General features: G+C 33.9%; 2 protein-coding genes across 3 annotated transcripts; one reads left to right on the plus strand and one right to left on the minus strand.

The window, feature by feature from the left end:
• Positions 1–3473: 3473 nt before the first annotated feature.
• On the minus strand, positions 3474–35436 carry LOC134244094 (FERM, ARHGEF and pleckstrin domain-containing protein 1-like). Of its 2 annotated transcripts, XM_062726372.1 has the most exons (25): positions 35392–35436; positions 34806–34903; positions 34299–34425; positions 32963–33050; positions 32479–32649; positions 31933–32093; positions 30129–30200; positions 27365–27675; positions 13941–14175; positions 13410–13674; positions 13077–13166; positions 12688–12818; positions 10651–10735; positions 10178–10364; positions 9607–9657; positions 9254–9312; positions 9079–9150; positions 8749–8817; positions 8554–8647; positions 8212–8293; positions 7956–8065; positions 7082–7227; positions 6607–6714; positions 6125–6276; positions 3474–5847 (listed from the first exon to the last, which is right to left on the minus strand). In XM_062726372.1, exons 1-25 carry the CDS (start codon positions 35409–35411, stop codon positions 5757–5759), a joined length of 3075 nt encoding a protein of 1024 aa, XP_062582356.1. In that variant the 5' UTR covers positions 35412–35436; the 3' UTR covers positions 3474–5756. The 2 variants fall into 2 exon arrangements, with proteins under 2 accessions (XP_062582356.1, XP_062582355.1); XM_062726371.1 differs by lacking the exons at positions 3474–5847; positions 6125–6276; positions 6607–6714; ... (12 more) ...; positions 13410–13674; positions 13941–14175 and having other exon boundaries at positions 24446–27675.
• A 2887-nt stretch (positions 35437–38323) lies between these two features.
• On the plus strand, positions 38324–41462 carry LOC134244078 (uncharacterized). The gene is made up of 3 exons (XM_062726353.1): positions 38324–38389; positions 39354–39808; positions 40196–41462. The coding sequence occupies exons 1-3, from the start codon at positions 38324–38326 to the stop codon at positions 41445–41447; spliced, it is 1773 nt and encodes a 590-aa protein (XP_062582337.1). The 3' UTR covers positions 41448–41462.
• Positions 41463–54163: the final 12701 nt, after the last annotated feature.

The raw sequence follows: 54163 nt of genomic DNA on the forward strand, positions 1-54163 counted from the left end.
AAATATTGTTTCGTGTATGGAAGTTATTCAATTAGTTTGCGAACTTTTTGATCACCCCCTTGTATATTATCTGTGATAGGACCTTTCTAAATACACTATGATATTTGACCTCATGACCTTGAAGTTTGAACTACTTTTCAAAAACTTTAACCTTGGTCATTACTTTTGGATGAGAGGACATAGGGCTTTCATATTAAACCTGTGTATTGCTTGTGGTTTTTGAGCTCATGACCTTGACCTTGAAGCTTTACCTATTTTTCAAAAATGTTAATTTTCCCTGATAACTTTTGAAGAAGAGATAGGTCTTTCTTATTATAATCCCCGCTTGAAAAGTGGGAGGGTATATAGTAATCGGTATTTCCGTCCGTCCGTCCGTCGGTCCGTCCGTCCGTCTGTTACGCTTTGGGGTACCCATCTCTTATCCGCAACTCCTCTCATACCACTGAAGGAAATTTAATGAAACTTTCACAGAATCTTCATTACATATTGCCATTGTGCACCTCCTATTTTACTTTTTGATCTGACATATATATTTTGGATTTTCCAGAGCAAAACATGGACACTGCCATTATATTCATATGGGAGGCGGGGGGTATCATTTAGTGAGCTCATTGCTCACAGTACCTCTAGTTTGATATACTAGTATGTATTTCCTGTCACAAGATATTTACGAGCATGCTATGACTTCTGACTCCTTGACCTTGACGACTGACCTAATTTTCAAAATAATCAACTTTGGTGATAACTTCTGAATGACATATGATAAGGCGTTCATATTTGAAACAATATGCCACAAGAAACTACAGGTACTGTGAGCAATGAGCTCACTAAATGATACCCCCGCCTCCCACATGAATAAAATATAATGGCAGTGCCCATGTTTTGCTATGGGATACCCAAAATATGTGTCGGATCAAAAAGTAAAATAGGAGGTGCACAATGACAATATGGAATAAAGATTCTGTGAAAGTTTCATCAAATTTCATTCAGTGATATATGAGAGGATTTGCGGATAAGAGATGGACGTACAGCTAGACGGACGGACATAACGATTACTATATACCCTCGATCCCGCTTTTCAAGCGGGGGGTATAACATCTCACCCACAAAGACACCGAAAGCGGGGAACCATGATTTTGTGAATTTTCTTCTTCTTTTTAATTTTAGCTCAAGATGATTGATATTTCTTTTTTAAAACTGATGATTTCCATGCCACAGCAGGACCGATTATTTGTTTAAGGTAGTCCGATCCTCAGATTTATAAAGTTAGCAGTTATGTAATCAAAGGTACTCATAAAAGTATTTCTGAATCCACATAGTTATGTAAATTAATCCACAGTATTTATCTCCAAAATTTTTGCAGAAAAAGCGAACTGGAATATCAGCCATGCATTTTCTAATTGCAAATTGATCAAGAAAATATATTTTAGGTTAAAAAACGATAGGTATCCAGGCATTCAGAGAAATTGCTATGATTTTCATACTTATTTGGTATTTTTTTGTCTTCTATTTTCGTCATAATTATATTCCATAACACATAGTGTAAAGGCTTAAATTGCAATCATTGCAAGCCACCATAAATCACTTTTTATATCATATCATGCTAATAAGCATTATTATATAAGGTTGGATTCAAGAAAATCTTTTTACTTCTCTCCAAAAAAAACTGTATTATTAATTTTTTAGGGTATAAATGTCAACTTTTATAAGACCTTTTCTAAATATTTGCTTCCAAAAACCTTGAATCTTATAAAGATGAATAACATGAAAATTGTTGCACGAAAAAATTTCATTTTCAATCTTCATTTTGATGCATTTCAAATAAAATATTGATTTTTGGAGTTGAAAAATCCTTCCTGGCTTTGAGGAAAACTTTGATACTTTGAAAAACTTATTGAAAACTTTGGAAAAATATCCTTAAAAGACTATCAAAAACGATTCAAAAAAATTAATGTCAGAAAAATTATTTGACACTTTAAAAAATTTCTTCTTTGATACTTTGTAAAATTTTAGAAAAACTTAACAATTTCTTCCTTTATATGGTTCAGTGAACTAAATATTTGCATTTGCAGCCAAGGACCTTCTTTGATACTTTGAAAAAAGAGGTACATGTATAGGTATCTCTGAATTGCTCTTATATGCTATTGATTATTGGCAATTTAGTTTTGGAGAAAACTGACACTTTGAAAAAAAAACTTTGACACTTTGAAAAACTTTGGTCCTCCTTGGAAAACTTTGACACTTTGAATAACTTTGAAAAACTTTGACACTTTGAAAAACTTTGGTGAAAAGAATTGAAAAAGGAGCGTGACGAAAACTTTGACACTTTGATTTACTATAGTTAACTATAGTAAACTATAGTTAACTATAGTTAACTATAGTATTTTTTTGTTAGAGAGGGTGGAAGAGAGGGGGGGGGGGGTGAAGCGTTGCCATAATGTCACAATAAGATGAAACAGCAATGCAACAAATAAATTCAATGTCAGGCATGGGATTATAATTTATTTCCTTTTCTTAAAATTATGTAACGACAAGTGCCTGTGGACTGAGCTCATTTTATTTTCACCTAACCTCAACGCCACATATGCTGAATCAGTCTATTTCAAATTTGAAGAATTTTAGAAATTATTTTGGAAATAAAACAGAATTTAGATTGAGTTTGATTTCAAATATTATCAAAACACCAGTGCAACTTTTAAACAAGAGATGTTTTTGTAAAACGCTTATGCCCCCTCCCCAAAATATTTGGACATTTTCTAAGTCCAAGGGGCATAACTCTGTACCAAATTGTTCGATTGTACCAAAACAAAACAAAAATTGTCCTAGATATTCTTATGGACCGACCGACAGACCAAGAGATAGCAGCAAGGCGATATACCCTCCCTTCTTCAAAGGGGGACATAAAAATGTTTCCTAGATAAAAACACAGACTTTCAAAATATATTTTGATTTAAAATTCTGACTTTAAGTTATTGAATTTCTTTTATTAGTTTATGGTTCTCCAGCCAGGTACAAGGTCCAAGGAGTAAGTGCTTCCTGTCAATCAGTCACACCCATATTCTTACTTATGATCATACAAACAAAGAATTAAGTATGGTCTAACAATTTGTATAAAGAGCGATAATCAACATTGCAAACGTCATTGTATGGACCATAGAGTTTATGAAGCCTATAAGTACTGATTTATTACAATATGATTGATATCCTTGTGTAATCAACTTTATTGACAATAGGCTGTCTCATTTTTAAAATTGGTCATAAGTAACACATGTACTTGCAAATCGAATCATCTGAGAGACAAACCTCATTCAGGTGGTAATATTAATATATTCAGTATTCATAATATTGCAACAAGATATGGAGAGCTAAAGACTATTGAAAAGTCAAATGCTTTCTTCATTAGCTAGTGGGGAATAAACATAGCTGTTGTAGAAAAAAAAACAACACCTACATAAGAATTCAAACACTAATAATGATAATTTTAAGTGTAATTTATTGTTAAAAAAAATTCATTTCATTTTATAAAGTATTCACAAGTTAACATGTTGTGTATTTCTTATGTACAATTCTCTAGATATATAAGCACCAGGAAAAATAAATATTCCAGATACATTTATGTTTTACAAAAATTCCTTGTGTCGAAGTTTTACATGTATAAAGACAACCTCCTATACATGTAATTAAACATGATCTTGATTTTCTAATACATTATTGTCTTTCATAAGTTCAAAACAACAAAGGTTATATTGCATTCTGAAATAAAATATACTTTTTTTCATCAATAATGGAAAATGGGTACATATATCATGCACCTTTCTTCAAGTACATTAAATGCATAAAGAATAGTCAATACTTCTTCAGTGAAGTGTTTAGAACATCAATTACCAATGAACACAGACTTCAAGAAACAAAAAGCATCAGAAAGTTAGCTTTTTATCTACATGTAGCATTGATATAAATCATAGATGAATTGAACAAGCTTGCAAATATTTAAAGTTTAATTAGCACATTTTTTTTTTCATTTTGGTAAATTAACTTTCCCCTTTTAAGCAAAGGTGAAATAAATATGTGCATATCAAGAGATCATTTTATAATCTCTCATTTTCAATCACCAAAATATTTGTTGCTAGGCAACTAAAACTGATAATTTTTTCCCCTTTAGAAATATATAGAATTAGAATATTAATTAAAAATTTTCTTCCACAAAATCACAGAGTAGAAAATAAATCTCTTGTAAAAATAAGGTTAAATAAAAATTCCTCTCTCAACAACCTTAAACTAAAATAAAATTGTAAACAAAAAAGCTAAATGTATAACAAAAACTTCACATTCCTACAAAAAAAAAGGATGCAATAGCCAAGTCCTTATTGAAATACTGCTTTAAAAAAATTTTGTAAAGGCTACAAATCCATTTTATTTTCTAAGTTTTTAGAGAAATTTAATGGGCTAATAGCAAATTAATTTTGTTATCAGAAATTAAAAACAAAACAAAATTGAAGCATGTAAAGGTTTTTGTGTATTTGAATAAAATGCTCCCTAACCTGATTATAAATGGTAATTAATAATTAACTGTTTCCTTAATTAGGCGACAAAATTTCATATAGAGTTCATGTGTCTTCGGTATATAGTCACAGTAGACAGCTTAGAACAGTCTATTACAAAACAGAGACTATACACTAAAAATTTTATAGTTGAAACTTTCTAAATTAAAAAAAATCACTACCATAGTGCAGGCCTAGGAGCCATTAAACTTAAACAAACTCACTTTTGAGCTTAGTCTCACTTTTCCACTGTTAGTTGCTTTGGGAAAAGTTAGACCGAGATCAAAAGTGAGCTCGTCTAAGTTTTACTGCCCCTAGGCCAGATTTTGCAGCTTTGTAGAAATTATAAAAGGAGTAACTCTGTCCATAATACCTTAAATATGTTTATACAAAAAAAAAATAATATAACTTCCTAACGAATACCTAAGTATGATAAAATAATTATTACAATAAACACATTATTTCTACTTTTACATCGATACATTGTTCTAGTATTTTGTATAGCCTGGAATGGGTACACAACACAGACATATCTAATGCTGCCATTAATTCTTATGTTATTCCTTTCTGTGTAATTTTTTTTTTCCTCCTTTAATTGCATAATACAGAGTTATCGTAAATAAAATACACTGGTTACACACGTTATTGTGGGTGACGCTTAATGAGTATGAAATTAAAAGTAGCAGCATATGAATAACATTGTACATTAGATCTGGCTCGGGCCCTTTATGGAAGTGTGTTTACATGGATGCATGTTGTCATTTTTGATTCCTAATGTCTATAATTTGTTATTACATCAAATATAAACACGATTTATATTGTATTGTATTGCATAGATTCTAATACAGCTGCTGGCAGGGGGAATAAAATTCAAAACCTATTCATGTAAAACAAGATGCAACAAAACATAAAACTAAAAGTGCGAATAGCTTGACTAGGCAAATGATCTCTGTGTAAATTTGATGGAATCCTTGTTCACATTAGTTTGATACGATATGGTGCAGTTCCACAGTACATGTACCAATAAATGTAACATTGTATGTTGAGGCTTTTTTTTTTGGTGGTTGCATTTAATGAATTATTTTTCACTGCAAAATCCACTTCTGCTGTATGTGTTCTAATAAACATATTTCAATACCATGATTCAATAATTAAAAAAAAAAAAAGCTTTGTGCTGAAAACTGATTGGTTAATTTCTGTCCAATAGAAGAACTGCTAAGAGCTGATTGGCTGATTGCTGTCCAATCGACTAAAGAGGCGAATTCTCCTGGCACTGTTTGTTGCACTGTTGATCACTTCCATCCACCTGAAATAAAATACTACTACATAAAATATTGACAATACAGGGATTAAAAAAAATCCTTATTGATGTCTCTTCTACAAGACTAAAATGTCATATTGACAATTTTTTTTAATTCTCACTGTACCATAAAAAAATGTAGGATACTTATGTTAAAAATGCTGAAAATTCAAACAAGTGAAAAATCAAAAGCCACACACACTGCAAGACTACTTGTTCCCATTATGCAAGGTTAAAAATGCATAAAGTTAGCATTTATTACTGTTAGAAATATATGCCATACCTTTCAAATGTGTACTCAGATTCTGCTCTGAAGAAGTAGACATGATTTTTGAACTGAAGCTTGAACACATGGTCTTTGTGAATGCCATCTTCCTCCTCCGGCGTGTTTACAGCGTAACCAAGCAACGGCAGACTGGCTAAGGGGAAGTCATCCTGTGAAAAGAAAGGCATCTTAATAAAGACATGTACCAGTGTATAATACTTAAATCTTATCAAGCCACAACTTGAAAAGCATAAATATACTCCCAAGAAAATTTTCAAAAGTTGGCATGTAGTATATTTTTATATCTGTAAATCTCAAAACAAGCAATTTCTTCAATTCACTGCTTATTACTTTACACAAAAATATTAATTTCAATGGAGGACATTATCTTGAAGCTGTCAAATTCATCAAAGTTGGACTTGGAAATCTGCTTGAATACTGCTTAAGACAGAAACACATTTGAATCAAGCCTACATTTGACGAGCAAACTAAAAACATACCTGATATGTTTTGAAGAAGAAAAGGCAAAAGTTGGTGAAAACGACCCACAACTTCTGCCAGCCGTTACTATTTTTAAACTTCCTCAGTAGGTACCCACTCAACTGGTTCTGAAAAGTCAACAAGAAATTCATCATATCCTCCATTTATCTCCCTTTATGGCATTCAGAGATAAAGCAAACAAATAAATCAATATTCATGCATAAATACAAAGGTTGAATAAATATTTTGTGGTAGAAAACTGATGGTACATAAAATTCTCAATGTTTTTATTCAGTTGTTGGCGATTGCCAATGATCAGTTACTGATGATTTAGCTTGGTCAATTATTGCTGATTTAGGTCACCTACTGCTGATTAAGGTCAGTTATTGTTGATTAATTTGATATCAGTTTCTGATTGATTTAGGTCAGATGTTGTTGATACTATTGCTGATGTTTGTTACTTATTGTCAGTTTTCAGTCAGTTATTGTGGATACCTTAATTGCTCTCTCGTGATCCCTCATACTGACGCTGGTGTTCCGGTGCCAGCACACGTGCATGGTGGTGTTGGCCCGGTGCTGGACGTTCTTGTCTTGTGACACCCCGTTAACTTCTCCATCCACCCCTACATTGTCCGAGGAACCTGCAAATATTTATTAATTGATTAGACAATATACAGTCATTTTATTTCTGATGATCAAAATGAAAACAATAGAAACAAATTTATATGCATTTCATTCTTTAATATATAAAGTCTTATAATACATATACATTGTACACATGTACATATCTTAACCACATGAAAAGAGGTATTTTTCAAACTTGTCTACAGAGAATTCTGGAACTAGGATAATACAACTAACATGTATATTACCTATGACCATTAGTTTTTCAGATTTTAGTCTTTTAAGAATTGAAGACCAGAACTTACCACCTTCATACTATAACATTTTACTGAACTCCTAGTAGAGCTTTTTACCCCTTCATCTTTTGGCTTGTTTGTACATTCATGAAAATGATAAACTTATTTTCATTGCATTTTGGACAGTTGGGTTATCAAAATTATCATCCATGGAACAGATTGTTTTCACATCATGCGTTTGATAAGGGTATGGGACTTGGGCATACAAACTTAACATCCCGGGGCATCTGGTACACCTGTGCTTACTTGTTGAGGATTTAAGACCAGATTCAAAAACTTAATGTCTGCATGATTTTGAGTATGAAATGTACTCACAATGGGAGATTTGAAACTGGGATATTGATTGCAAAAAAACAATATTTGTTGTGTCATGTCCTTACTTTTTGAGGATTCAAGACTAAGATATCTGAATATATCATCCCTGTGACTTGTGGCTACACTTTACTTACTTGTTGAGGATTTGAGACTAGGATATCGGAATTTATCATCCCCTCGACTCTTGGCTTGTATTATGGCTGCATTCAGATCTTCAATCCACTTGTCTTTTTCTTCTTGATAGCTAAAAAACAAAACAATAGAACATTTTTCATTTAATTCAGAGCAAATACAATAAATTATTTAAAAATTAAAATATTAAAAGACGTACTTCTCAATTTTTTTTGTATAAAAACATTAAATTGTTTAAACAACTACTACAAATCTAACCTTGCTGCCACTAAGATGCATTTATTTCCACCGTAGATTGCGAAGCTGTTGGCTACTGCCATTTTAGCATGGTCTGACTCCTCTACCTGTGTAAGGAAATGGGAGAAACATTTGTAAACATCACAACAAGAGAGGGCAATGTAACTCTCAAAACTGTCAAATTGATAACTCACATAAAACTTAATGTCAAATTGATAACGCTTTTGGGGTACCCATCTCTTATCCACAACTCCTCTTATACCACATAAAACTTAATTCATATACTTGTATTTCAAACAAAAGAACTGTATTATTTTTTTAAAGAATCAAATGTTTAGCAAATATTGGAAAATTGTTGAAAACCTACGATCATTCCTCGCAGAGGAAGTTGGCCGTGAACTTTGAACTGGAGAACAGAGGACGCCACTCGACTAGTGTACACCAAGAAATCCGAAAACTGACAAAACAAAAGCAAAAGATCAAGTATAAGCTTTTACAAAACTAAATAATCAAACTGACATTCTACAATTTAAAATGAAAACACCAGACTGTTCATACCAAGAAGAACATTCTTTGCTGGTAACCTTTACGGGAAAATTTCTGTAGACATCCTTCTCTGATGAAGATCTACAAAGAAAAGTAGAAAACATACTATCAATCAAATGTATAAGCAACTAGACATGTCCATTAAATGATACAATAAAAAAAATAATGAATTCAAAATGCAAATTGCAAAAAAATTTTGGAATCTGAATTTTTTTTTTTGGAGGAAACATTTTTGTTAATTTCTGAATCATTCTATCATAAAGGCCTATTCAGCAATGTTTGAAGATCTGGACAAAAATTATCTATATTGATAGAGAATAACAAACTCTATCTCACTCTCACCCTGTCTCTGTGAACAAGTGTGTCTATCCCCACTAAATCTCTCTGTAACTCTATCAGCTTCTGGAGATTCTCCTGAAAAGAGAGACAAAATTCAAACTGAGGTAGAAACTTACGATAATGGAGGGGGGTGGAGAATCTACAGAAGAATCTACAGATTCAAAAGAATGAGACCTACCTGTGACCTTATCGAATCACTAAATTCCGAGACCACAGCATTTATCTGACTTAAGGCATCTACAATACAAAACATCCATATTATGAAAAGAAATGGCATTCATTCCTAAATCTTTATATTACTATTTAAAACAAAAATATGAATTCAAAAATGCTTTGGGAAAAAAATTAGTCAGCAAATTTTGGGATGAATGTATTTTTCTATGCTAAATAAGATCCGATTTATTGACCTACATGCACAGTTCTGTTTCCAGAGAATCATATCTCTCTTTAAAATCAAAGAGACTATAAAAATCATAACATCACCGGGATGATATCACTTCATACAAGTTTCCAGTAGTGTTTTATACTCACTTTTACAGTCAGAAAAGTCTGGATGGTCAAGTGTGTAATGTTTTGTTAAACCTGAAATAAAAGTCACAAAAAAATTGAAAATACCCAGTAATATTTCTTCTGTATTTCTAAAGTACATCAATATCTGTGCACAGCATCAAAATACAATAAACATAAAGATAATTGCAATTTCCGTAGGCAATTCAAGTTGTTATCATTTTACCAATTTTAGAGAAAATATTTTATATCTGTATAAATTAAGTAAACAAAGATCTTTCAAAATTATCACTGCAATTTTAATTTATATACAATACAGTTAAATTCGCTTATAGCAAACACTCTTATAATAAATATACCCTTATAAAGAAGTGACTTTCATTCCCTATTGGTTTTAAACACATTGTGAATCTAACGGATAAAAAATGTTACATTATACGTTTACAATGAAACAAATTTTCCATCCTTGGCATTTTGTTACACCTGTAAGCGTCTTTTACTGTATTCATAATGATATCATTGTCATCATATAATGCTGCCTTTGTGTAATTGTATGATTTCTTGTTACATAAATCTGAGTGAACACATGACTTACGCTCCATAATAAGTTTGTAGTGTAGAATTCTCTGTGCTGGCTTAAGGAGAAAGGAATTCAAAGGGAGATAACACACTTTTTGTTTTTCAAAGTCTCTGTACATGGCTTCAAAAGCTTTATGGGACTTTAACGCCAGCTCCAGGTCCAAGAGAATTTCTTCCTGTCGTTGTAGATAATTTCTATAAAGCTAAAGAACACAAGAGAATTCTTTATTCCTTACTGTACGTGACATAAACACTATACATTGTACATGTATTCTTTACTAATATAGAAAATAAACAGAAATAAACAGTTGCATTCTATTGGGAAAAACATACCGGTATATTTCTGATTTTTGCTGACATTCAATGAACATGGCATGAAATGATTACATTTATCTTAATCTTTAAACAAAAATTTTGACAGGGTAAATTCAGCAATAAATCACATGTCTTGTAAAAAATTCCATCTTTATAAGGAGGATGAGCACTCACTGGTAAAACCTTTGGAAATGTGGTTGTCATAATGTCCCCTATCCTCTGGTAGTCTCCATTTAAATGAGCGTTGGACTTGCCCTCCCTGTAACACAATGAATAACCTCAGTCATGAAAGTGACTTCACAGTTGACAACGCCTTGTTGCACAATGCTCATACAGTAATTAAAACATAAGACATTTTTATACATTGTTAATTTTTTTAGTGTGCATTGATTCTTAGCAATCCAACTTCTATGAAATTAACTTTCTTATAAACTACAACTAAAAATAACTAGCCATAAAATTGTACAATTATTCAACCATCTATTTTATACCTTATTTGTAATGATATGGAAAAAGTTTTAACAGATCTAGAGATTCATGCTTTTGACCTTCAGTTCTGATTTTAAACTTAGTTTCATAAATTTTGCATTCATACCTCACCCTCCCCCCCCAATCACTACCCCATCCCAACCCCCTAACTCCAAGGTATAATTATCAGGAAAGATTCCCCTATGAACAATCCTTGAACCCCTGGCACTGCGGTGATCCATCACAGTCTGCCAGCAGGGCAGACATTAGGACCCTCTACCATTGATTGACACTTGGTCAGGGACGTGAGTGGATAAAAGCCTACTTGTGAAGCAACAGGAAGCTTGTACAATTTACCAGTCCATTAGAAAATTGATAATGCAGACACAAGGACGTAATGGCCCATCTGCTGGAGCAGACTAAACAAGGCTCGTTAGCCTATGGAGGGAGCAAAATTTACTACCTTGACTTTTTACTACATTTGTGCTTCAGTTTCAATACCTTTCAAATGGAACATGCACCAGAAATATACCTAATTTTTCTCTCTCTCTTTTCCATTTTGAAAAACTCAAGTCAATGGTGACAGGAAATTTCATTACATGCAGTTTGATACATTAATATCCACGACTGCTTTTCAACTTTTCCCCAAGTCATTCAGGTAGTGACAATGAAGGATATCATAACCTGAGTTCAGAAATTAGCTTCACAATCAATAGAATATAATGAACTTCAAATGCATTGTTCTGGTGATATGATCGCTATCTGACAGTTCAGCTCTCTGTGGAATATGATACAATGTGTGACTCTAAAGTCATTAGAGTCATCTGTGATACTGTCAGTTGTTAAGAGGCTCCCCGCAGGATATTTCAACATGGATAAAAGATGTGGCTTAAAAATGTATGGTGCTAAACAGTCTTACTAAACTTTTCTAGTTTTCATGAGAGAGAGAAAAAAGAGCTGCAATGTATTGTCAGGTACAGTAAAACTAATCCACACATTTCTGGTTCCAAAGGAATAGAGCAGAGAAGACAACATCCCAGATTAGTGACAACATATAAAACTTTTGAATTTACTGCAATGGACTTAAACTTTACATTGTATACATAAGACATGATTTCTGAATAATATATAAGGTTTACTGTAAAAGCGTATGTAATCAGATTACAGAGCTCAATGCAACGAAAGCTCTCTTTAAGTGAAGCAAAGTCTCACAACAAACAAATGCTTTGGTTGTCTGCATCCCTAGATTGACCTCAACACCTAGATTAGAACGTTCTATCGTTAGAATGATATTGTCCTACGGACCCGGTTTAACAATAGAATTTGTTCCGTGTATTCGTAATGTAGCAAAAGAAACATGGGTGATAACTCGTACTCACTATAACTCAGTGCATTTACTACGAACAATCTAGAGCGTTCTGAATGTAAACATGGCAGGTAAATTTGAAGCGAGAGAAAAACGTTGAGAAAATTAATTGGATTTTCATCTTTAGATGGATTAATTTCTGGGATAAAAGGCATAAGCAATCTCAGAAAGGTTTGTTTTGATTAATTTGATAGTTATACCCAATGCAAATCCTTTTATGTTCTTCAAAATCGTTTCGGAGCGGATCCGCTCCGATTTGCTACATTGCAAATATATGGGACGTATTCTAACTGTGGTGAGGGCTTGTACCGAGACACAGTTAGATCATTCTAACTACTCATCACCATGCTATAATAGTATAAAATAAGACTACGCACCACATGGAGAGTCGCTGATCCACTTCTTTAAGGAACTGACAATGGAAGTCGTACAGAGGACCGTAATGGACAAACAAGTTAGTCAGGTAGTCCGGCAATCCCTCCTCAAAATGTACAGCATTCTGGAACCACTGTGTAAATTAAAAATACATTATGTCAGTTTATAATAGAAATGACGACATGCTTGCTTCAGCCCTACTGAAGTCATAAACATACCTGGGGTATTGGGCCAATGTTATTTCAGAGATATTTCATATACAATGAATTTATTCTTTGTAGACAAACTTAGCAACACAGGTTGTCACAGTATCTAAATCTCAGTACAAACTAAATCCTCAGTACGACATTCCTTGCTTTAGTTAAACTAAATCCTTATAAGAGAATCCTACCATGGTGATGACTTCTAGGTCCTTCTTGTAGGTCCTTTCTGTCATTAGGAGTTCCTTGGCAATGTAGTAAGCTCTGTCCACTAGGTGTCTCTGTCAATGACCAACACAAAAATATATCAACACATATACAACATAGAACAATTCACCTGACTTAAATTTCTATGTTGTGCAGAAAAAGTTGTAGAATATCGAGAATGGGCATGAAGCAGAGTTAAATCGTATTGGAATTAAAAAGTTGCCAAGTTGGCAAGATTAGCAATACTAAATATGAACACCACAAAAAAAGAGTCCTTGTTCCATAAACATATTTTAAATTAGGCCACAACTTTATACCTTGTTTTTCTTCTTTGGATCATCTTCAGAATCCTCCGTCCTGGAGGAGCTGAGAATACTAACATTGCCGTGTATCCCATGATCCTCTATCACGGTTTGATTAATCACAGACTCAGGTGGGACTGACCTATGGTTCACAGGGGTCAGATGGAGGTCACTTTCATTCAGTGGTGGGGGAGGTGGGGGAGGGTAGTCGTCCTCTTCCTGATACACGATGGGGGTCTCCACGGGGAGCGGGGACATTCTGTTGAGATCAGTATTGCTCCTGTAAATAATAAAACAGACATTAAGAAGATAATTAGAAATCATTTTTTTAGAATTAGAAAATGCCCATCATGACTGCAGAAGATTTTAATAAAATACTGTAAAACAACTTTTGAGTGCAAGAAATATGCATAAGAAATACAGTACAGTTAATCACTTTAATTCAGGAGAACTTTATATTCACATCATTTTATGAGACCGTCTACTCACAGAATTTTTTTTCTTGCCTATATTAATCTTATAAATGATCCAAAGTGTGAGTGGTACCTTATCATTGGGGGTGGGAATTCCTCGAGATCGGGCTCTTCCTGCACAGTTTCTGGAATGTTTTCGACTTCATCGCTTCGGACAATGTGATGATCTTCCTGTCGGTCTATGCCCCGCATATCATTGGAGCCCAGGACAGGCGCCGAGAACTTCCTGTCTCCAAAGGCACCGTAGCTCTCCAGCGGCTCGGGGGAGGACTGAATGTGGGCAAAGCCTGGGTAAGGGGGAGGTAAATCTGTACAAAAAGCAAAGATTTCATGTCATTAGTTTCCAGTGCAGTATATTTTCTGTAAAAATCTCATAAATTTATAAAGAAATAACTAAAAGTTTCTGTTTTCAGCTACAGAGCTGTAAAATCTTCATGTATCAAAAACAGTAAAATATCTTTCTAGCGAATTAGGCATAAATCCAAAACCTTGTTATAATGAAGTAATATTTCTTATCAAGTAGTTCATGTAGTTTTTAATCGAATAAAATATTGAATTTGGTTAATATGGTCACTCAAGACTTAAACAATTCTGGATGTCCCTGACAATTCACTATTTGTGTGTGTAGCTTTAGAAGCATACACCCCATTGCCATCTCCCCATAATACTATTTTATCTTTTTCCTCATTTATTTTCTTTTAGGAATAAGTACCTTATTCTTAACAATAAAAAGTAGTGAAAGTAAATGAAAAAGTCAGGTTTCAAATTGACAATACACAAATAATTATTAAGTAGAAAAGCATCAATATGGTTGAGACAACTTGTAATAAAGTATTGATAACTCTAAGAATACTCTTTGGAAAACTTGCTATTGTTAATTGTTTCCAAAAGAATTCTTCATTAATAACATGGAGATTAAGAAATTGAAATTTGAAAAAATAATTGAGACCTGTCAACAATGAGTACAATGACATTTGTTTTTTATACCAAATAAGCTGAAAGCACTGAAGCTATAATGTTCAACAATATGCCTCGATTAGAACTGCTAATTGAGTTTCAAGAAATGGAAAAGAGAAATTTGAGATCAATTTGGAACAACAGAGAACATGGCATTATCCCTCGAAATCCGAATCTCCAAAAGAAAAGATTGGGCTGATGATATTAACTTCCTACTGTTAACAGTAACTAGGAATTCTTCAGACTTTTGGAGGAAGAAATATTGATTTTCAATACTTTGAAGTCTTTCTCAGACAATCTGTTATCTAATAAATCCCTTCCATTTGGCATCGTTTTCAGAACAGTAGCAGAATCTTATATAATGGACAAACATATCAAGATTTTCACAAACAGTTCTCTTCTAGAATACCTGTACATGACATATATCAGCACAGAATTCTCTCCATGAAATGATACCCATGTAAAATTCATCATACAGTTCTTAGTAATTCAACAATAAAAATTCAAATAAATCTTTGTGACGCCCCCCCCCCCCTCCCCTTCTCTTCTGTAAGTTTGTATAATTTGCATGTATGTACATCTATTAAATTATGATTTTAAGGCCACCTGACTCAGGAAATCCCTATCAAAGGTTATCACATATGATAAATTTTTGAACTAACATCATTGAGCAATTATCGTATTCATTGCATATGACTTTTTTCCCTTCTATTTAGCAAGTCTTGGCTACAATTTTACAAGTTGTAACCAGTTTGTTAATTAAATACAAACAAATCATTATACATGGATTATAATAATACCATACACTGTACCAAATACCATTCTCCAAATATTTATTCAATATTAACCCAACAGCCTGACACTGATAGAAACAAGATAAATATACTATCGTCCACTTAATAAAATCAGGAATTTTAACTAATGGGAACAAATTAATTATCTGCCTTCACGATTGTTTCTCCTCATTCCTGTTTACGATGCCGAACAAATAAGGCGTAATGGATTTTTCATAAGTGACTAGCCACTGCCGCCAGTGGTCAGTGACTCGCGCGATGTGTAAACGGACATCAATATTCCACCAGAATAATGATCAGCCAAGTTCCAAATAACACCAAACATGCCAATTTAGGAGCCAGCCATTTTTTCTATATTTATCCAGCTACCTAATTTGTTTTTCTATATATTCCCTATAAAGGCTCATTTTCATGGAAATTAACTCTAGTTCTTTTTTGTCAGAATTGCTTCTATACCTCTGGTAATAAACGTTCAGTATGAAATAATTTTCTCTTTGAATTGTAATCTCTTGTGTTATCTCTGGATAAGACAAGATGATTTGTTATAAAGTGCAGAATGCTGTGTTTCTCTGTGATTCTGTGATCAAGATTCTGGCACGTATAGCTGTACTTTTATCTATTATTAAAAGCAGAGTTAATGGATGAATTCTAAAACCCTCCCTGGTATTAAGACACAGATCAACTGAAAATAACGATACAAAACCAAGTATTGGAAATCTGTTAGCTGCTCTGCCTACTACATATTGTCAGAGAGTTGTCACTTTGTTTCTCAAACAATTCCTCTAATTAAAAAGACAGACAAATAAAACTCTTAGTAAAAATAATATATCTGAGCTGAAAGAGAAATTTAATGAAATATTGATAATAACAGGATCTTCACAAGACATCAAACAATAAGTCGTCTACACATGACATCATAAACTGTCAGCCAATCACAAAGATAAATTTGGTACCTACCTTAAAGCATGATCTGACCAATCAAATTCATGCAAATGCATTGTGGGTAATTTTCAATATCCATGAAAATCCCTCCTTCTTGGCAGTAAAAACATTTCATGATTTGTCAATGGAATTTTCCCTGATTAGGTATTCATCTTGATGCTCCATTATGTCTTTTTCAACCTACTGGCACTCAACTCACAACTGAAATATCTTTCTGAACTGTTCTGATTTTTCCTGATTGCTTTGATTTGAAGCTTTTTCCCTTTCATAAGATATATTTCATAAGGATTGATTACAAAACAGCATTTCCTTGAACTAAATAACCAATTCCTTGTTTTTTGTCAACACAATGATGATTATTCACCCCTAAGCCATGTAGAACAGCTTCCCCCTTCGCCGGTAAAATCAGCATATTTTCCCTTCTGTTCTTCTGAGCCAGACTGACAATTCTGAACAGAATCGGGTAAGAAAACACCATTCTGAATGTTCTCTCTGATAGCAAGTTATTATTTCATGTAATCTCCATCTCACCAAAAACAGTGGGTGTCTGTGTAACATTGTACACTTTCTCCTACTATTATCTCCTGACAATTTCATCTTCTGACACCAGGCAAGTCTGTTATTAAATTTCTACCATTTCAGTGTTGTTACATACAATCAATAAAAACTGATACAGATTTTCCTCATTTTTCATTCCATAATTGGCCAATTACTCTCCATGGTACATGAGAATTATAGCAATAATAGGAGTCGTGTGTGAAACTACATGTTAGTTTTGCGTCACAACTTTTTTTTAACAGCAAAAAGGCCTGTGCAGCTAGCCCGAGTGCTTCAGATCACCAGCACTTGTACTAATGATTATTAAACCAACCTGTTGTTGAATAACAGAAAATTTAAAATAATTTTTACTTTTTATTTAAAAACGATGTCAGTATATATACATTATCATCAAATGATGAAGTATTTTTCTCAGGACGAAAAATGTTATCATCAGAATGAGAAAAAAATCTTTCTGACCACAATCTATGCCTTGAAATATGAATTAAATCACATTGATTCAAAATATCATAAATATATACAACTTTCCATATAACAAAAAATAACAGGAATAAAAAAAAATTCTTTGCTTGATGATTAAAGCTTAATGTCTAAAAAATGATTGTCAATCCTATTGAGATTCAAACTTATAAATATACATGCCAGTAACATCATTGCTGCAAATAATATCTTCATTTAAAACTAATTAAAATATTGCATAAAAATCTATGAAATAAAAATATTGGAAAAAAAAAATGACATTCTATAATATCTTCGAAAACCCCAAAGAAATTATATCAATTGCATTTGAGCTTACATAATGTACCGGTATATAAATATCAATGAGATTCACCATAGGGGGATAACTACGTTCAATTTGCTGGCTTATTTCTTAACATCCGAGCCATGGCTATAAACGGAGACAATAATGAACAGAGATCGAGGACTGTTGAAGTAACCAGCCCCCAGTCTAGAAAACAAATAAAACACTGCAGACTGGTCTATGACAGCTTCCTAGGGCTAGCAGGTTACAATGGCAATATCTCATTATTCCAAAGAATTGGGTTTAATATTGATGGAAGATTCGTAGCAAACTGAACCGATTTAGCAAAATAATTTCTCGGAGTGTAATGGACTACATTATTGGGGAAATCTGTGGCCATCATATAACAGAAAATTTTATATTTATAATCCTGAATATTGTATTATTTTGTGTAAACTTTGAAATAATCAATAACTGAGAAATCATCTTAGTTCTTAATTAAACAGACAAATCAAAGAATGTCAATTTAAAATTCATTAAAAGTGAGCAATTAAAACTGTTCTCTAGCTGCTTTACTTATTATCAAGGAACAAATGAATTGTAAACAGCTAAGAGTGCATGGAGATTTACCCATGCTATTTCCCAGTACAAGTTTTAATTTACTCAGAGAAAGCTTGAAGAAAGAGCTAGATTATTTAAATAAACTAAAACAAATGCACATCTATCTGAGTTCATCATAGGAAAATACACATAGCACTGTCGAAGGTGAGATCACATTGATTTTTAGTTTATCAGCTAGGAGATCTAAAATTTTGCACAGCCCTTAAATAAATACAGTATGTTGTTCATATACACATCTTTTTAAATAATAAAGTTCACTTAAATTTTTAATAATGGCCAGGTTTATATGACAACATTTTGCCCCCCCCCCCCTTTTTTTCACTTTCATTTTTGCCTTTTTTGCAAATTGGCAAATTCTAAATCGGGGCAATATATTAAAAAAGATAGTTATTTCTTTAACACAAGCATGTATGGTCAGATTTTAAAGGGGCAAATTCATTTTTGAAAGAGTGTGAGAATGAAAATTGAGCACAGCTAGGGCAAAAAATAAACTGTATATGCGGTATACATTCATTGGCACTTGGAAGAAAAGACACAAATCTGAGTAACTCTGAGACAGTTTTGAGATCTGACATCCTTATGAAGCCCCCCCCCCCCAACAACCCCCACCCCCTCCTATATCAACACAATTATTTATCCCAAGTATCTATACATGTAGTTCATCATAAAAATCCTGAATGTATAAATATTTTCTATCCTTAATGGATAATTTTTTTCATTTTAAATTTATAAACGAATATACAGCCATGATGTTCTATTAAATATATTGTACAGTCACTTTGCTTAACACTCAAAAATATACAACTTTATTTATCACAAAATAATTGAAATGCACAAAATTAAATCAGAATGAAAGTAAAATTCAAAAAAATAGATTCAATATCAATTCTCTGCTACACAAGGAAAATTAACAAAGCCAGCATCATATAAAGTTTATATCAATAAATTGATCACACATATTGTTAGCCTGACTGCAAATTCAGCAAAAAACCCAAGCAAAATGTAATGACAATGCCAACCGCTAATATTAATTAATAAAGACAGGATAAATTTTCAAGAATTTTTGGTTGAAATCATTTATTTTTTTTTTTTTACCAAAACTTAACGTCAAATCACGAAATTTTTTTTTTTTTTACTAATCTCTCCTTAAATTTTGATGTCTTCAAAAAGGTTCATCTCTCCTTTTCAGAAATTGGGAATATTAAGTTATACATTCAAGTGTAGTTTTTATCCTTCTTGACTGCTATATTAAAAAGACTTGACTTCAACACACTGGGATTTTACTTAGATTGAGTGACCAGAAAAGTTAATTTTCTCTAGGGAAAACCAATAACAGTTCATATTAAAGTGTTTCTGTACCAATTCACCTCTTAATATTGAATTCTGCCATCTCTATTAAGTCTGTTTTGCTCAGGGGTATCAAAGCTACTGGTAGTTTTAACTGAAACATATTTTTCTGATCTGTCCGTTTAACAAGTGCAAAAAACATTTTGATACAAACTTGATGAAGGTAACAAACAAAAAAAAAACCATTCAACGATTCTAGACCACATTTATCTGACAAGAAACAAAGACCTATATGGACATACTATTCCACTGGGACTAATTCATCTTTTTTTATTCCTTTTATTATTAAAATCAATATTTCATGATTTTCCGCTCACAAATTTCTGCTCAAAATACCCCGTAATTCATCATAAGCAATAAATAATTGATATAATTATAGATCACTTGATATCCCTTGTCACAAATGTCAGTCATCACTTACCATCCTCTAAACCTAGCACACGATTCTTCTGATAAAATATAGCATCAAGTCCTTATAGGTTTAAAAATTGATTAAAACATATATTTCTATATTATATTGAATCCATTACATAACATTTCTTACTACAATTATATTAAATATTGATGTATCTATCTATGACTCTTGTAAAAAGCAATTATGCTGCAAAACATGACAAAGATAGGACAATTAACTGAGATCATATGTACTCTAGAGTATCTCATGAAATACAGAATCATTCACTCTTCTAGAAAAGAGTTTACCTTTGAATATTTTTATCTAATTTAAAGAAATTCTGTCTTTTTTTTCAATTTATGTTTAAATAAAGAAATATAGGTCAATCTGACCTAAATATATGTACCAGTACATATGTATATTTGAAACCAAGTTCAACTTGAAATACCCATTGGAAATACAGCACATGTGGAATACAAATGTAAATCTGCACTACATAACAGAAAATCTTCATTAATTATATTTATTTTGTTCCATGAATCCACACAAAATGTAGACGCTGGAATTGGACGTCATCACAAATGTCTTCATTTGTATCTCCAGGATTAGAAAAAGGACCATGTAATCCGAATCCAAAGTAAATTTTCTATACTTTTCCTGGTGAAAGCAGCCAAAATTAGGGGAGAAACCAATTAAAAATTATTGGAAATTTGTTGATGACAATTGTGATTTATTCGAGTAATGGTTGTGCGTACATCTCTTTGATATTTGCAATAACCGATGTAGTAGAATAACAGGTAACTAACGGCTTCCAATCCAATCAACGTAACAATAGGCAGGTGCAGAACTCAAGACAATTACATTATCAGGAAATCTTAAAGGTGAACTCAAATCAATTCTAAAAACCATAATGCCAAATGAGGAAACATCTCAACATTTCTTAAATATTGATCCATGCTTAAATCATTGATTTAAATAGGGGTATAAAGATAGTAAAATCAAGACTATGTAACAAATACTCAGTTCATGCATGCTCTACTTTCTTTCAAAAATCTTTGAAATCATATGCTTAGCTTTGTTACAAAATATGTTCAATGTTTTCATTACTGTTTAATATCTAAAGGTGCATATTTTGATATGCAAGCAGGTAGTGGATGCGAAAAACATATGGTTCACCTTTTTTTTGGTAAGTTACTGTAACTTCCATGTTGTACGTGTTCTATTTATAACAACAAGGATTTTATAACTATTCTACAAACTTGTTGATATCACTCATCATTCAAGTAATAGAAATTTCATATTCATGCAGGCATAAAAAATTTATCCCCACTTAAGACTTAATCTTGGAGGCAGCAACTAATTAAAAAATAATCTGTAATGTATCCATGATAATGAATCAGTAAATAATGCTGTTGGATATGAAATTGCAAAGAATGGAGGTGTACAAGGCGACATCAATCCCCCGCTCTGAGAAAAGACATTTCTCAATTCTAAAAGTTATTGAAAGCGATATTTTTAAAAAAATATATGGTTTACATCATCTTTTACACATTTAACTCTGCATTTCATTGTTTTAATATTTTATTAATAATCTATTTTTTTTAAAATATGTGAAAACAAAAAGCTTCACGTATGATTCGAACTCTCTCCATAGCGCAAGGTTTGGCACAAGACCGACCACATTAACCACTACGCTAAAAGTGTACGAGTTATCGATGTCTGTCAGTGTGATTTAAATGAACGGGTTTGTTGAAGCATGCATTTTTTCAGAAAAGTTCGATTTTCATTTAGAATGGGTTCAGATTCCATTTTTGGGACAAATGAAATAGATTTCACATTTACTTTTCTATCATTTAAGCATTGACGAAAAATGGAGACTTGACCCATTCAAGGACATGTTCAAAATTCATTTTTTAAGGCTCTATAGTGAACCCATTTTCCACTAAATAATTTTATACTTTACTGTCAACTTTGAAAAAAGATTGTCAAATGATAAGTCATAAATGATATTCATTAAAATAAAAAAATAAAATGTTTTGAAGATGACATTACTGAGAACATGATTGAAGAAAAATATAAATTTTCCGTTAATTTTGAAAATTGAGAAACATATTGTCTCAGAGCGGGAGATTGTCCACGCCTTATACGCCCTCTTTCTTAAAAAAAAATATATATTTTCTATAACAGCCGTAACAAACAAGAAAAAAAAAAACAAGCAAACAAAAACCTCAACAAATAACAAGTATAAGTAAATAAAGAAAATAAATACTTCACAACAAAAGAATCTATGCATAACATGCAAAAATTCTTATCACAGCTATATCAACAATACCTAAAACATACAGCCTACTTCAAAATGCATTCATTATATATAATAAACAAAAGTGTGCTATAAAAATATAAAATCTATGGCAAAAAAATTAATATCATTCCCAAAAAGTATGAGATTCTTCTTTATGAGCATAAGATTGAGAATTGATTCAATACTGCAAAAAAAATTAAGTGAGCAAATATATTTGAGTATGTGATAAAAAAAAACATTTGTTATATCAATTTTGATGGCTTGATAATTTTAATAAATAAATAAATAAAGGAATAATAAATCACTGACCCTAAAAAGTCTACTACTGAAAGTATTTTCTTTTTCATCAATTCTAGGCATTTCATTACCATTTTAAAGATCATGTAACATGTACTCAAATTAATCTTTAATTAAGTTCCAAAAATTATTTTGATTCGATTCTCTAATGAAAAAAAAAAATCCTCTACACTGTAATTAACGCACTGATGTAATTCACATACCTTGGCGTTTAATGAATTTCATAGGCTACTCCATCATTTGTTCCTAAATTATTCTCCTAATAAAAGAAATTTATCTTTTTCTGAATTTTTCTTTAAAAAAACTTAATTGCAACAAAACATTAACAATCTCTGAATTTACTGTTATATTTCCATATGCTATCATTAAACATGTCTATAATACACCTTAAAAAGATCAGAAGACTAGGTGGAAAAAAAAAATGAGACCTGAATAAAAAACAAAATAATTTCCAAAACATCAGAATTTCTGTTTATTCTAGAATGTGAGCAGCCAATAAATTCTGATGAGCAATGAACTTAAAAAATATGACCCCTTTCACTTTTACAAATAATCAATGAGAAAAATGTGCTTAAATGTGTATTCAAAACAATAACAATCCAAATTATGAAATATATACAGCTCAATGCACTTTTTAAGCTCACATGGTTTTTCGCACAAATTAAGGTCACATTTTTGTTATAAAAATTACCATTTTGTAACTTCAGCACGATGAAAAAGCCCTACGTAATATTACATACATAATGTCAAGGACATAAGTCCTTTAAAATTATTATCTTAAGTTTCTAAAGTGGATGTATTAAAAGGGAATTAATCAATCAATGGTACGATGTTTCTACTATAGGATTCTACCATAGGTTTTTACAAATTATATGATACGAGCTTTTATTGATACCATGTAGTTTAAATTTTTTAATTTTCTTCTTAAAGTTGAGTATTTTTAAAAATTCTTTGTTTATTTACTATACTCCTCCTAGTTTTGTCGAAATGAAGCGCCGAAAAATATATAACATTGCAGAAAGAAACAACACTTTATGGTAGGATATTGAAGTATTGTTTAATTTTTTAAAAAGTATATATTCTTTCTATGAAAAGGAAAATTCTATTGCATTTACGGTTTGAAACGTTAAAATTTTGCATTCTAGATTTTAGAAGGTAACTCTGAAAAATGCTACCTTATTAACACAAAAAGCAGTCAAACAGATGAAAAATACTTTTATCATCCCGCGCTAAAGAGTTAGAATATACAGAAAATACTAATTACACAAGCTTTACTGTGCCCATGTCTACGTTTCTGCAAAGATATACTGATTTCAAAAGAACGGAAAAAACGACAGCAACAATTGGCAAGAAACAACAAAAAATCAAATGGGAAAAGTCGTTATTTTTTAGCCATGAATATATCATAGTTCTATTAACTTATTTGTGTAAATTATGTTTTAGTAAATGAAATAAAATTCATATAATGTAAACAAGTACTTTTAAAATGCATTTTGTTGTCTCTCTACATATTACATTTATAGCAATGTGACCTTAATTTGTGCGAAAAACCATGTGAGCTTAAAAAGTGCGTTGAGCTGTATATACATACATAAGTTCTAATGAGAAATGTCCCTCTAGATAGATACATACCACTACGAAGTATGCAAACATGGTAAACATTTAAACCTTATTAAATTGGAAACAAATTACTGTTGCCAAGTCATGTTGCAGGGAAAATCCCATGCATACATTTTATAGGGAAATAGTCATCATATCACAACTGAACTTCATTTTCTTTGAATGACCTCCCTTTTTTAAATTGTTTATAGTAATAGTGCTAAAAAATTGAACACCCTTGTACCTATTGGCATACTCTTCCTTTTCTGTTTTACAGATGAGTTCGTACTACAAATGAAATATCAGCTTCAATACAAAAAATAGTAGTTTCTACAATAATTGACATATTACACAGCTAGAAACTTGTATCATCAACAATAAGATGACCCAAATTCGTTGTTTTGGTTTTCTTGCGGACTTCCAACAGAAACATCGGGGCTGGAAGGGAGACTGAAGGTCAAGGTTGGAATGACAAAGCCTCCTTTCTGTTCTGTTCCACAATCCCCGTCCTCCTCTAATGAGGAATCGCTGAAGGAAGTATCGACGTCTGCTACACTGGGATTCTCCAGGTCAGCCAGGGGATCAAGACTGTACCTCTTACACCCCGGGGGTCGATCACTGTCGGACTCCACCGAGCTCAGACTAGAGTCCGTCAGTGAGGCAGGGATCACGGGGAGTGTGTCTGAGGGGGACCTCCCACTATGTTCACTTTTCTCCCCTGACACACCCTCAGTCTTTTTGTCCTCTTCCCCTGGGTCATCTAATGAAAGATCTCTCACCAGTCCTTCATCCACCCCCACACCGGAATCTTTGGTGGTTTCCTTCCCAGAGTCGGCCAGACTCTTGGCAAACTTCAGGAACTCGTCCTGTTTGTGACTTTCCTCGTCACTGCTGCTGTGCTCACTCTGGGCATCAGAGTCTAGAGAGGAAGTACAGGACTCAGATGTGTCGGATTCCACCATGTCCTCATCCTCCAAACGCTCGAGGACATCCAGAACATCTGTAGACTCTGACTTGGGAGGACCTTGTCGGGGGGTATCAAAATGACACAAGTCCACTAAAGCAAATGCAGGAGGATCGTTTACACTCTCAAAGCTATACTTGTAGCCTCTTTCTCTGTGAAAGCTTACTTTCCTGGGTCTCTGAGGACCATAGAACTTATCTCTCTGATCCACCTCTGACTGGGCAGGCTTCACTTTAGTATTTGTTGGATTGAAAACCACCTCTCCTGGCTGTGTTCGGATCTCTAGTGGCTTCTTGCTGTCTGCGTGTTTAGCAGACGGCAGTGAACCATAGTCACTCTTGGTATCCATCTCTGAATCACCCATCCCACTATTGCCAGGCTTGGACTCAGCTCCTGTGGAAATATCCACAGGCTTGAATGTGGAAAATGGGATATTTTTTAACTTGGGTTTTCTAGAAGGGGGGCCTTTATCTTGAATTAGAAAAGTTGCAGCTTGTGAGGGCTGGTCTAAATCCTGTCTGATACATTCTGAAAGCCCCTGGACCAGGCACACAGGCATCTCCTCACATCTAGCAGCCTCTGGAGTTCTAGATTCCTCCACCTCTGGACTAACTGACTTACTATCTTTCTCTCTCTTATTTTTCAATTCTTTATCTTTATAGGAAGCATCTTGTTTCTCTTCATCTAATTGTTTTTTCCCTGCAAATTCACTCATTTTTCTGTGAAGTTCACCGATAAATTTCACCTCCCCATTCGGAATCTTATTCCTGATATCTCTTTCTCCATGAAATGATTTACTTTTGCTCAGATTGGGATTCCTAACCTTCCTATCACTCTCCCCTCTAAAAGACAAACTCTTGCTGAGAATTCCCCTTGTCTGTATGTGTCTGATGACATCCCTCTCCAAGGTTGGGCTAGTGGTATCATCTACAGAAGAGAAACTGTCTTTTGGTGGGAGTCGGTGAATATTAACCAGCTCCAACTTTCTGTTGCATGACGGAGACCTCTCTAGTGAGGATTTACTGGAATGTCGCGGTCCAGTGGATGGGGATCTACTCATCTGTGACCTACCTGAAGGTGACATACTTTTCACCTTGTCCCAGGACACCGATCTCCCAGACACAGGCGACTCGTTTCTGGACTCGCTTCCCCCCTCGTACACCTTAACATGCTCAATCTGCATGTTGGTGGGTCTTCTCTTCTTAGAGCTTCTTCCTCGCCTGATGAAGGGAGGACTTTTGGTCGCTTCTTGAACGTCTGCTCCATTATTTTCATACAGCCTCCTTTCCAGGTAGTATGGAATGTCTTCAATGAGATCGTCTGAGCTGCTGACTTCATTTCTATCTACCTCGGGAGATGCCCCGTGAGGGGAGGTAACCATTACGGACTTGCCCTCCTCCACACTTCCTGATGCTGCAGAAGGTTCACAGTGATCCACTGAATCCTGATGATAAGAATTGGCACTTACAACACACTGATCCACCGTGTCCGTCTTTGTCATACCTTCCTTCTCCTCTAAGGAGTTAGGGATTTCTTTCACTGGGGACATCTCCACACTGACTTTAATACAAGTCCCTGCTGGTATTTCCTCATTTAATGTAATGACAAACTTCCCAGCTTGACTCGTCATCTGTTTCTGTTCTGTAGAAGAATCTGACATTTCTGAAGGCGGCGATGAATCCTTCACATCTTCTGCAAACATGACTTTCTTGCCATCTTTAAGGTGAGAAACATTTCCTGTGTGCTCATGAGAATAAGTTCTTTCCCCTGCTTTTATATTTATTACAGAAACATCATTATCAACTAAAGAAACCTTCCCGTTATTAGTACATATACTATTATGCCCACCACCACCACCACCACCTGAAAACTTAGGATCATCAGTTACAAGGTTACCATTGTCATATACATTGTGATTGGCTGACAAGATATGGGAATTAGTATCTAAACATTCAGAGTTAGTAACAAGAAAACTGGCACCTCTGAGGGGATTGTTTTCCCCCTCCTGCTCCCCCTCTTCCTCGGCCCCGGGGGTCCCCTCCCGGCTCTTCTGAACGTGGTCCAGTTTGGGCGAGTGGAGGGAGTGGCTCCCGGACAGTGAACTGTCCATACTCTGGGTGTCGTTGTGGTCACTCCGACCAGGGGTCACCACCCGCTCCATCTGCGCCAGATGGGAACCGCTCGACGCCAGGCTGTTGTTGGTGTCCGGCGTGTTGTGGATCATTGTTTTGGAGGTGATCTTTGGTGTAACGCTCGTACTACGACTGGAGGAGATCCTACCACTAACAGATCTGTAATGTTAAAAAGTGTTAAAGTTAGACACTGGCAGCAAATAGATAAACTCTATTGGGGAAATCTATAATGTGTCATTTTATTAAATGGTGAATATCAAAATAATCAAAAGCTTTGTCTATTATTATGTGGATATTTTCATGTCCTGATGTTTTGATGACACAAGCTAGTTACTTTTACCAAGAGAAATCAACTGACCTTACTTAATATCAAAAATTCAACTTTTCACTTTATATTAGAATAAAGCTTTACCAAATTTTACCTATATGCACATTGACAAATACTAACAACTGAAGAATCCTATCTGCTGAAAACTTTAAAGAACCTATTATACAAATGAAGTATATAAAAAAAAATTATTTCAAGGACATCTGTTTCCACAAAGTCAAATGAGGAACACACATCCAGACTAAAATTAGAATTGACACACAACCAAAACTGACACTTTATAGGGCCATAGCAAATGAAAGTATGAAGGTCTATGTGTGTCACCAATAAAAAGGCTAAATTTTCTAGTGGAACAAAAACTCTAGTAGTTCTATGTCATCTCCTGGATTTCATAATGGGACAGTGAGCTCATAGTCATGAAACAAAGACATTATTTACAGGGAAATAACTCATGCGTAAATTTCAACGGACATAATAATATTATCAATCCCTTTTGAGACTTATATGATGAACGAGAATACCTGCATAGAGCTAATGCAGTTCTGTGCTTTGGGATGGGGATTATATTATTTTAATACCATTAAAAGTTTTTGTCAAAATTCTGTGACATGTATCCTAGGAAATTTTTTAGCTCTTATAAATAATGCATCTCATCACTTAATGCTTCGGTCCAATTCTGTAGCTCCTGTTTTCCCATTATAAAAATTGGAGCATTAAGAACTCAGCAGTCATAAAACAAAGGCTAGGGAACACATTATAACATTTACACACAATATCAACAGATTCTCTGAAGTAAAAAATTTTAAGAAAGAGGAACGAAAGACAGACTCTTTTCTGACAAATGTCTACAACAAAGTCCACTTACTTCCTGTTTAGTCTAAGCGTTGTTTGATAAAATACAGAAAAAATACGGAATACGGTAAGTGGAATTTTTAGCGAGACATAAATTTGCAATTCACTTTTTAAAATTGGTATATATTTTTAGCAAGAAGTAATTTCATCATTCACCCACAATTAATTGTTAGAGACATAAAATTTTAGCTATTTCAACACTTTTGTTGATAATATAAAAATCGCTAAAACTTTTGCTTATACAGTACAATGAGCACACTTCATCCTTAACACATGATAAAAAAAAACTAATTTAAGTCTTTCCTATGGAATCCGGATAGGGCCACGCACTTCACTATCGCACCATCGAGCATCAACTTAAAGGTCGATGGCGCGATAATGCGATGGCGCGATAACGATGAAACGGTGGTGCGATAACGATGAAGCGATGATGCGATAGCGCGATGACGATGATGCTATGGCGCGATGACGATGGTGCGATAGCACGATTGAGCGATAGTGAATATCGCTTCATCGTCATCGCATCATCGTGTCATCACTATCGCACCATCGCGTCATCGTACCATCGCGTCATCGCATTATCGCACCATCGTCATCGCATTGTCGTGCCATAGCATCATCGTCATCGTGCTATCGCACCATCACTTCATCGCTATCGCAACATCGCCTCATCGTCATCGCATTATCTCTTTATCGCACTATCGACCTAAACCTCGATGGTGCGATGATGCGATAGTGAACTCCGTGGCCCTATCCGGATTCCATACTTTCCTGTTTTTTTTTTACTTGTACATGTAATATTTTGGGCTGACTCTTTTTCCCAAATATAAATATTTTCTAAAAATTCTCTGGATTTTGAGAGTTTTGCAGAAAAGTCCACAAATAGATCTATTTGAAAAAACCCCTGGACCACACTGCTAACCAGGAAAAAAAGCATACACTTTTAAAAAGATCCTTAACATATGTCCTATTTGGCACTCTTTGTCTTGAGAATTTTCATGAAGCCCCCCCCCCCCCACCCCCATCCTTTATCTTTTCTTGGATTAAAGCATGGTGTGAAAATATCCCCTTTAGTTTTAAGCTCATAAAAAAATTGTTGTATGTTTCTGAAGGAGAAGTCAAATATCTAAAAAGTTTATATAGTAGTGTATAAACGTACCAGCATTAAAAATCCCTAACATAAGACATATAAACTAAGCCCCTATAATGATGCCAAACTAAGAGTTTCCTATAAGCAAGAGGCTAAGATTAGAAATCATTGAAAACCATTACTACCACTCCACATGGTAGCCAGTGGCAATCTTCCACTCCACATGGTAGCCAATGGCAATCTACCACACCACATGGTAGCCAATGACAATCTAACACTCCACATGGTAGCCAGTGACAATGACTTGAGGATGGTAACAGTGAAGGGGTTTGAGATAGATACCTTTGGAACTGTGGAGTAATGGGGTTTTCTCGTACATAGCTCATCAGCTGTTTCTGTGTTCTTCCACTATACCTGTAAAGACATCAATAGAATACAGAGGTGGATCAAAAAAACTTCATTTTTCATCATTCACAATAAACAAAGAAAATTTTACATAACCAAACCAAAGTAGTGAAAGTACTTCATATGCCCCCCCCCCCACTTCCCCCGAACATTAGGTGAGAAATACTGTAGGATCATTTCAATTCCTTGAAATCAATGTTTATGGGTAAGCAAAAATTTATTTGTTCATGGGGATGCTATTTTACGGATACTCATTTTTATGGTACTTCATGAATCGACAGAGTTACAAAAGAAATGTTAAATTGGTCCCCCCATGAATAATGATTATTCCACAATTTGTATTTCACCTTCATATTTTAGTTTTTAGTATCTAATTTGCTTAATAGTCTTTTAAACTAATATGAAACCTATGAATGCTCAAGGGATATTTTGTACATGGATTAGACCTTTTCCAGAAAAGATTGGTTCAGGATGGATTAGACAGCATTTCAAATGATCTTTCCTACTGCTGTAGCAAAAGTGTTTTGTATCTGATGCCAGGGGAGTTGGGGGAGAAGGTAATTAAAAATGTATGGGTGGTGGGGTAAATAAAAATCTAAGTACCTTCTATCCTCCCCCTCCCTCCCCACTTTTTGCTAGAATAACCATTACAAAACACCAAAAGAACTTAACAATCAATAACAGAATATCCCTGCTTGTATCTGCCATAATCAAATCAACATTCGTGTCAGAGAGCATAAAACCACATCAAGGAGTCACATTATCTCCCAGTTAATCAAACTTTATGAAGGACATTTGCATGTTCAGTAAAAATCAAATTTCCAGGCTGAATTTTCAATTGGAGCCACTGACATTTTTTTTTCAGCATCTGGCTAATAGAGCTGTACAATTTCTCCAGAGTATTCATATGGTCTAACCAGACCCCCCCCCTTTCCAAATAAAAAAAGAAAAGGGGGCATAGAGATTAGAAATATATCTCTCATCATTTCCAGTTTCTTAAAATAATAATCCTAGTTGAATGATGTCAAGGGCCTAAGTCAAGTGCATATATTGAAGGGGAAATCATATAAAAAAAGAACACTGAAACCATTAACCGTGGTTAACCATTAACACACACAAAGATATGGAAATTCTCTAGGTACCAATGACACAATGATTAACACATTCTTCCCCTCCTCATAAAGCAGTCAGTTCTGATATAGTACCCACTTAATGGAAATTTTACGACCCAGCTTTCTTGAGGAAAAAATCCAAGTCCTTCAATATTGGCTCAGAGCCTCAGTCCCACTAATCTCAACACGTGTGAGTAAAAAGAAATATGTTTGTAAATCACATAATCTTATAAGTTAATTATAAATTATACAATAATACAGTTTGGGGGAGGGGGTGGTCATCGTTATTGAGCATCAGACATCTGTTAGAATAACAGAGTATGTTGCCATGAGGTATAAAAATTCTAGATAGCCTAACTAAATGTCATTTCACTAAAAAAAGCCATTTCATTTAAATATTTTCTTTAAGAATCATTTAAATATTTCTTTCTTTTTGGTATTAAAGGATCAGAATAAAAAAGCTGTACTTTCACTTCCAAGCTAGAATATGTCAAACATCATTATTAATGGTCACTGAAACAGATATGGTATATGTGGAGAATATGGTGCAACTGTTTCTACATACAAACTTCAATTATTAAATTTAAATGGCATGAAAGACATGGAGGTACATGTACCATCAAACTTACCTAAATGAAGAACCATGACTAACTAGTCGTGTCTTGTTTCTTGGCACTGGTTTGATTCTATGGCAGCGAAAAAAAGCATGATGTTCCAAGCACTTCTTCCAGAAATTCTTACAGCAGTCTCGGCTGTCAAAGAAGAACTCCACTGTGTCCTTGTAATAACCCTGTGTAAAAAACATAGACATTTATAATGATAAACAAACTTTTTTTCATCTTGTACATATAATTGTACATCAACTTGGACTTCATTTTGAATTTGTGAGTGAATGATATTGAATATAAATCATATTTTATGCAATCGCAGGCGGATTTGTGCATGTATAAATGGTATTGAGTTGCAATTCCCAATCGTGTCACTGATAAGATTTAGCAATAATTAGTTGAAAACTAGTATACCAAATTTCATTTCAGTATGTGCAACGGTTGCAAGGAAAATGAACGCAAACAAAAAGGACCTGTATGCCCTCCCTTCTTCGAAGGGGGGCAACAATGAGATGGAATTTATGAAAATGTAATGGTAATGTTGAACTCCGGACATCCAACACTTACTTTCTGTCCACTGACGTACGTTTCTGGATGAAGTTTGATGAGGAAGCGCTTTCGCTTGAAACTGAGTTTTCTTATTTTTGCCCATGAGAATGTGTTGATGCGAGTGAACTGCTGAAAGACTAAGATGCCCATGTGAGCTATTGCCAGACTCAAGGTCACATTCTCGTGGTCCTGTAACAAAGAATTGCAGAATGAAAAGTCATTGTTCTTAATTCACATATTCACTGCACATAATATATAGTATCTCATTTATATTTGTGAATACATGTACTAAATGTTAAAATTTCCTTGATCAAAATTTACAAAATTTTTACAAGAAATATTAATTTTATCATCATCATCTCGAGTCAAGAGAATGTATAGTAACAGATTTGACAGCATTTTTGTCTCAATTTCTAAGCAAAATTTTACAAAATATTAACAGCTTATTCAGATACTCCACCCCCCACCCCCACCCCCCATTTTTTTCCTCTTTCCAGCTTACCCTGGCTGGACAAAGTTTCATTCCGTAAGTTTCTACTTTTCTGGCTGTATCTAGGAGTCCTGCCTCAGCCTCCGCAGGGCTTTCCCCACTGTAAAAATAACAGCCAATCAATGACATTAGAATTTTAATCAACTGCAACATATAACATGTATAAATGGATACATTTTTTTTTCACTTTGACATCTCAATCATTTATTGCACCCCTAACTCACATGTTTAAATAGTATTTACAAAAGGGCTCCAAGACTTATCATTAGCAACATTTTCCCTTTTGTTCAAAGTTAAAGGTTAGAGATCATTTAAAACAGGCTTTCTGTTCATGACATAATTTTGTGAACCTTAAAACAATTTTAAAATTTTGATTTTAAAAAAATTCTGAGAGGCATTTTTAACTATTAAAGTGATCAAAGGCCAGTATATTGTTCTAAGGGAAAACACTGTCTAAGCTAGTCTTCCTGCAATATGACCTCCTGGAGAACTTTGATATATAGTAACATGATGAATGGTCAAATCAAGTCTAATGAATTTTTTAATTTCAAAATGAAATGTATGAATGGTATCCATTAATTCATTTGAAATAAATAATTTTTTCAATTTTACCAGCACATTACCTGCCGTACAAAATCAAATAACTGCAGCTTAAAGTCACATCAATATCTGACACTTTGTATGGTTCTGGCCTCTCACAAATCAAACTGTAATTATTGCCGAACAAATAACTTCCCAATAAAGGGCTCTTAATGAAATTCTTTTCCGTCATTGTTAGGAAGTAAATATCCCCGTTAATGGCTCAATACTTATTGCAAACTTTTTAAAGATCACTGTTTACAGGGTAACCATGGTGACTATGGTGACTCTATAGGTGGTCACTGTTTGTGCTGAGGATAACTTTTTTGCTAGGTCCGCAGTCAAAAATTTTCCATGAAAATTTGTTGCAGTCTTCAGGTGCATTTTAGAAATTTCATATAATAGCAGTCTCAGAAATTCTCAAATTTTCTACCCTGGATTGAACGTGAAAAAATATATTGAGTACCTAAATTCACGCTTCAATCAATACATCAATAACTGAGATTTTTTATCTTCTTTTTTGCAGATGTTTTGAGCATGGAATCAAGGAAGGTAGTAAATTTACATATATATCTAATTTTTTTTTCAAATTTAAATTCCAGTAACAATATTTTGAAAGGTCAAAATGGTTAATGAAGGCTCATAATTGAAGTTGACCAAAACAATTTGAAAAGCACAAACATTTGGTCGATCTTAATATGACCAACGTGTGTGTGTACAACATTGTAAACACTGTCTCAAAAGTTTTTTTTTCTAAAATACTGCCTACATGTGTTGTTTGTGGTACTCTGCGACTTTCTTCAACATGTCCTCCGTTTGGTTTGGAACAAATGGACCCAGCACCTTCAAGTACGTGTAATCTCGATACTCCTCTATGATAAAGTCCCCAATCTCAGCTGCCAAAAAACAAGAGGAATACAATTATCAGAAATACTATGATTCTGAAAAATTATCTTTTTCACATAATCATAAGATGAAAATCTTTGACAAAGTTCTAGCTTGAACATAATAATTGAAATATATGTAAACTCAGTATGCAAGCCAAACAGAAATTACTGTAGCTTAAAGCACAGTACTTTTTCAGCAAAGTTGAAAATTTTTCTCACAAATATTCATCATGCAAAATCATCCATCCCTGGCACTGAGTTATAATTGTGTTTCACTGTTTAACAAATTATACTTATAATAATGCAAAATTGTCTATTACTGGCACTTCAATATAAGCCTATTTTAGTACAATGCTAGATTCCCTGCCCCGTGGACTTAAGACTGTTACCTTGTACAATGTAGGAGGCTATCAGAGCTGCAGTGTTCTCACTACACACCATGGAGCCACTAGTCAGGTCCTTCTTTATCTGAAGACTGTACAGGTACCTACAAACAAAAGAAAACGTTAACTCACAAAATCAAATTTTAAATTCTTCATTACTACACTTCACATCATAAAAATCCCTTCTCTATTCTTTTAGCTAAGGAATGCCTTTTACACAAAAATAATATGGGAGTAAGTTTTTACAGTAGCACTTAATTTTGTTCCATTCTTTTAGCTAAGGAATGCCTTTTACACAATCAGTTTTACAGCTTAACTTTGTTACTTTGAAAATTGATATTTCAAATATTATAGATATTTCAAAATGATCTGGAAACTCCAAGCACCTTATTCAACATTGTTGTTTCATATCCCTGGATGATGTAATTTCAGTGATATTAACAAAAACTTTAATACTGTTTATGAGTAAGCTATTACAAATACCAAGTAACACAGAATAATTTTTATATTTCAGACATGATTTTACCTTGTCCAACATGCCAATTTTGAGGTTACACTGTAAATTTACTCTGTTTTATAGATTTTACATTACCTTGTGTACTCCTCCAACATGCCAAAATTCACCAGGAACTCCTCAGGGGAGCTAAAAATAGTCCAACCAGCACTGAAATAAAGTCAATAAACACCATATTATTTAAATTTTCAACGTATGTGGCAACATATGCACAGGACTAAATCTCTCTGGTTTTGCGAAAAAGATTACATGTTTACTGTAAAAACGAAAAGTGAGACAGCCAGACCTTTGGTTTTCAGAGAAAAGTAGAGTGAAGTGCATTGACAATTAAATTACATTGAAATGAGAATTTTTTTAGTTTTCATAAAACCTGGTGTAGTACAACAAAGTAATGCTCCTTATTCCCGAGGTTTTACCTTGAGCCCGTGAGAATCTTCATACTGCAGACCAAAGTAGTCACTCTCCACTAGCTGTAGGTGATGAACTGCCGCCTTAATAATGTTTTTTGTCAAAAAAGGTTAAAAGGTCATTCTCATTATAAAGGGAGGAAGTACCATCTCTGTGACATCTTACAAACAAGGACCTTTTTATTTCACGACAGTACCAAATCAAAAGCAATATCTTCAGAGTCTTTAAACATGTAAAAATAGTTGAATATAGATGTTTTTTATTTCTAAACAAATCACATAAATTTGTAAAAAAGATCGCCATTTAATTTTCATGATTGTAAGAAATAAGGCCAAAAACACATTGACAAGTAAAATGTTTTACTGACGCTTTTAAAAGACAAAGAGTGTTTTTAAAAAAAATGAACTAGAGGTACTGTGAGCACATTTTACTCTGTTTCATAAATGTTTATGGGGACATGATTTTAACTTGTGTCATGCCGGCAAAACCGGCTTAAAATTCGCATGACCGGTAAAAATGCTATCAATGTTCCAGATAGCCCCTTTTTTGTTAAAGTTTTTTTCTTTTGTGCAACATCTTAATTTTACTCTTATATACGATTGTGTAATACCTATTCTTTAAACATTCGACCTGAAAGCAAAACTTGTGTGACCTATTAAATTCACAACTGGGGCCGAGTTAGGTAGAAAACATATTAAAGAACCAGAAGTCTCTGTCGAGACTGAAGCTCTACTGGTTTGAACTTATAGCAAAGGAAGAGAAAGTACTAAGCAGCTGGGGAAACTTTATAAACAGCATTAAATAGAATAATGATCGTTGATAAAGTCTCTTTATGTTCTTAGTGTAGTCTACTTGTGTGCCAAGTTATACTGAAATCAGAACTGTAGGAGGAGTAGCATTTTGAAACAATTTTACAGACATTTCTATTTTTGTAAAATAACCAGTCGAAATCAAAAACCACCATATTATGTTTTTTTTTAATTTTGCCAAGTTATACTGAAATCGGACCAAAACTGTGGGAGGAGTAGCATTTTGAAACAATTTTACAGAAATTTCTAAATCTCTCTGGTTTTGTGATACACAGAATTATGTAACATGTTTACTTGTGTGTAAGTTAACTGAAAAACAAAACTGTAGGAGGAGTAGCCAGAATTTCACAGAAATTTCTGATTTTTAGTAAAAAAAAATTTAGAAATCAAAAAGGGATACACAGAATTATTATCTTAGTGTATACTTGTTTGCCAAATTAAATGAAAATGAGCAATGAAAGAATTTAAAAATTTTAATAAACACCTTTGGTGTAGTACAACAAATGTAATGTAGTCTACTTGTGTGCCAAGTTATATGAAATCGGACCAAAACTGTAGGAGGAGTAGTGAAAGAATTTCACAGAAATTTCTATTTTTAGTAACCACAGCAACACCGTTCAGAATCAAAAACCGATACACAGAATTATGTATCCAAGTGTAGTCTACTTGTGTGCCAAGTTATATTGAAATTAGACCAAAACTGTAGGTGCATGAAAAATTGCCGACTCCCATAGGGACCTCTATCGCATAATGTCCTTGACCTGTCAAACAAGGTTAAAAGGTAATATGAAAAATTTCAACAGAAAGAATTCAAGCACATGCAGGTGGAGACAGCATTTAACCTAGTATTTCCGTCTGTCCCGGATTTTCATTTTTTCTCCGATCGTGCTGATATCTTTATTATCAGATTATCGATGCAAAGAGTTTTTAGACCCATTTTCTATAATTCCCAAATGTATAAATGTTTTAAAAAATTACGTTGACTGTGCTGAATTAGCATTATCACCTGCCAAAATGTGGTGGTAGAATTGTATCTACTAGTAGTATTGTTATAAATGCAAAATTAAAAGAAAACGGAAAGTACCAGGGGTTAAAACAAGTCATACATTTGCAAAAGATTGGCTTAGAATTCACCAAAGTCCTGGGACTTGGCTATGTTTCTTGTTTATCTTTTTTTATAAGTTAAAAAAATGATCGTAAAGCTAAAAATAAAGCAAATTCTCAAATGTATTATGTAAAAATGTGGGTTTGTTGGCGTTAAAATACCCATAAAACATTACGAACGAAATCCGTCTTTTTAAACTCTTGCTTTTACGCAACATGTTTTCTATATAACAAACGGCAAAGTTTGTTAAATTTTTGTGACTTACAGCACATTCTAATTTTTATTTTTAACAGATGGTTTATTCAATAGAAGTATTTGTAAAAGTTATTGTAATGTACCAGTAATCTATCAGTCTGGTATTGTGTTGAAATACTCGTGTATGACTATATGACAGTTTATGGAGGTAAAATAAAACATATTTTAATACATATAGTCTTTATTCATTCAATGCAACAAATGAAAATAAATTATAAGTAACATAAATTTTTGCTATAGGGGAGAAACACAAAATAAGTCATTGTCCAATGACAAAAAAAATTTTGAACCCCTGCTTGGAAATGGAGACTGAAGTTTGTTTTATTAACAACATGATTTATTAAACAGATGTATTATAAAATGAATAAATGTTATGCTTTTTTCCATTTTGCGAATTAATTCAACTATAAGAGGAGTTGCAGCCAGTCCAAAGATGGCTACTGAAAAAGTTTTCCACAACTCTGGAGTGGATGAAAAACCCTTGGCTTGCAAAGATGCTGTGAGCACTGAGCTCACAAAATGATACCCTCGCCTACCATATTATAATATTGGCAAAGTTCATGTTTTGCTTTGGGAGACCTGAAATAAGTGTCCAATCAAAAAGTAAAATAGGAGGTCACAATGGCACTATGTAATAAAGAATCTGTGAACATTGTGTGGATATCATACAAGAGATAGCTACCCCAAAGCATAACAGATAGACAGACAGACAGGGTATTTTTTTAATAATACATAAAACTCAGGAAGTATTTGGAATCAGTTTTGTTGGATTACATACTAGAAGTGTACATCTATCACTGACACCAAGGAATATTGTATAGGCCAAGATAGAAAACAAATCAATACAAGAAATACTGCTGGATGATACAGATCCCCACTTCTAGTGCTTAATCTAATTGAATGGGTACTTGGAACAGTTTTATCCAACACATGCCAATAAAACATTTCTATCCAATTTACATTTATAATTATCAATTATCATGATTATTTAATACCGACAATTGCCCCATTGCCCTTTCCTGAAGCAAGCTCTATACCATAATATAAACAGGATCTATTATATATTCATTACGTAGAAACTCTTCAGGTCCCCTTGGTCATGTAGGTGATATATATGTATATATACACCTCAAGATGTTACATGATGTCTATTGTCCGAACCTCTTTTGATGCCCTTTGTGTATCCCGGATTTTTAATCAAACGTATCCTGTAACAGATGTGTTTCTGCATATACTTCCCTATATGTAGGATAAATTACACAAGTAGGACTGAACTACAACTCCGAGCATGTACGTGAATCTCCATATAAGATTAAGGAATGCAGAATTTGACCACCAAATTCAAAAGAATTTCTTGAGGTAAAAAAAATGTCCTGGGATTTTTCATGGGAATCCCTATGAGGTTCTCCCCCCGAACTGAACGGTTTCTACAAGGTATCATTGGAATACTGTTCATTATCCAGGTTATTTTTCTCTACCAATATGTTGTACACAGGAAATATCTTATTCCGAGATACCGGACAGAATCCCTGAAAGAAAGGGCAGCTGTGAATTTTGTACTTCTCCGTGAAAACACTGTAGCTGATCTCGGTGAAAACTCTGCACATCTCAGTGAAAAAACAGTTAACTTCAGTAAGGAATCTGCGAATCCCAGTAAAAAATCAGTAGCAGCTGTGAATTCTGTACTTCTCCGTGAAAACACTGTAGCTGATCTCGGTGAAAACTCTGCAAGTCGCAGTGAAAAATCAGTATCCTTCAGTGAGGAATCTGTCAGTCCCAGTAAAAAATCAGTACCTCTTAATAAGAAATTTGTACTTCATCATGCATCTGACAGTAGATTAGTACCTCCTAGGAAAGTGAGGGCAAGGTCTCATGCTTCAAAGGAATCCTTGTTGATGAAAAATGCTAAATCTGACAGGTGAGGATATACAAATAATTAACCGTGTGTTCATTGTCTTCAATGCATGTGTTTTGCATTCACTGTTTTCAGACTTTGCAATGAATCCAAACTACCGAAATTTGGTAGAATTTCCCTGAAATTTTCAATACTGGAAAAAATTAAGTTCATGTATACATATGGATACAAAATGTTGTTTCAATATTTTTTTACAGATAAACATAAATTTAATCTTTCCCCAGCTAAGATACGATAATCCTGTAGAGATAACTAAATCATTTGCAGCTAAATACACATCTGCAAAGAGTTTCATCATGTTAACATACCTATCTACTCTTTAATTCTTTTCCATTACACCCTTCAGTGTTCTTTTATATATATATTTTACCAATTTGCATTTTTTTCCTTTTTTAGACAAAACTTCACTTTCAATCCAAGAAGTTGTTCAGGATCTAAAGCAACAATTTCTTCAAACTTCCAAACTCCTTTCAAAATCTACATCTATGAGCTTCCTCCGAAATTTAACACAGACATTCAAACTGGTCTCACGCACAAACACCCTGAGTGCTACTCGTTTGAATATTGTGGAAGTGGAGACCGACTTTTTGCCATTGAACAAGGTGTTCATGTTCACGACAGCCATCAGTTCTCGCTGGAGGTTCTCATCCACCATCAGTTACGATTCAGCCCTTATCGAACACTTGATCCGAACCAGGCTGATTACTTCTACATCCCAGCCTACATAAGCCTACAGTGTCTGCTTGCCTCTTATCCCCGTGTAAAAACCACAATATCACTGATCAACGAATTGTTTAGTTACCTGAATGCCATGCCATACTTTTCTGGTGGAAAACCCCATTTTTCCACTGTGGGAAAGATTGAGAAGGAGATGTCATCTAAGGGCAGCTGTCCTTATCTCTCTCACCCTCAGACACGGAATATCACCTTCTTGTCGATCGAGAGGGAAACAAAATACTCCAGGGTCCTCCGGAAAGTCATCTCAGTGCCATACCCAAGCTACATTCACCTGACAGGAAAATCCCGTTTTCCACCGGACTTCCGCGTCATTGTCGATTTGCAGCGGAATGTCTTCATACTATTAGCAGCAGGTACCAGAAGATCCACTCCATATCGTAACATAATTCTAGACCAGTTCACCAATAAAACCACCCTGTCCTACCAAGAATTCATGAAATCTAGACAGAAGAACTTCACCCTCAATATGGTCATGTTGAAAACGAGGGAATGTGATCAAAGAGCTAAATATAGTACAATTCCCTGGATGTTACGTTCTGTCTTCTGTCTGCAGCCCCCAGGGGATTCCCCCACCCGGAAGTCCTTCTACGACTCCCTCTTAAGTGGGTGTATCCCCGTTCTATTTCCCTATCCCGACCATCCATCTGCCTGGGCATTCCAAAATCACTTCAACTTCACCGAATTCACCATCACCATTCCTTATGATTATATGCATTCTCAGAGCAATAGTGTATATGATTTCCTCTCCCAGTTATCCCCAGCATACATTTTAACTCTACAACAACAAGTCAGAAGAGTGGCACAGTGGTTCCAGTACAGTATTCCTGATGGATCCCAGACAGAACAACAGGATGCCATGACACTGATATACGAAGACCTGCAAGATGCTCTCTCAACAGGATAAACCATCAGAAATTAATTCATATCCCTAAAAAGCTAGCTCTGCATCCCTTTAAAATGTGTGTGTGTGTGTGTGTGTGTGTGTGTGTGGGGGGGGGGGGGGGAAGTAGTAATTGGGGTATACATCCATATGTCTGTATGTCCTTCTGTCTGAACCACTTGGGGTATCCATCTCTTATTAACTCCAACTCTTACACCAGAGAACAGAACTTGATGGGACTTTAACGGACTCTTTATAACACAGTGTTATTGTGCATCTTTTATTTCATGCTCTGATTAGAAATATTTGTGGATTTCCACAGCCAAAATGGAACTTATCCAATTATACTCCAGTGGGAGTTGGGGGGTGGGGGGGGGGGGAGGTTACATTGTGGGGGCTCAGTGCTCAAAGAACGATTTCTCTAGATAGTTGTAAAACACGACTTACAAGAGAATTTATTGTAGTACATGTCTATAATGATATACAACTTTAATTCTGTAGTTCCAAACAAAAAATGAACTCACCGGGACTTGAAAAACATGTACGGTGTCATCCAAAAACTTGATCCTGATATTGACGATCTTGCCCTTTCTGGGGCCCCGCGGGGACAAGGGGTCACTCATCCCCAGAGTCTGGGCTCATTCTACCTCAAACCACATATCATGTCAGCCGTACAGCATCTACAAAAAAATATAAATATAAACACTATACAGGTACCAGTAATGTGGATTTTTTAGTCCTAAATTCAGCCTAATTCTTTACCTGCATGCTGCTACTTTGTACAGGAGCTCTTGTACAGGTATATTTGATTTATAATCTCAAATTGTATGAACAATTTAAAAATCATAAACTTATGGAAAAATTGCTCAAATGATTTTTGCTGTTTTTGTCAACACTTGAAATAACCAATATAATAGATATATTCCTGCAATGTCTTATTTTTTGATAAAATGCTTTGAAAGATAATGTAACCAACAAGATGGATTATACCAATATATATTTTTTTTCTACATTGAACTTATGATATTATCACATTTCATATTCATTTATTACTTCAAACTTCTGTGATAATTGATTATATGTAAAAAAAAAAAAAAAAAAATGTCGCTGTTGAACTTCATAACAACTAGATTGACCATGGAAATTAATTATTACATGTTTTTCACATTGGTCTTTTAGCTTATCATGCTATAGCTAAGCATAGTCACCTATTGAGTATATGTAAATTGTTTCTGTGTATATAGGCAATATATTCGAAATAAAATAAAAATACAGGTATGAGTGCATTTTTTAATACTTTTGGATTAAATGCTTTGATATTATTAAAATCTCCTAGTGTAGACAAATAATATAATCTAACCAAGAACACGCGTGCAATGCCTATTTTTTTAATATATTTTGTAGAAGACCTTGATTAATCGACAATCCATAAAGTATTTCTTTATAACAAGAATATCGTCAAAAGGGAGTTCATTACTACTTTGCAGGATAAATTTTCATGTATGAACAACTTAAAAATCAATGTGGAAAAATTGCTCAAATGATTTTTGTTGTTTTTGTCCAGCCTGATTTGCACATCACATTGAACTTTTGATATGGTGACATCACAGAAAACTTCTGTGAAAAATTGGGTTGTTGGAGATGGTTGTAAAACCATGAAATAATTGCGTGTACAATGCTACATGTACATTAACTTATGTTATATGTCCCTTTTACCTTGCATGTATGACTGTGAATTTATCTGAGTTTAAATTGTTCAGACAGTTGTACACGAATCAAACTAAAATTTAATTTTCAGTGAATGTATGTATTGACAGCTACTCTAAATGATGGCCCCTATTATGCTTCTTGACTTTAATTTATAATACATGATGTATAATAAAATTCATTTTATGTTTGAAAGCTGTCAATAAAATTCGGTAATCTTGCAAGCAGAGATATATCTGAAATTTTCTTTGCATTTTGTTACTCTAGAAATAGGAGTGTAAAACTTTCCTACAATCATATTCTAGTCTAAGAGATCTATACACATCTGCATGGTCCATACAGGAATCAAGTTACATTATAAACATACAAGACCGAATAACCCTCAAATATTATATGGGTCCAACATCATAGATTTAATACATTTTAATCCATGGACATAACATGTATTAGAGTCTAATATCACATATTTGTATTTAACTGATACATAAATCTTGCTTCAATACTTATGAACTCATACTATTAGACAAACTTCAGTATCACATACCTTGTGTATTACATTGACGTACCCAATAAAGAGGGTAACACTGATAAGAAATCAGCATTTTAACAAGATAAACTTACAGCGGCTTCATTGCATTAAGTCTGGTCTGGTGGTGATTCACAGAGTGTGTGTCAATAAAATACCTGGTATAGCTGTGATTTCAATTTTAAGGAAATTATGCACCCTGTTCAAACAGCCCTCTCTTATCTTTTTGCAGTTTTATAATTTCACATTCATAAACTCTTTATCAAGAAGAGAATTATTTGGAGACTTATGATAAATGGTTCATTAAGCGATATAATAAAAATATTCTACCAAGTCTGATTTCAAGCTCACTGTACAAATAAAAACAAGGGATAAATTGTGACCAATGGTGACTAACTGCTCTATGATACACTCTGAATTATCTCCCTCCTTCAACACTTAATTACCCTCTTAACCTCAGAGGCTTGTATGAACAAAACATTCATCTGACCTCTGCATCATGATCATGCTCATGTCCTTACAACTGATGTACTTTTACGACTACTACAGGGTATGCCTAAAACTACATATATATTTCTGTGAAAAAATAGTGGCTTTGTTTTTAATCAGCCTGCACTTCTCCAAAATCACCACTGTTTGCCTGTCAAGAGAAAATGAAAGAGGTACTTCACACCAAATATCCATATCATCATTCTAAACTTGTATATTGTCATTCCACCCTACTCTCTGGGGACTGAACTGTTAGCAAGTCCCTGGCATCAAAGACCTACAGTCTCTTTCCAAAAACTGGCACTTGATCAGAAAACCATCACTGGGGACCTCTGGTCCGTCTTTCAAGTGTCACCGACAGTCCCCCAAGTCTAACGGTGCCGGAGCACAAATTAGATTACCATACGATAAGATTGGAAATTCCTGTCACTTCCCGGAGATGAATAGCCATTTACTGGTGTGAACAAAAATATTGATATATCCATAACCCTGTCTATGAGATGCAGGCATTCCATTGTGAGTGTAATAAACGAGTTGGCAAATAAGCAAAAAGCCAATACTTTCCCCTTCTATCCCCAAAACCTAAAAACACAAAGGATGGACTTAACAAACAGTAAAAGTATTGACATCATTACCAACAGAGAATAGAAGAAAATTAATACCTCTAATAGTATAGAGAATGTGATCTCCAAATGATATGTTCGGTTGCTCTGAAACACAAAACCTGTACATTCAATTCCACATAGTATATGAGCTGTAAACTCAAATTTTAAAAGCTCAACATTCTGTCAATTTACCATGAAGTATATGTCCAATGTTCCACACTACATCAGTTGTCTGCTGCATTATATGCAGTAAAATGTGTACTTCAATCAAGTCTTTGATCTATTTCATTCAAAACCAAGTCTTATATCATAGAACATGTAGAAAACTGTGAATCTATGCAAGGGTTCTGTATTGTATCAAAATACAATATTAAAGAAGTTATAAATCGATAGTCATACTGACTTGATAGGTTTCAATATAGCTCCCAACATCTTATTTCACATCATTCAAGAGTAAAACATACTATATAAAGTCCAAAAAACAGTGCAATAGAATGTGAAATCTCACCTGCATGTGTGACCAATCATGCGTAACCTGCCCACTTCCTACAAAAAATTCCAACCTCTCTGGCACTCACCCTCTCTCTCTCCAACATATGCCACACAAAGGGGCCTCCAAATAAACAATATCCGACACAGATGGTTCAAAACTAAAACACCGTATAGATCTCCTCAATGCTATCTGGGCATCAAATCTATCTGATCCACTGCAAAGTTCCAAAAAATTCAATATTTTAGTTATATTGAATGTGTGCATCCACGTTTTAGATTTATGATACCGGGTTAATACCGATCCTATCTGCCGACCTATGACCCAGATGTACCGATGCTACGATACACTCAGAATCGGATCAATGCCTAACTGAATTATAATGCAGTTATGTTCGTCCAAAATATAAAAATTCTGCATTCTATTTCAAACACCTAGGTCTATCTGAAATAATGGGTTTTTCTTTCTTAAGTAAACTTAAGGGACGGCTTGTGCTAGAAAAACAAACATGATAACATGAGAGGAAAATCTTTGTTGGTTAAAAAAAAATGTATGTTCAACAAATTAGATCTTGTATTGTGTTTCTATAAACTACCTTTGTGAATAAAAAAGGAATTCGTGGAAAAAAAATTTTTGTTTGCCGATTTCACAGATCAGTGATCTAACCAGAGGGCTTGATTGTATAGAAGGCAATGTACATTATCATTATCAATGCTTTGATTACCGATCTACCAGACATAAAAAAAAACTGAAATCAACAATTTTCAGCCCTATTCTATATCAGCCTTGGGCACATGCTTGAATATTTTTATATGTTTCATATCAAATGTGTAAGTACTGAAAAACATACACATTTTTTATCTTGCTTTCATTTTACTTTTCAAAATTTACAAAATAACAATAATTTGTTAGAAAACAGGAATCTTGCATTTTTTGATACCTTGCCATTTAAAACATGAATTTTGGATTGTTTTAGCTATATGCAAAAAGTAACTCTTGAAATGAAAAGAAACTAGACCTGGTAATACCACTTAATAAGTTCCACTTAATTACATCTCGGCTTTCTATTCAAAAATTATCTGTCATGTTCATAAATCACTCTCGAGTTGCATAATCTGAAATTGGAAAACACAAGTTTTCTTTGGCCAAGTGCAAGTCATTTTGAAAACGATAAGTCGTCGAGCACAAATAGCTCTCACTCTCCATGAGAAGAGTTTGGATCGATACTCCTTGACGAATTCATTCAATAAGGGCTTGTCAATGGCTCTACATGGAGCAGGTTGTTACAGAACTATACAGATAAACACACAGACATGACTGAACAATTTGTAAACATGGTCAATATATTGATCACTCTTTTTGTCTTGGTATAAAGAGCTAAAACGTTTAAGACACTTGTCAAAAAATATTCATATCAATAGTGTTTTTAAAAACTAACAGAACACATAATCAACATGTCAATTGAATTTCCTAACACATGTAGAAAGGAGAGGAGAACAAAAAATTGTGACTGCAGATGCTGTCCTGTAGTTTGAAATAATTTAATTTCGGTTGTAACGCTGTATTTGATTGGATAAAAAATTATTTTATATCATAAAAACAAAATCAAAAACTATATTTGTTACATTCAAATTTCATACAAATTGAAGTCATTCTAACAAATCTTTTTTTTTACATCAAATGAATGAAAATTAAAATCAAAAGATGGGATGAAATCCATCAAATTGGAAAGTGGGGATAATTACACAAAACTGCATCTGTTAATACTGTTACATACAGAATGTTACAGCTATGATAAATTCATAACCTTTGATATAAAATGGCTTATAGCACACAGGTGCACTAAACTGGCACCTTGTTTGAGGATAAGCATGGTTTATTAAGATTACGGCAAGTCACATTGTGCAGGGTAATCCATAATTCAACTCTAAATGGTGTATTCAAAATAACAGTTCTAAACTTAGACCTTAGACCAGGAGAGTTTTAGCTGTACATTCATGATGACAGTCATGAATAATGAGGAACTTGGATGAAAGCACAACATCTAGTACAATCAAAAACAGGTGCATATGCACTCCATGTATACTTAATACTATGCATTTATTGTTCATAGATGCATGCCCAAACAAGCTAGCTAGGACATTAAAGTATTGAATTATAATCAAAGTATGATTCTACACAAATGATATTCAATATTTTTCTCAACTATGCAACTTCTGGCTCAAATAGACCATGAAAATAGTCAAAATATGATGTGGTAAATCCACTTGCAAATATTTACAAAATAATTAACAAATTAATTTTTGAGAAAAAAAACTTAATAGTCTATTTCTATGAGAAATTCACATAGTATTACAATTTTCAAAATACCTTTCAGAAAAATGTTCACACGATTAAGAAAACTTTTTCTCTTTCCCTAATGATTACAGCTATTTCAGTGCATTTTTCCCTTCAATATGGTCCCTTTCTCTGGGACCCAATACCCATTATCTGATTAGATCATTCATAGATTCAGCCACAGAAGTTAATGACTGTGTATTGTGAGACAACAATGGTCTAAAACTGCAGACACCTCACCAAGACTAACTAGCTATAGCACACACTGCTCCGTAAACATCATGTGCAGATAAAAGGCTTTGAAAAGTTGCAGAAATGATCAATAATTTAAACGTTGACCAGGTATCGTAACATTTGAGATAATTTTTGTATAGACTTCCATATCATACACACACACAAAATATATGTATCTAATATAAGATTTAGCAGAAATAACAACCTGTTTTTCTAGCATTTAATAGAATAAACTTAAACACTACAAATTACTTTGTTGCCTCTGCCAAACAATTAAACTTTTGGCTAACCCCAATAAACAAATAATGTAGAAAAAACCTTAACTATAGAGATACACTTCATGTCTTCAATTGTCTTGATAAAAATGCACCATGCAGATAATTTTTTTTTTGGAGGGAGTAATACAGCTTAATAGGTCTACATCTAATGATCTGAATGAAATCGACATTTCTTGGTCCACTTGTTCACAGCTATATATCTACAAGCATCAACAGTTTTTCCACTTGAGTGACCACAGCAGCTACTGAGGGGATTAAGAGGATTGTAACAGCCTGAAGTAAACAGTTATCATGGCAAAGGGGCGGGCACCAGCTTAGTCACAGCATACCAAGTGTGTGTGTGTACCAAATCTGTCGCACAATTAATGTGTGCATCAACCATCAATCTGGAGATTCAATATTTCTGGACACCCAATTTCTCCAAAGCATATTTTTTGGAGTAAAAACAATCTCAGACTCTCTCTCTCTCTCTCTCTCTCTCTCTCTCTCTCTCTCTCTCTCTCTGGGAATCCTCCCTTAGTCCCTACCCCTGGGAAATTACATATTCTCTACAGAGAAGTTGTACATTTGTAACCCTTGCTTTAATTTACAGTGAACATGCTAGTGCACTTGTCTTTAAAAAATTGTACTCATTTTTTGTATTTTATCCACAAAATGTTCAGGTTCACAGATCTGTTCAGCGAGAATATCATTCAGCAGTCTAAAGCTGGTGCATTTAGGAAGTAATTATAGACAAAGTAATTATACTCAAGGAAAATATTACAATTTTGCTCTTGTTGAGTGAGCTATAAACCTACCCAATTAGTGAATCACACTTAAAAGCACAGAATGTAGCCACCTCATGCTCATAAACAATTTTTTTCTTACTACTATAGAACTATTACACACATAACTGGTACACAAACTTGGGCAGTAACATAATTTATCACCTAATTCTCTCCCACTCCCAACATACTTTAAATTTCCCCAAGGACAAACCATGATGTTGTTTTAATTGCTCTACCATTATCCACCATAAAAAGCCTATCATAAATTTTACATAGTAAACGTAATTACAGAGAATAACCTTTATGTTGCTAATAATGCTGCTCTACATGTAATCATTTACTGTTCAAAGTATGAACATGAAAACAGAGGAATTTGAGGCTGTAGAAATAAGAATCCCACTTCAGACTAGAAAACCAAATTCTGTAGAAGGAAATAAATGTACTGAATTTGTTCAAGTTAGCAGAAATTACAAGTAAAGGGGTTGTTCAAGTTAGCAGTAAATACGAGTAATTAAAAGAAGTTGTTCAAGTTTATGGCAGTAAATACAAATAAAGTTGTTGTTCAATAGTTGATAGTACCGTATAATCCCTATTAACCACCCCAGGCGCTTAGAAAATTGTGAAAAGGGGGAGGTTATTTTGGTATTCTCTTCCTAAAATTTATTGTCATAATCTAATTTCAAAAAATCTGTTGAAAAAAAAAATAAATTCAAAAAAACACTAAAATATGTCTAACTTTACTTTAAGTGAAGATACCAGTAATCCATCCATATTATGCTAAATGATTAATTTTCCACCAAGAAATTGGATTATAGAAAGTTTCATTTTCACTTTCTTCTAATCTTGGCAGACTTTTGATACGATTCTAGATGATTTTAATCACCATACAGGGGGGGGGGGCTTATTTCCTGACAATTAAAAAAAGACCTAGAGGGGCGCTTATAGGGGCAGGGGCGGTTAATAGGGATTATACGGTATATTGCAAATTGTCAACTTCTAAATCTTCCCCAGAAATCAGAAGCATACATAGAACTAAACATGCTGAAATCAGTGTCTGTTCCAATTTTCTCTCTGTCCCTTGATTTTATTTTTCCTGACACAACTGTGAATGGCCTGTAAATAATTAATTTATTTTAAAATCTCAAACAAGCTGCTGGCAGAGAGAGAGAGAGAGAGAGAGAGAGAGAGAGAGAGAGAGGTCAAAATCCCACACACACTTCTGAGTCACTTGACTTATGTTACAACCACATCTAAACTAAACCCCCTCTTGTCAGAAGAGGTTGAGTTCCGCCATACTATACACAGTGGTTTTCTCCTCCTGGCTACAGTAGACCACTAGTCTAAGCATCTACTGTGCTGCTAAACACTTCTAAAACTGACAGAGCTACTTATGAACAACTAAGTGGCTTCTCATAAACAACAAATTATTTTGCACCAGTACTCAATGATACAGAAAAATAGAAACCTTTTTGAAAAACCATTTTGTCAAATTAGATAAAATGTGACATTTCATACAAGCAAAGAAACCAAAGCATCACTGCAGCAAGGGTTTTCTTATGAGTTTTGAATGCATTTAAGCTTTTAAATTAACATGTTATTAACATGATTAAGCACACATTCATGCTTCATTAAAATATTTATACTCCTTATAAATGATAGTGGGCATGACATGAGAGTTTAAAACAGCTATTTTAAGACAGGACTATCTGACTTTTGCAACATCTTCCTCTTATCATGAAAAATTTCTTATACAACTGTGTTTATACCAGGAAAATATTATATCAACATATATTAAACCAGAAAACTCTGAAGAATATGCATGAATTCTTGCATTATCAATATTTTTTATTGCAATTTTACAACAATATTTATCATCTTTAAAAAGGCACAACTCTCTAATGTCAATATTTCTAGAGCAGATACAGATTATCAACAGTTACACAAATAAAAACATTACCTGACCCAACAAAACATAGTTTTATTAAATACACAATCGACATTCGGAGAATATATTTGTTTATATCCATTTGTTTGACCATACCCTGAGGTATGTTTTAGACAGTGCAGTATTATGAATGATGTGCATCAATGACCATTTAGCGTAAAAGTACCGGTCAGGCACTCTCACAGACTCCCACTTACCCACCCCCTTTACCTGACATCTTCACAAGGACATCCTTAAAATCCCCATTTAAAGGGTGAAGACACACCTTTTAAACATGTTAAAGAAGACTTCAAGAGTGAATCACCATGCATACTAAGTATAAAAAAGTATAATAGTGTCTTGCAGTCCAACGCAATCACTGGCTGGATTCTTCATTTTTAGCCAGTTATTCACAATTCCTGTAATGTTATACAACCCAATTTTTGGTCTTAAATGGATGGTAAAATAATGATTACCATATCGATAATCATCGAAATTTCTAAACTACACTAAAAAACACTGTTATCCCCAAAATACAATAATGTAGGGACACAGTAGTAGCTCTCAGCCTACAGAAACGAGTTACCGACCTAAAAATATAATAATCTGATAGATACTTACCACAATGACTGATGTTATACTAAAATCTTTAGTTCTTAAGTAATATCCCTTGATTAAAGTTAATAATTAAGATAATTTTTATCACTTTTCGCACAAAATCCGACATGAGAGACACGCTGTTGAAGTTTGACCTTTGCCTTAAAAAATTTGGTCGGAACTCCCTACGGGAAAAACATAAAATAAAAGGTTTAAAAGTATTGACACTCTAACATAAGAGTAAAAATCAATGATAAAAAACAAAATAATTTTATTCAAACTCACTAAGTACACAAATTTTATTTAAATGTCCTACTTGCTTCAAAGCTTGCAGGTAAATATGCATTTAACGACAATTAATGGAACAGCCAAATTGCGAGCTATTTTACGGACTAGAGACGCAGATTCGTAAGCGATACAGGGTATATCGAAATTTTTTCCGCACCAGTTCACCTGCCAGACCAAATATTAACACAATGGACTGATATATAATACTGTATGATAAATGACAACGATAAAAAATGTATATACTAAAGCATGAGAAAAGGATGGACCCCCCCCCTGGTGAACATATATGTTTGAAATGGGTATGAAATGTGAGAGATTTGAGGCAGCAATAGAAGTTTTTCACTCAATAACCATGGAAAAAAATTTTTTGGGGCTGGTATATGATGCTGTACGATAAATGACAACAATTTTACCCTATGTTTAATTGTGTATTAAAATATATCTAAATAAATTTTCTTTAGGTCGAAAAGTTCGAAAGTACAGGGACCTATATATTAGGTCCCTGTCCATACCCCCCCCCCCTGAAATGTATAAAATGGGTATGAAATGTGAGAGATTTGAGGCAGCAATAGTTTTTCAAAAGTCTATTGAAACACAGATAATTATGTCCATCTCACTAAAATGAAACTTAAAATGAGAAATATCTTAAAAGACTTTTAAAAACACACAGAAATTTGCTGATGTTTAACCCTGTACAGCAACAAAAAGTGTGTTTTTGGTGGTGGTGGTGGTGGCTGGTTTCTGACTTTAAATAAAAAAGTGTATTATATGTCTTATATATTTTAATGTAAAAAGGATTTGAAAGATCATATATTTTTTTCATGTGTGGATTATAGTAAGGATGAGTGGGTTCGGCCCCCTCTCCCCTCCTTCCAAATTTTCAGAGTTAAATTATATCAAATATTTATAGAAGTGGTTTTCAGTTGGTTTCCTTAGAAACTGTTGTCCCCACCTATCTAGTTGTGTGTCAAGAAAGTTTTGAATTCTCCCTAAAGAAATTTTGATTTTTAGATCAAAAGTTATCAATTAACAGTGCTTTAGTTCCTAGATGAAATATGTATCCGAAGCTAATTTAGCTTTTGCAACAGAATTTTTATATGTTATCTTTTTATTCCACTGAATTCGTCGATTTAGAGGGATGGGGGGGGGGGTCCATCCAACCTACCCAATAATTTTACCATGGGTTGGGAGAGGGCCATCGTCAAAAGCCACGGCCAAAATGAACGATCCTCTCCCATTCTAGCGGGTAGAAGAGGGCTATGTCTAAACCGTGGCTTGAGATGATGGGAGAGGGCAAACACGCATTATTTTAATTTCATTTGGCACGTTCGTTCTTCTATCTGTATAGCTGCATGACTATTTATCTGTTTGTGCGCAAAAAACTTTAACATTGTTCGGCTTTACTTTTGATTGGTTAGAGACATATTGTTCTCATACCTATGGCGCGCCAAATTCACAAAAATGAGATAAACCTAGTTTCACAATTTTAAAATAAACCAGGTTTATCAACTGTAAACTATAGTTTACAAACCGTACAGTATAGTTAACGATTCGTTAAGTACAGTTTTCATCTGTAAAACTATATTTAACGGATGTTAACTATAGTTTACGAATGATAATCTAAGTTTATCTGGCTGTAATAAGCGTTAACAATAGATTTTGTTGATAAACATAAATTCACGTTTGTAAACTATTATAGTTTACAATCGTAAACTGTAGTTAAGAGTTGTTAATCATAGTTTCACAAACACACATTTATCAGATCGTTAACTAAGTTAACGGTTTGTATATTTTAATTTGTATTTATCAGATAATCTATGTTTTGCAATCGCAAATGATTGTTTTCAGTGTTAAGTATAGTTTACGGTTGTGAAACATAGATTATCGCGTTAACTATGGTTTACAGATGCAAAATATAGATTAACGTTGTTAACTATCTTTTTCGTAAACTTTTGATAAACCTAGGACTGTGAAACTATGTTTATCTCATTTTTGTGAATTTGGCGTGCCATACATACCCGTATTTCACGAGTACATTTCTTTTGACAAGAAGTTTCTCAGTTTCTTTTGAATAGTTAGTTCTAGGGCTTTCATACTTCACAGGTGTCTTTATTTTGACAAAATCTTTCCTTGGATGTATATATGTTTTTTTTTTTTTTTTTTTTTTACAACTGACCTTGCCCTTAGATATTGACACACTATTTAAAAACTTTACTTTAACATTGGCTATCATGAAGTCTTAGAATTAAGAACCAGTGCTTTCATATATATATTTTTCAAAGATGTTTTCAATGTAAAATGACATTCCTTCACTTGCCAACATTTGAACCTTGACCTTGTAAGTTGACCTACTTTTGAAAAACTTAAACTTGGCAAAAACATTTCAACTGCATGTTGGTGTTTGTGTTTCCACAAATACATTTACAAGTCTTTTCTTTTGCTGGCGGGTAACAACTTTAATTTTTGTTCTGTTTTTGTCATTCTTGACCTGAAAGTTT

The sequence above is a fragment of the Saccostrea cucullata genome, unplaced genomic scaffold (genome assembly GCF_032062105.1).
Source record: "Saccostrea cucullata isolate Sc308-1 unplaced genomic scaffold, CSIRO_AGI_Scuc_v1 ctg769, whole genome shotgun sequence".
NCBI classification, from domain to species: Eukaryota; Metazoa; Mollusca; class Bivalvia; order Ostreida; family Ostreidae; genus Saccostrea; species Saccostrea cuccullata.

Bases quoted from the DNA above. Each gene is read 5' to 3' on its own strand.
- LOC134244094 (XM_062726371.1), bottom strand. From the start codon at position 35,411: ATGTTGGAGGAGTACACAAG. The intron at 34,904-35,391 runs GTAATGTAAAAT...TTTTGTTTGTAG, and splicing joins ATGTTGGAGGAGTACACAAG to GTACCTGTACAGTCTTCAGA. The intron at 33,051-34,298 runs GTAGGCAGTATT...TTATTTTTACAG, and splicing joins GAGTACCACAAACAACACAT to TGGGGAAAGCCCTGCGGAGG.
- LOC134244078 (XM_062726353.1), top strand. From the start codon at position 38,324: ATGGCTACTGAAAAAGTTTTCCACAACTCTGGAGTGGATGAAAAACCC. The intron at 38,390-39,353 runs GTGAGCACTGAG...TTCATTATCCAG, and splicing joins CCTTGGCTTGCAAAGATGCT to GTTATTTTTCTCTACCAATA. The intron at 39,809-40,195 runs GTGAGGATATAC...ATTTTTTTCCTT, and splicing joins AAAAATGCTAAATCTGACAG to TTTTAGACAAAACTTCACTT.